Source organism: Pleuronectes platessa, chromosome 16 (assembly GCF_947347685.1).
Source record: "Pleuronectes platessa chromosome 16, fPlePla1.1, whole genome shotgun sequence".
Taxonomy (NCBI): domain Eukaryota; kingdom Metazoa; phylum Chordata; class Actinopteri; order Pleuronectiformes; family Pleuronectidae; genus Pleuronectes; species Pleuronectes platessa.
In genome coordinates this window covers 17,676,570-17,744,713 of record NC_070641.1, presented here as the reverse complement: position 1 = coordinate 17,744,713, position 68,144 = coordinate 17,676,570, and the positions used below count along the sequence as shown (strand labels likewise).

General features: G+C 43.7%; 9 protein-coding genes and 1 long non-coding RNA gene across 12 annotated transcripts; 4 read left to right on the top strand and 6 right to left on the bottom strand.

The window, feature by feature from the left end:
- Positions 1-40: 40 nt before the first annotated feature.
- On the bottom strand, positions 41-1,988 carry si:rp71-81e14.2 (uncharacterized protein LOC100002239 homolog). 2 transcript variants are annotated; one of them, XM_053443061.1, is made up of 4 exons: positions 1,824-1,988; positions 1,390-1,716; positions 937-1,070; positions 41-562 (listed from the first exon to the last, which is right to left on the bottom strand). In XM_053443061.1, exons 1-4 carry the CDS (start codon positions 1,888-1,890, stop codon positions 476-478), a joined length of 615 nt encoding a protein of 204 aa, XP_053299036.1. In that variant the 5' UTR covers positions 1,891-1,988; the 3' UTR covers positions 41-475. The 2 variants fall into 2 exon arrangements, with proteins under 2 accessions (XP_053299036.1, XP_053299035.1); XM_053443060.1 differs by having other exon boundaries at positions 937-1,073; positions 1,824-1,985.
- On the top strand, positions 316-1,296 carry LOC128458280 (uncharacterized). Its single transcript, XR_008342008.1, has 2 exons — positions 316-565; positions 933-1,296. It is a non-coding gene; the product is annotated as an uncharacterized LOC128458280 (long non-coding RNA).
- A 5,546-nt stretch (positions 1,989-7,534) lies between the features above and the next one.
- Positions 7,535-16,472, bottom strand: LOC128459012 (jupiter microtubule associated homolog 1). Its single transcript, XM_053444099.1, has 5 exons — positions 16,231-16,472; positions 13,600-13,742; positions 10,600-10,748; positions 9,868-9,898; positions 7,535-8,097 (listed from the first exon to the last, which is right to left on the bottom strand). The coding sequence occupies exons 1-5, from the start codon at positions 16,284-16,286 to the stop codon at positions 7,949-7,951; spliced, it is 528 nt and encodes a 175-aa protein (XP_053300074.1). The 5' UTR covers positions 16,287-16,472; the 3' UTR covers positions 7,535-7,948.
- Positions 16,473-17,406: 934 nt separating this feature from the next.
- LOC128459002 (small ubiquitin-related modifier 2) lies at positions 17,407-23,357 on the bottom strand. Its single transcript, XM_053444085.1, has 4 exons — positions 23,197-23,357; positions 21,353-21,484; positions 19,128-19,199; positions 17,407-18,156 (listed from the first exon to the last, which is right to left on the bottom strand). The coding sequence occupies exons 1-4, from the start codon at positions 23,215-23,217 to the stop codon at positions 18,094-18,096; spliced, it is 288 nt and encodes a 95-aa protein (XP_053300060.1). The 5' UTR covers positions 23,218-23,357; the 3' UTR covers positions 17,407-18,093.
- A 648-nt stretch (positions 23,358-24,005) lies between these two features.
- On the top strand, positions 24,006-30,636 carry nup85 (nucleoporin 85). Of its 2 annotated transcripts, none has more exons than XM_053443166.1 (19): positions 24,006-24,161; positions 25,000-25,084; positions 25,182-25,341; positions 25,596-25,666; positions 25,763-25,806; positions 25,945-26,014; positions 26,132-26,253; positions 26,368-26,502; positions 26,619-26,741; positions 26,893-27,024; positions 27,115-27,221; positions 27,508-27,591; positions 27,677-27,742; positions 27,839-27,990; positions 28,109-28,226; positions 28,529-28,629; positions 29,257-29,408; positions 29,973-30,074; positions 30,430-30,636. In XM_053443166.1, exons 1-19 carry the CDS (start codon positions 24,129-24,131, stop codon positions 30,526-30,528), a joined length of 1,956 nt encoding a protein of 651 aa, XP_053299141.1. In that variant the 5' UTR covers positions 24,006-24,128; the 3' UTR covers positions 30,529-30,636. The 2 variants fall into 2 exon arrangements, with proteins under 2 accessions (XP_053299141.1, XP_053299142.1); XM_053443167.1 differs by having other exon boundaries at positions 25,000-25,088; positions 25,186-25,341.
- Positions 30,637-30,699: 63 nt separating this feature from the next.
- Positions 30,700-37,927, bottom strand: LOC128458308 (ADP-ribosylation factor-binding protein GGA3). The gene is made up of 17 exons (XM_053443094.1): positions 37,816-37,927; positions 36,402-36,486; positions 36,244-36,319; positions 36,050-36,148; positions 35,835-35,958; positions 35,618-35,721; positions 35,148-35,228; positions 34,856-34,993; positions 34,411-34,492; positions 34,181-34,306; positions 33,825-34,073; positions 33,562-33,644; positions 33,322-33,461; positions 32,946-33,235; positions 32,694-32,863; positions 32,469-32,579; positions 30,700-32,378 (listed from the first exon to the last, which is right to left on the bottom strand). The coding sequence occupies exons 1-17, from the start codon at positions 37,853-37,855 to the stop codon at positions 32,268-32,270; spliced, it is 2,109 nt and encodes a 702-aa protein (XP_053299069.1). The 5' UTR covers positions 37,856-37,927; the 3' UTR covers positions 30,700-32,267.
- Positions 37,928-38,046: 119 nt separating this feature from the next.
- Positions 38,047-40,165, top strand: mrps7 (mitochondrial ribosomal protein S7). Its single transcript, XM_053443092.1, has 5 exons — positions 38,047-38,144; positions 38,680-38,871; positions 38,972-39,035; positions 39,129-39,296; positions 39,539-40,165. Exons 1-5 carry the CDS (start codon positions 38,101-38,103, stop codon positions 39,758-39,760), a joined length of 690 nt encoding a protein of 229 aa, XP_053299067.1. The 5' UTR covers positions 38,047-38,100; the 3' UTR covers positions 39,761-40,165.
- Positions 40,053-43,836, bottom strand: LOC128458307 (MIF4G domain-containing protein B). Its single transcript, XM_053443093.1, has 6 exons — positions 43,699-43,836; positions 43,025-43,122; positions 42,817-42,926; positions 42,330-42,485; positions 42,085-42,177; positions 40,053-41,838 (listed from the first exon to the last, which is right to left on the bottom strand). Exons 2-6 carry the CDS (start codon positions 43,101-43,103, stop codon positions 41,611-41,613), a joined length of 666 nt encoding a protein of 221 aa, XP_053299068.1. The 5' UTR covers positions 43,104-43,122; positions 43,699-43,836; the 3' UTR covers positions 40,053-41,610.
- Positions 43,837-44,191: 355 nt separating this feature from the next.
- On the top strand, positions 44,192-47,791 carry slc25a19 (solute carrier family 25 member 19). Its single transcript, XM_053443091.1, has 7 exons — positions 44,192-44,349; positions 45,005-45,165; positions 45,527-45,682; positions 45,771-45,941; positions 46,563-46,743; positions 46,827-46,957; positions 47,039-47,791. The coding sequence occupies exons 2-7, from the start codon at positions 45,034-45,036 to the stop codon at positions 47,243-47,245; spliced, it is 978 nt and encodes a 325-aa protein (XP_053299066.1). The 5' UTR covers positions 44,192-44,349; positions 45,005-45,033; the 3' UTR covers positions 47,246-47,791.
- Positions 47,792-48,828: 1,037 nt separating this feature from the next.
- On the bottom strand, positions 48,829-61,399 carry pitpnc1a (phosphatidylinositol transfer protein cytoplasmic 1a). Its single transcript, XM_053444213.1, has 9 exons — positions 61,205-61,399; positions 60,782-60,930; positions 57,700-57,788; positions 56,275-56,282; positions 53,219-53,290; positions 51,956-52,051; positions 50,288-50,443; positions 49,686-49,749; positions 48,829-49,139 (listed from the first exon to the last, which is right to left on the bottom strand). The coding sequence occupies exons 1-9, from the start codon at positions 61,397-61,399 to the stop codon at positions 48,829-48,831; spliced, it is 1,140 nt and encodes a 379-aa protein (XP_053300188.1).
- Between the last annotated feature and the right edge of the window lie 6,745 nt (positions 61,400-68,144).

Sequence of the window (68,144 nt, the reverse complement as noted above, 5' to 3'; positions counted from 1 at the left end):
GTGTGCAATATGTTACATTGCCTTTCCATAATAAAACAAATTTGAAAAATATAAAAAGTTTATTCATTACATAGCAAATTGCAGTTTTTATCAAAAAATACATAGCACCTATCTCACATGGCATTCAAATGAAAATGTATGTATTTTGTTTAAACAGTAAATCATCTGTCATCACGGTATAAACTTTACAAAACTATAAAAAAAACATACTGACATTAAAGAAGATGTATTTACATTAAAAAGAGAAATAATTCAAATTGTGATGTTTGTGTTTCACAGCTGAACCGTGACGACCTGTTCTGCTTCCTTGCACCTTCTTCAAATTTAGCAAAGTCTCTGCAGCTTCTCACTGACACACTGACATCCTGACGAGACCTGATATAAAACATGCTGAGTTGCTACACTGCCTCGCATGCATCACTTCAGATGCGCCCCAGTGGAGCGGAGGCTGAATGGTTTCAGGTTCCAGACGTCCTCAGCGTCTGAGGGTGCTGCGCATGTCCTCGTAAACCTCATTGTTGGGAACACGTCTCGACTTCTCTGACGGGCGAAACGTCTTTGTCTGGTAACAGCAGATTTGTTGGGTTATTAAACAGTACGTGGTGTTGTAGTGTTTCAGCGTTCAGAGTTTTTTCCCGACCTCCATTGAGACTTCAGTTTGTTGTGGAATTTCTCTTAGGTCATAGTTTATCTTTGTAATATAACTGTTTTTATTTAAATGTAAAATTCCCTCTCTGCAGGTATCTCTGACTCACGTATTATTATTATTATTATGAACTGGTGCTGCTATCATTACTAGCATCATTGCATTTATAAGTATCACTCTTATAATTAGAACATACAGTATATGTTATTGTTAAAAAAACACCTGTTTGCAATCACTGTCCACAATCGAATTGAGTAAATCCAGTGTGTCCCTTGTTTGTGTGTAGATACCTTGAGGGTGATCCAGAGGAAGAAGCCCAGCATGAAGCCAAACAGCACAACAGCAGAGATCACAACAGTCACCAGCAGCAGCGTCTGTTGATCTGTTTCACATGCTGGTTTTCCATCGGCAGACCCACCCCGATCTTCTGGAAATCAAATTCTTATATTACAAATCTGTTTTCCTGATGAAAAATGTGATGTCTGGTTGGAGTCTTTCTGATGCAATCCTTACAAATGCGTATCACGCTCAGAGAAATTAAAAACACGAGTGAAGATTTAAAAAAAAAAATGATGCTAAAGCAGAAGTTTACTTTCTGTGACTGAATAAATGCTTGAATTATTGTATAAATGTCACATTTTAATCACTTACATCTTTCGGTCACTGTGTTTTATTTATGCTCAGGAGACATTTTTAGCCAAAAGATTCAGAATCAAATTTGCAGAAAAATAAATGAAGCCCACCTTCCACCACCAGGTAGACAGATCCTCCGGACTTCTCATTTACTTTGTTGGTGACCATGTCCCATTTCTTGTACACACACCAGTATGGCGCTGTGTCAGCAGAAGTCAAGTTTTCTATTGAAAAGTCCACGTTGGGATATACTCCATGGACGTGAACCCTGTCTTTGAATGCTGGCAGAGGTTTAAAACCTGTTGAATCCATGTAAACGACTTTATCTGTCTCACAGAGGCCCCTGCACAGATCCAAGAATTCTTGAGTCATGTCAGACGTCCTGCACTCGATGGTGGTGGTTTCTCCAGCTTTTTTCCACACCACTTGGCTCCTTTCTACACATATAAAACAGAAACATGTTCACTTATTGACTTCATGACTTCAACCTGCCTCACATGCCTGAAATGACTTACCTGGTCGCTTCACATGTAATTTGCCTTACCTGGGTCACTCAGGGCCGTGCAGGAGAAGCAGAGGAGGGTTACGAGCTTCAGGCCGACAGCAGACATGTTGACAATGACTGAGACTGACACACAAAACTCCTGAGCAGGAAATGTGTCTGTGTTTTTCACCAACACTATCTGCCTACTCTGAGAGATGTTGTCATAGATGGAGTGGTAGACTCATATCAACAACCTTCTCTGTGGTTGAGTCACTTCCGGACCTATACTTAAGTATTTTGAATTTAATGGGTCAGTAAAACCCATCAGAACCAGAACTCCGACATGCTGTCACTGAGAGGAATATAAGCTTCACATTCAAACTCATCCCTCAACAGGAAGTGCTGGAAAATGGATTCACTTCACATCAGGACTTTTTTTTTATCCTCAATAATGAAGATTGAGTAAAATCCATTTTATTGCATTATGAGCCTGATATTTCTACTCTGGATTAAATAAATTATGTAATGAGGCTTAATACAGCTTGAAATAATTTATACAAAAAAAAAACAATTTATCTAAGCTTAACTTTCTCAAACACTTTTCTCAGTGGTCTCACAACTCGCACTGCAAATAAACATCAACATCTTCATGAGACTAAATCCTCAGGTACAGCACTACCCTCATTTCCGGTGAGTACAGCGCCCTCAAGGGGCTGAATGATGAACTAACAGTTACAGTAGATGAGAAAAAGTTCCAACAAGAACAATGTTTATAAAGAAATGTAATGTAATGTTTTGCCTTTAAGCATCTCCATAGCACAACATAACATCAATCAGGTGGTTAACAACACACTACAATGTTTTCATATGCAGATGAAAGTGTTTATGAACGTGTTTGTGAATAAAAATATCTCTGTGGAAACGAATAATTACTTAGTTAAGCACAGTACAGTAATGTCCATCAATACAATTATTCTTGTATCATATTGTTTCATGTGCATATTTAAATACAAGAGGTTAGAAAAAAGCCTTATGTGCAGTGGTGGAGGAAGTACTCAAACATTTGACTTCAGTACAAGTGCTAGTAAATACACAAATGTGTATTGATGTAAAAGTAACAGTAACAGATATGTTTTAAATATCAATCAATCAAATTTTATTTGTATAGCCCATATTCACAAATTACAATTCATCTCATAGGGCTTTAACAGGGTGTGGCATCCTCTGTCCTTAACCCTCAGCAAGAGTAAGGAAAAACTACTAAAAACCCTTTTAACAGGGTAAAAATATGTAGAAACCTCAGAGAGAGCCACATGTGAGGGATCCCTCTCCCAGGACGGACAGAAGTGCAATAGATGCCACGTGTAGGAGAACATCATCAATAATCAAAGTCTCTAGCAGCATTTGATGAGGGTAGACATCCCGAAGGACAACCCCAACATGACATGCCAAGCAGTCCCGCTGCAAGCACAGTCCATGCTCAGCAACCATCTAGACCACGATCCACCATCCAGACCAGACGCCACTCCAGTCCTCAGTCACCGTCCACCGCCGCCCACCAGGACCCATCACAAGCCACCACCGCGGTCCTGGTCCACCGCCCGTGCCCAATGCCAACGCGACACAGGGTCCGCCACCAGCACCACGATCAGCCCAGAATCCGCCACAATGGATCCACCACCGCGACCCCCGGTGTACGATCCACAAACCGCAATCCATGGTGCGGCCACAGAGGCCCTGGATCTGCGGGTGATAAAGCAAAGGGATTCCAGGGAAGGGGGATAGGGATGGAGAAGAGGAAGGAGAAGCTGGAAAGAGAAGCTCCGTGTGTCATGTGTCATAAAATAGAACAAGTAACGTTCTGGCGCACTAATTAGCTCTAACTATAAGCTTTATCAAAAAGGAAGGTTTTGAGTCTACTCTTAAATGAAAAGATGGTATCTGCCTCCCGAACTGAAAGTGGTAGATTATTCCACAGCCGAGGGGCTTGATGGCTAAAAGCTCTGGCTCCTACTCCTTTTTTAGAGAATTTAGGGACGACAAGTAGGCTTGAATTCTGGGAGCGGAGTGCTCTAGCGGGTTTATAAGGTACTAACAGCTCTTTAAGGTAAAAAGGCGCCATATTATTAAGGGCCTTGAAGGTGAGGAGGAGAATTTTAAATTCTATTCTAGATTTAACTGGAAGCCAGTGTAGCGACGCTAATACTGGAGAAATGTGCTCTCTTCTCTTTGTTCTCATCAGGACACGTGCTGCGGCATTTTGGACAAGCTGTAGAGTCTTTAACGACTTACTGCTGGAAATATGAGTGCATCCTATTCCTGATACTTTAGTGTTTATCATTATGAGTCTTCACCAGTGATGCTGCCTGTCCTGATTGGATCAGTGGACTAATTCTACTGTCGTTATCGATTCCTTAAGAAAATATAAATAATATATATATAGTTATATTACACAAACTAAACAGAAAATGTTTGAGAGAGAATACAGATATTTGCTTATATATGTAGTGAGGTAAAAGTGAAACGCATCTTAAGCTTAAATCGTCAATCTCTCTCAAACCAAAAATGTTGACATTATAAAGCAACTTCTGTTTTACTTTATAAAACTCTGAGAGGTGCATATGAGTATGAGATGAGGACCAAAGTAGTCTGCAGCTGAAATGACTTCAACAATCCCCATTAAGTGGTCACTGTAGAATTGTAAACTCTACATCAATAAAATCAATACCGGCTTTCACAGTCTTTGGGGATAAATAAAAAAATAACACATCCCCCAACCCCCCCGGCTCTCTGCGCCTCCCTGTGGGACAGAATTTTTTTAAAAGGTCCCTGTCCATCCCACTCTGTCCACCATTAGTTCCCCTCCTCCAGTCTCATCCAGTTAAGGAGCAGGGGGGCATTGACACTCCCTTTTGTCACTATAGAAACAACCCTGTCCATTTGCAGACCAGTGCTTCCTGTCCAGTGCTCCTGGTGGGAGGGAGGATAATCAGGAGGATCTGTCTCTTCAACAAAAAAACAGAACCAAAGCTTATTAAATTGTTTAATTCTTCCCTTAATACAGAAAGAACGGGCTACCTCAATGCTTGTTGTTTGCATACTCATCAACATATTGAACTGTGTTTCCCCCTCCCTCTCCTTTGAGCTGCACAGATGCTGAGTCAGAGCAGCATGACGGAGTGAATGGGGTTTATTGATTGACTGATTGCTCGCCCTGACGCTCGGAGATGACTCACACCATTTCCTCGCACATCCTGTTCCTCTCCACGGATCCTCTGGGGACACGCGGCCTCAGCTGGAGGAACACGTCCGTAATGACCAAGTCAATTCTCTCTGAAGCTGCAAATGAGCGAGGATCCATCCCAGACAGATGAGTTAAATAACTCAGCATATGGCCGTGGGGGAGGAAAATGCTAATCTCCCGTCTTTCTAGAAAGATTAGTAGGATGATCAAGGGGGATAGACATGAGAGTCTGGATCTAATGTGGTTTTTACTGATTAGTTGTTGACCTGGACTTAAGAGCAAACTGCAGCGTGGCATTTGTTTGCAACAGCCAAAAATAATGTAGTTGTCCACTCAACATTTTAAACTCGAAATGAAAACCAGGTAATCCCAACTGACTCATGTCCCATGAGGTAGAGGAGGTATGCACTTATTTCACTAAAGCAGTAGTGCAGCAATACCACAAACAGCAGAGTGCTCCCCCAAGACCAACACATCCTTCAACATGATGGTTGTCTTGGTAGTAACATGTCACCAAACAAGGTCTTTAACAGTGGAAACTCAAGAACTGTGCATTATTCGTTAAAAAGTTAAAAAATATATGTGTTTATTTTGTTAATTGAGGTTGTAATCCGATCATTAATCTCAAAAGTACCAGATTATAGCTTGTACTATATGCTCATTACCTCCAGATTTCGTCAGAATTAGTTTATTTGTAAATTAGCAGGATTACACAAAAGCTCCTGGCTGGATTATCATGAAACCTACTGGAAGGTCTCAGTACGGATCAGGAAGGACGCCATTGTGTTTTGATGTGGATCTGGATCAGGGGCCGGATCCAGGGATTTTACTTTCACTGTCTTTAACATTGTGATATTTCTATATTCATTGATTCCTCTGGGGATAATTCGTGGATCTTCACAAATCAGGCATGTTTAGGGGAGTGATAGGTATTGTGAGTTGTGCAATTTGGTGTCTAGTGAATTTAAACGTGGCTTCATAGAGGTTCTGTTGGGCCTTGGCTGCTGTCTGTGCTCTACTGAGGGCAATTGTAGCTGTAGTAGGGATTGCCTTATTATTAGTCAGCTTTGGTTGGACGAATTATACGACTGTAAATCTTCATCTGTATTCTAACTGGTATCTACCGCTGTGAAGCATGACATTAAAACACTAAAGTATGTGTTTTTGCAAATACTCCAGTAAATATACTTTACTGTAACTTCTCACCACTGTGCTTATGTGCAGCAGACGCAGAGGGAGGAAGGCAGCAGAGATCCAGGCTGACTCTGTGCACTAAGGTAGTAATGAAAGGCACAGGACCTTCCCCTGAGGGCGCAGCACTAACAGAGAACAAGCATTCATTGACTGCACTCCAACGTCCTGGCGTCTCTCCAGGGCAGGAAGTTCTGTCCGTGATCTCGAGTGACCTCTGCATGCCTTTCACGGCAGATGAGGGCCGAGACGCACCGCTGTGCCACACTGCTCTTCACAGGCTGCTCGGGGTTTGGCTCTGAAGCAGCTCGGGTTTATAGCTCAGTAGACAAAGAGAAAAACCAATGAAACTACTGTGACAGGGACTTTTATTCAGGTCTGACTATATGGCGTTCTTTGTAGCTGTTATATTGTCCTGCTTGCAAAATATATTCTTAGAGATAAAGGGGGGTTTAAAGCAGTATGAGCACAACATGAAAACTTGCAGAACTGGAATGGCGCTCTGTAGAGCACATACCTCCGCCAAGGCCCAACAGTCTCCTGACAGCCAATCAGCTGCACCAGACTGTGTACACATAAACACCATCCCCCTAAACATGCCTGGTTCTTTTTGTCCATCAAGATCTATAAAATATATTATCTGAGAAATAATCAAAAATCAAACTTCAGATCTGCACCAAATATAATGGATTCCTCCTTGGGCCACGCCCCAACACTTCTCAAAATGTCATGGAAACCCAGTGCCTGGTTTTTGCATAATCCTGCAAACATACAAACGACACCATTACCTCCTTGCATAGATGAAAGCTACAAAACCAGCAGGAACTGGTTAAGAACTATTGAAGCACTACAGCAGCCCTCGTCTGTTCCTCAGATTAGGACAAGCTCTCCCAAATAAAGCAATCTGCTGGAGCGCTTTTGAAGTTAATATCTTGCATAAATCCTGTTTCACCTTTTGAACCTGACTTGTTTTAAAGAAAAATCAGAGTTTGAGTCTGAACAAACTGCATCACCCACATTAAATCACAAAGTGTGAAGAAAAAAAAGAGCCAAATAACCATCGCATGATGTCATGAAACGACTGGGCAGTTTGTCTTTTAGCAGAATTGGCAGCGGCGTTCGTGATTACTTTGGCCGGGCAGATTTCCAGTCAAAGCGCCTGTGTCTGCTCTCAGCCGCCGCAGTCTCAGACTCCATCTCAGGGCACATAAATAATGTCCAGCACAATGTGTGGAGCCATTCAGGCGCAAGGAAAACTAGATTTTTCCTGTATCAAATTATTTTAGCCTTTTATAATAAACACAACTACATGAAAAAGAAGAAAAATCAGTCACAGTAAATTCATATCAATCTTTATTGTATTTAGAAATCCACGCATCAAATCTTTTTTATCATTTTTTTGCCTTTACCATTTACAACAGGGAAGAATGAGAGACAAGCTAAAAGTCATGCCTTTCCCAGCAGGCGCGATGCACTACAGGATGGGCTGAAATGGAAGGAGAGGGGGAATACATAAAGTGCTTTTGTCAACATTTTTCTTCTTTTATTGAAAAAAGGATCAAAACAAAAGGTTTGAGGGTGGAAGGTGAGGACAGTGTGGGGTGGGGGAGTTTGGGGATGTGACAGCAGGAGTGCAAGTGAAGAGGGAAAGAAGGTGACATGTCGATGAGGAGGAGGAAAGTGGGAGGGGGTTTTCATCTTTAAAAAAAGTGTTTGAATGAAACAAAACAAAACAAACAAATGAGTGGTCTCAACCCAGGATGAGGCTGGACTTGCCCCCGGGTGGGTTTCTTCGGCCACCGGCGATGGCGTTGCCCCCTCCCGACGGGGCAGAGGGCTGTGGCGCGACCTGCTGCTGCTCCGGCTGCTGCTCGTCTGGCTCCACGTCGTTAGGACAATCTACAGATGGAGCAAAAAGAGGATTTAATAAAGGCTAATATTCAACTTAGTGCAAAAACAGATGGTGTCTGGTTGACAGTGCATGTGATCAGGTTAGAAATTATTGAATGCATTGGGACCCAGCCACAGTAAAACGACCCGGTATCTGGTGTAATTGCTGCCGTACAAAGGCTGATCTAAACTGGTAAACTGTATAACAGATGGATATGAGGTAATGCCTTCATTTAATGTCTTTTTAGATTCTCTGACGACACAAACAGTGACTCAACTCATATATTGAGTTAATATTTAGTCACTGCATTTTGATTTGTAGGCTAGAGCACAAAAGAGGATAGCCCATTGTGTATTAATATCACAAGGCTAAAGCCACAGGCTCTTGTTGCACATTAGCAGCTGAATTGCTTTTGAATTTGCACATTGAAGGAGACTTTTTGACTTAAATGTCCCAAATAAGGAAAATGCTTTCTTTTTTTGTGGTGGGAAGGACACTCAACTCCCAAATATTCTCTGCTTGACACCAAAGCGAGTTCAGGCACTTTTGTGACAACGGCATTACTCACATGTTTATGTTACTGGTGCCACAGATGTTAGGACTACACAGCCTGGTGGAGCTCGCATTTAAATTCTGTATCTGGGTAAGACAACTCGATACTGTTTACTCAAAACTACCCACTCCCTGCTGCAAGTTCAGTCATGAGCTCTGGAAAATATCCCAAACACTGGGCTCTGACATATTCTGGAGTTCACCTCCCACATGTGAAGAATCTAGCAGGAGATTATCTGGATCAGACGCATTTACACTAACAGGAAACTTTCTGGAACATTCAGACGAGGAGTAGAGCATAAAGGAGGCAGAACCTGACATAAACATTTTGCTGCATTTGTGTTTAGACACCAGCATTAGCCCTTATCATCAAACCTATCGAATCACATCGTCTTTTTAAGTTGATATTTTTCACTGCCTCTTCTACGTGTATGCCTCCAGTTTTTCATCTCGACACATTGGTATTCTTCCATTTTCACGTCAGAGTTCATGTTAGTGCCATCAACACGCCCACTCCCTGGCTGTCAAGTTTACAGACTGGATTTTTACTAGGGCACAAAAGTTCCCCTATATGTCCAGAGGAACGGACTCAGACATTTGCCTTCTCAAATACAGCCCCTGTGGAAAAGTTCAGGAACAGGTCCAGACTTTAGGGCATGTATGAAACAAACCACAGATCACAGTGTGTTAACAAGTGCTCAAGAAGTTTTGGATAACATACAATCATTAAAACACACAATACCTAAATCATATTTGAAAGCAGAGCAAACAATAAATCTCATAGAGATGTTTGGTCGAACCCTCCATTATCTGCGGAGCCAGCCACTCTCTTACCAACATGCACCTGGAGGTTAATAAAAAAGCTTTTCATGCTAAGTGAGGCCTGCCATCAAAGAACAGCTGCCTGACTACAGACCACCACTCTATCATGACAGGGGGAAAACCACCTTAAGGATATCATGTGATGTTGACTTTGAAAGCGAGAACATGTGTACTGTATCTTAAAAAAAAAAAAAAAAAAAAAGTCAAGGAATGGCAACAACATATGGGGCAGAACCAGCCACCACAATCTGATCATTCAGAGTCGAGGGAGAGTGGAAGTACCTGATCTGTTATACTGTCCCATGCAGCTATTCACTGGATAATCTAAGTCATGCACTGCTGGTTAGACATCGTCAGGGTGTGACAGGCTTTTTATAGACTGTCCAAGACTTCAGGGTACTTACCATCATTTACTTGTTCTTGGCCATTCTCACCCTACGAGGAAAACATGAGACAAGAATGTCAGATTAAACAAAATGACGTTTTCATCTGCACATACAAGAAAAACAGCCTTCCTGTATTTCCTCTATATAAATCCCAATGCATCTGCTTTAAGACGGCACAGTGGCAGGCAGATTCTGGACACTGTTAATAAAACTGCCACAGCTGCGAGATATAACAGATCCTCTGCTAAATTGTCTTGGTCTACGAGGAGGTGCTGTTACTCATGTCGCTAAGCCAGGAGACGAGGGTCATTCTTACAGAGCACCATCTAGAAGTCCCTTATTCAAATCAAAACTTCTTGTTACTGCCAGTGAATTACTTCTCAACTTTCTGATTCTTGAGATGTGATAGATTTTTAAAAGATAAGGCGAGTCTTTGTTTGACTAGCATCCTGTTTCATTCTTCATTCAAATTTCTCAGTATTACCATTTAGCCTGTGTCTTCAAGCGAAGACTGGCTCATTCCCAGAATAAAAATTAAACCTCAACTGGGATTACAAATGTCAATGGAGAATATCTATCAAAATAACATCCTGGGTCTGTTTCAACTGGATGGATAAAGCCCCTACATCCACCACTGAATTTTCCACTGAACTGTTCAGAATTATACTTAATCTATCACCATGTGCTTCTCGGCCCTAAACTAGGCCATGGCTCTGTTGTGGAAAAAGTGTCAGTCGGAATGAGTGGTACCTCTCGGTTCTGGTTCCACACCAAGGCTGCACCAGAGTTGTGGATGGTGGTCAGTTCCGGTTGGGGGTTCTTGGGGAACATGAGGGGCTGCTGGCATCGCCTCAATGGGGCCGAGGGCTCCCCGCACAGGGTCCCTGCTGCTGCCCCAGCTGGGAAAGGAAGAGACAGAGGAATTGAGCAAGCACTTTATTACAAGACTGACAAGAAATGGCACTAAAACATCAGCTGTCACTTAATTTTTTTACTTTATGATCAAACGATTATAATGAAGCCAGACAGGAAACACAAGAGACAAACGATAAAACATGCGTCAGGTTTCAGAGCAGCAGAGTCAAGCCATTAGGACACTAATCCAATTATTCATAAAACCACCCCAGTCTCAGATTTTTCTAACCCATGCTCACCACAAGATTCATCTTCTTAGATCAGCTTTAAATGGGGAATTTTACAGAGATAACATGAGACAAAATCACAGAGCATCAACAGAAAACATCACCAAATCCGCTCGGGCGTCTGCAACAGACCCAGAAACACAGTGGAATACTTCCAGGCAGACAACCCGAATGCCAAATCTCTCATAACCCTGCAACGCACGCAGTCTCCTTTAGCAGAAAGAGCATTAATACCCTGCGTTTGGCCCAATGTGGGGAAGCAGGCTTTGATAACCAGAGCCACATAAGGTAACAACCCAGCTCTAGCCTCAGAGGGCCAGGGAGGGGACAGACCGTCTTTGTCATGAGGGAGAACAACGACTGCTGAAGAAGCAGAGGAGTGGCCATTGTTGTTAATGGAGTGAAGTGGATCAGAGAGCAAACAAGAGCTCCTTCACTGCAGGCTGCACATTTCTGAATCTCATCAATGGTGAGTGAACGACACACAGCAAATGGAAGGAGATAAAACTAGATTGATGGGCTGGACAGTGATGCATTATGTTATCATCACTATAACACAGAGCCGTCTACTTAATCTTATAGATCTCCTGGGTGCATCGTATAAATGTACGAATCACTGGTGCACAAGCTTTGAGACAGGAACAGCCGTCATGCTGCTGCTGGTTGTTCTGGCCTCCTCTCGTATGGCTCTGCTCATCATGGGGCCAGAGTCTGATGGCAGTTCAACAAATCCAACCGCTCTGGTATCTTAAAATCCTAAAATCCAGACCAGCAACCTGCCAGAGACTCTGGCCGAATAACAATATGCTTATGTGTATTCATAAGCAGAATATCAGCACATTCCTACAGTCAAACTGCTTTTAAACATTTACCTAAACCATTAGTTTATATATGTATATACACAATACTAAAAAATGTTTGAAATGTTAAGTGTATTCAAACAAAAGCATTAAAAGATGACACTTGAAAAACTAAATGTTGTCCTGGTCGCTCTTGGATGATCCACAGACATTGCTTTTAAAAGCTTTCATTGGAAGTATTTACAAAGCAGCAACAGGGTGTAACAGGACATTGTTTTGACATTGTCTGAGTGGTCAGGAGAAGACTTTTGTCATTCTGAAAAGCCGAAACTGAAGACTACAGTTGTGCTTACAGGTTGACCTAAATAATTTCCCCCTCAGACCTACAGTGCACGTGAATACCAGGGCTGTCTGCTGCCGTACCATGTAAAAAACATGTAGTTTGACCCCGTCCTCTCTGCACTTCCTGTGACTTTAAAACCAGGAAAAAACTAAATGCAAAGGAGTGTTTTCCAGGCTGTTGACAAACCTGTGCAACAGTAATAGCTATTGCAAAGGGTAAAGCATGAGAAGGTGCTATAAATAAGGATTCACTGGTCATTTGCAAATGATCTAGACCGGACAGGATGCCAAACCAGACAAACCTGTCCATCTGCACGAGGAGTTCATACGCAGGCCAGAGGGATCGCAGAATACATTTAAAACCTGCTAATGCAATATAGTATTGCTCATTCAGGCAAACATCCTCATCCAGCTGCATTTGTTAAAGTGGGACAACTGAAATCGACCCAGACCCAACTGAGACAACACAAGCAGGAAAAGACTTTACTGTGAGCAGCTGCTGGCTGCAGCGGTCAGAGGCTTAAGTGATGATTTTAGGGTCAATTCCTCATTGTCCACACACACACAGAAAGTTTAATTCACCATGTGATCAGTTTTCTACTCAAGTGGCAACTGTGAAAACACCAGCTCCAACACGGCTTCACCGGCAGCTTCACAATCCTGAGCTGGAAATGAATCCTACTTCGGTTACGGCTTCAATTTTCCCTCTTTATCGAATCTGTGAGTGCACACCGACTGATTAGCTGTGTAAAAATGTCAATCCCTAATTACAACAAATAAAAATAATACGAACTAAAAGGTGAGTATGTTATGCTAAAGATTTATCTGGATCATTAAAAAGATAGCGGCTGGGATAATTATGTCAGCCTATATTCATTTCTCATTTAAGCCTCTTGTGGCTGTATGCTCGCTGTGACCTTGACAACTCAAAGCCATTTGCAGGTCTCATATCCCCGCTGCGGCATTCTTATACCTCTCCTCATGTCTACAAGATAAAACTTCCCGTGTGTCTATAGATAGCCACACATTTAACCAATAGACACATTTTTATCTGACCCATTTCTTTCCATCGAGGCTCAATCCTCCTCCTATGTAACAAAGCCTAGCTTCAAATTACCCGTATGCCGCTGCTCCAAGGCTTTTTGGCCTTAACACTTGTGGGATGTTCTTTTCTGACAGCCTAAATGGAAAAATACTAAATAACACTTCAGCTTGTGTGTTTTCCTAGCTCTAGTTAAAGGAATTAATTCCATGGGACTTTTTGCTTACTTAAGACTTCTGGTGGTTCTGCCTACTTTTGCAAGAATGAACTTGCAAGTACTTAGACACCCTCCTCGTTGTAGGACTTAAACCAAGACAAATGTTGCCTTGTAAGTCCAAACTCTGTTGTTTTCATTCACTTGTCTCTAATGTAATCACATTGAAAATGAACTAAGCTAAGTTAAAGATATATTAGACTGAATTACTTGGTGGGTTGTTCCTCCGATGAGCATGGGGGTCCTCAGGTTCTCCAAAGATGCTAGAGGCCATCTTGTTCTTGCGCTGGGGGGTGGTGTTTTCATCTGTGCCGAAGACGAAGCTCGTTTCCCCACCTGGCGGTCGTAGTACCCTGGGGAACAAGAAATTATAAAAAATATAATGTCCATTGGCAACCAGGCTCCCATCCCCCCACTCTTTAGACCAATTTAAAATGCAAGGCCTTCATGTCACACGCTATCGATCAGCTTCACAGTGCACACATAAAATTAAAATCTATAAAGCAAAACAAAAGATGGGCTCGCCCAAAGCTACTTACAGCAGTCTACCCTGCTCCACCCAAACAAACAAAGTCCACATACATGAAAAACACACAGGCCACCAGCAAGGTCTACACTCTCCGAGCGCCGGCTGTCAGCCTGTCAGACAGCCAGTCACAATCTCTGCCCTGCAGCTGACTCCAGTCGCATACAATCAGAGTGTTAGCTGGCTAGTTGCTGCCTCTCCTCAGCACAAATTCCTCTGCAGTGACACACTAGGGGTTGGTGTCAGTTCTTGGTAGCATTGTTATCAAATTATTTGTTGAGGAAATACAATTTAATGTCACTTTTGGGCCAGTGCTAGACCATAGAGGTGAAAAGTCTGAGGTCCACAGTCAATGTAGGTCACCCAATAAACAGAGGAGAACAATATTAGAGAGGCTGCAAGCAGGCCAGTGCGTGGTTAACAATGACCACTACCCATCAACATTCCTTCCACCAGAAGCTCGACAAAAGGAAAACCCGTTTTTCCCTGTGCTGTGCTGTGCTGAAGGACAGTCGGGTGGACGAGGGAGACTGATTTGTTTGCTGAGCCCCTGCTGGACCCCTCCCTCTTTTTTTCCAGAACACTCTCCTCTCCTCAGAGTCCCTGAAGCCACCAGCTGACACATGAGCAGCTGTCCGAGGGCCAAGCGGGCATATCGAGTCCAAAAAAACAACTCGTCTTCGGAGGCACCACCACAAAGAAGGAGACTACAGGAGGGAAGATCCACACCACGTGGACTGCTCCAAATTTTCTCGATCAATCCCTGTACATACACACACACACACTCACATCCACTAGTTTGTGACACTTGTGATGCGACAGTAAAGCCTAAACCAGACTTCACCTCCCGGCCAGAGGGGATGAGCTCATGCTTTCCACCCGGATTGCGACAGGGGGAAAAGCTCTTAGCTGCCTGGCAGGAGACCCCACCCTAGAATGACACAGCAAGTAATATCAAATGGCCTGGATGTTTAGAGGCGGAGAAGGCAGCTTCAGGCAGGTGGAGCCAGGGCAGATAAAGCTGAGCCCCAGAGCCAAAGATGGCATGTCTGATAAGGGTGGGGAGGCTTTTGATGGCCTTCAAAGATTTCAGCCTGGTTCTGCTTCAGGCTGCTGCAGCGGCTGCTGCATGGATCCCTTTGGTCAGCCAGCAGCAGAAATGACCAGCAGCTCATATGAGGGGGGCGCAAAAGCAAAAGAGCTAAGGGAAGATTTATGAGCTTAGCTTGCTCAAAGCCCCCGCCCAAGCCCCCATCATCATCATCTTCATCATCCGCAAACAGCAAGCGACTTCACAACGCTCTATGACTGACCGACATTTGACATGCTCACTCAGCACAGGGCTCCGAGGACCCGGCCTCACCTTAAAGTCGGATTCAGAAAAACTAACGCTGACATCATTTGAAGCCATTTTCTCTCCTTTCGCATTGTTTTCGATGCACAGGGGCGGGGGGGGGGATACATCCAGACGAGACGCATCACTTACTGGAAAGCTATGACTGCATGCCTGGAGGATGACTAGGCGTCTCAGTGTGTCCCCCCCCCCCCCCACTAATATATAGCTTTAAACAGACACTGTGCATGCATCAGATTCATCTATTAAAAAATGGACTTAATCCAAGATCCTTCAGATTTTCTCCAGCCTTGAATGGAAATCAGACATAATGAGATATGCAGACCCTCAGTCTGGTCTCGGATTCTCCCTGTAATCAATCACATATTTGGACTCTGGCTCATGAGCAGTTTCTTTGTTTAGAGAATAAACAAGTAAAACATATTTTTTTTCTTCTTTACAACGACATCCTGAATCGCAGTTAGAGTCACAACAGGAAGTGAGCTGTGACTGGAGGTATAATAAAAAAGAAAAAAGTTGTAATGCAGTGGGCCCCAAGTCAGAGTCGAGCTAGCATTAGTCAGCTTAATAACCAATAAACAGCCACAGACCACAAATCTCCGGCCGCGTGTTGGATTCGAATCATTTCATTTTCTTGATTAAAACTCGCGTGTCCGCTCGTGCTGCGGAGCTCGCGCAGGTTAACGAAACTAACTTGGGCGAAGCTAACGGCTGTGGCGCATCGGTCTCCCAATCAGATTAACTTAATTAGCAAGACTATGTGACAGTTTAGCTAAATCCACAAAGATCCTCTCTGCAGTCACCGGCGGGCTAGTGTTAGTTAGCTGCCTCTGAATCCGAACCAGGGAGGGGGGAAGGAGGCGTACTGCTAGCGGCTAGGCGGCTCCTCCGCATCCCACTTCTTTTGTTCCTCCGTCAAACCGCTCCATTTCGTTCGGCTTGTTTTTTTTTGGGTCTTTACCTGGAACTGCTCTTGGCACCAGCCTCCATTCCTTTGTAGGTGGTTGTCGTCGTCATCTTCAGGGAGAGCCTCGGTGTCTCGGGCGGGCGACAAACGGTCAGTGGCGGGGCAAGTAACGGTGGTGATAAAGGGGAAATGTCTTCCTCGGTTCCCGCAGAGATGCGACGAGATGTCGGCTCCGCCCGTCAGTGAAAAACATAACGACTCCCAGATCCGCTGGTTCTGCGGTGCCAGCCCACCAGGCCCAGCCCACCGGCGGCCGGTCCGCGTTGATTGGACGGGACGCCGCAGAACTCCGCTCTCATTGGACAGAACCCCCCTGGGATCGGCCTCGCTTGTTGGTGGCTGAGTCCAGATCCCCCGGGGGCCTCGTGTCCAATCAGCCCACACATCTGATTATTGATTATGACAATGTTCGGATCGGTTCAGAGGGAAGAGGAAGAACACGGGTAAAGAGCTGGTAAAGATAGTGGGACTTAAAAGTCCAGTGAGTGAGATTTAGATTTAGGTTGGGAAGTTATATTATAAAATATACCTAATGATGTATTCATTTAAATTGTAGGAATTATTGTTTTCTTTACCCCAGAATTGGCCCCTTTATATTTGCATCGGGAGGCCGCCATGTTTTTTTACAGTCGTCCAAACTGGACCAAACTAAACACATTGAGTTTTTATGACAAATGAAGCTGCAACATGCAACTACACACTGAACCTTTAATCTTCATTCGAATATATTATATGGAGGATATATAAAAGTATACGTAAATTGATGGAAGCAGGTGGCAACAACACTTGAAGTATTATGACTATTGAATCATACGAGGTAAAACATAACCTGGTACGTCCAGACATTACCTTCTTTGCTGGGACAAACATGTTTTTACTGATGGTATGATCCAATAGCTGAGGGGAATTAAAGGGCTTTTTAACGTACCACCTTCTCGATTGCCTCAGATTCATTCAATAAGTCTAATCCTTTTGGATCACCAAACTGAAGAGCAACAGAGGAACATGACTAGCACGTCATAAAGGCCAAATATCTCAAATGAATTACAATAACCAAAGCACATTTTTGTGCTCTTGCAGTTCTTCAGATGTCTTAATTTGGTTGCATTTCTGCCCAGAAGAGAGTCAGACAATTTCACTGCAGAGACAGAGAGAAGAAAAAAGTGAAAGTTTGGAAAAAGACAAAAGCTTTATTTTAACAGGCATCTGAACAGACAAGACAGATGTTTATGAACTGAAACATCTCTTCAGACTTCCCAGGACTTGAAGCTTGGCCAAGTCAAATGATTAATCAAAACTTTTCTCTACACATCAGCTACTATATAAAAATGTATAAAATCAAATGTGTTTTTTCTGAAGAGGACAGAAACCAAATGACAATCCAGCCCCATTCCCAAACTGGACATTAATGTTCACTAAGTGATAGCTGGTGCCCAAATAGAACACTGTAAGAACAGATTTGCTGGACCCTGACCTAGCATAGCCCATCCACATTTGAACAGTAAAGTTAGTTTAATTAATCCTCATTCCATCACCAGTCCCCTCCGTCTGCAAACCTGGAATCAAGCGGTTCAAACTGGGAGAGGATGTCATTGATATTTACCACGATACAGCATGAACAAACAAAACCTGAACTCAGCGCGATCTGGATGTGGTTTATGTACAAAACAGAAATTGGAACGGAAGTAAGAATTATAATTCTATACAGCAGTTATGTGTGGCAGAGAATTGACAAGTTCATCTGAGAGGAATTCTGACACGACAACGGGACATGTTGCGAAGAAGCAGCCGCTGCGCATCACAGGCCGAGAGAGAGTTGGTTGTGTCGAGGAGGGAAATGGTGAAGAATATGGTCCATTAAACCAGGCCCCCCGTCTGTTGTTGAAACACGTCAATTGTATCTTCGTCTTCCATTTCCAACTGTTGAGATAAAAAACTGTTATTCACACATGTGAAACGATAAAGTTCAAAGTATTAAGTGAAAGGAAATCTATAGTAGAGCGACAGAAGGGGGTAGAGCATGTGGCTACAATATATTGGGTTGTTTATTGAATTGTTTTGTCCTCTAATGCATACACAAAATGTTTCAGATTGTGTGTTTTTTCCCCACATTATTGGACAGTGTAAGTCTATAAAAACTCTAGTTTGTCTTTTGAATAGGAAACAACAGCAATGCAGCCACGATCAAAACACATCTTAGACAATCGCAGCCTGCATGGAAAGGCGTGCACATCATTTCAGTAATGTGCAAGTTGTGTCATCTCCAACTTTGAATTGCAGCGAGCGCATTGGCCTCAACCTACAGTGTCATATTCCACACAGGTTTGTGAAAGCACCCAGTAAAATTGAGTTTAGTGTTCAGTGAGGCATCTACATGCTCCCTGTGGTAACATGCTCTAAACCTCCGCCAATATTTTCTATCACACAAACTAGGGATGTCACCAGTACTGATACTTTGAGTATATAAGTGTTTGTGTATGTGTTAGTACATTGCGTGTGCAGCCTCAGCTTTTTTCTTGCAGTCATTGAGCTATTCTGTTTTATAATGTTAATAGTCTTTTCTTTTTATTTATTACTTGAAGGCTACATACCCACTTTAGTTTTTTGTGTTTTAAAATGTTTATATAAGGTAATTGGGATTTATTGTTTTGTTTCTTCCCTTGGCATCGAGAATAGTGGAAATTTCATGGCATCAGTATCGACTGCTAAACCACAAATTGCTAACTAACATGAGCATCCCCATGAAAGGGGACAGAAAATATTGCATGGAATATGCAGGCCTTACTGATTAAGTATGACACAAACACATCAGCATGAGTCAAGACACACGTGAAACTGCATGAAATATGTTGAGGTTAACATTGTGTTCTGTTTCAATAGTTCCAACTCACCTGTGATGGTGTGTCCGTCTCATTTATTGGTTGTCCATCGAATCTGAACCTGATTTGCCTCATCGACACTCCCTGGGGAGACAAGGACATGTAAACCTTTTAGTGAAGTAGAGGAAGAAACCATTTCCTTCACCTCTTCCCATGACTTATATCACAGGAAGAACTAACCAGGTGGCTTTTTACAAGTAATGGGAATATTTAACAGCCCAACAAAATTTCACACAGTGATATCATATGAAGAATGTCAAGGGAAGGCTACCACATTCTGTATTATCATACGGTGTCAGTACCCACTATCAAAGGCTATTTGGTTGGGACATTTTAAAATTAAAGTAGTATGCTAAAGGTTGACCAAAGTGATTGGGGGATTTCATGATAAAAACAGGGATTCACTGTGAGGACCACAAATGTAGTTGTTAGTTTTTGGCTGGACCAAACAATGGAAGAGTTAAGGAACATTAATGTTAAAACTACAATTAATGCAAATACTTTATCAAAGTTATTTAAAAGATAAGTGTATACAGAGGCCAGAAGAGTAAATACAAGTAAGGTTTTGGGCAATAAAAAAAAGAAAAGAAACTTTAGGGTTAGGGTTAGGGTTATTTATATCTTATAACTTTACAGATTAAATCACTTTAAATCACATTAAAAATCTAGTAAAATTAGCATTACTATAAATTTGTTCCTCTCAATTGTCTGTTGCAAACAGCACCCGCAGAGCTTTTAAGTAAAGAGGAGTACTGAAGAATATCTTGAAGCACATCTTGCCTTGTTTAAGGTGTGTCCTCTGAAATTTGAGGTTCAAAGAAACACTAGTTATTCTGTCTCCTGTGGTGAAACACAAATGATGAAAAACATCTGGTTTATACTGTAGTTTAAAAAATGAGCTGCTTGACAAACATGACTCTTTTGACCTCCTTGCAGTCAATGGAGTAGACAATATGGGGATTAGATTGTTTCAGTCTTCCATAGAGGGGAAAATTCGTTTGACTTTAAAGGTTGTCAGAGGTTGTGTTTGATTACATATTTTTCTCTAACATATACCTTTTTACACTAAAATTCGCAGGTATAAATAGGTTTAAAAAAAAAAAAAACTGGATAAACCCACTAGAAAGGTGATCAGCTCCTCCCCATTGCCAGTAGAGGAGTCTACTTTTCTTTCTGCCCCCCCCCCCCCCCCCCGTGAGTCATGTTTGACATCACCAACATGTCAGGATGTCTTTCGATGTTTGCCAGCATTGCATCTTGCATGATACAAAGGCTATTTACTCGCCGACGCCCAGATGCTCACACAGGTTGGGCAGAAAAAGTGCAGCATCAGTGTGTACACTGCCAAAATAAAAAGGAAAATGAGCACGTCCATGTCTTTATCAAACCCATTAGACTACTCTTTTGGCCGAGGTTCATTTAGCATAATTGAGAAAGCTTTAAAACTATAGCTCCAATCACCTATCACTTAGTACATGTTTGATGAGTGTTAAAGGCTGAAATTGATCCCTTATCATCTCGTCTTTGAACAACATTAAACATGCATCATTCGAAGGTCCTGCTATGAATCATCAAGTAATGCAAGTAATTATTTCCATCTTATGTAAATGTAGCATAACTTGGCAACAAATCTTGCTTTTCAGGTTGAAGGAGCGTACCTGAGTAAATGTTGCTCTTCGATAAATATTTAGTCATATGAGGTCTCTGCTGTACTAAGAGTAATTCAATTTAACAGGCCTTTTTGTCAGCAGAAATTTTAACATAGTAATAGTTGGAAAACCACCAAGTGTAACTGATAACTTTAATAATATCCGAGATGATGTATTGTGTGACGTAGATGTTATAGAGGAGGCTCTTGTAGCCGACTTGAAGCAAGGTGACAAGATTCCTTTTGAACAAAATGAACAAACCATAAATGGACATAAGGGACTTCTTACAAACAACTGGACCTTCCTTAATATTAACACTCAAGGATAAACTATTTTCTTGGTGCCAGCTGTTGCAGCAGTTCTATAAACTGTCTGACGGACGTCCTAAATCCGTCCTGAAACAGCTGTAGCACAATTTAAGCTTCTCCAGCTTGTGGAATAACTCTCTGCTCCCCCTCGTATGAGAAATCCTAAACCAGTGGTCCCCATACCGGAAAAAACTAAACCATCATCCTGAGAAAAAACCATCATGATAATCATCATCATGAAGGTTCTAGTTGCTTCTCACTGATAGTGAGTGATGCCCACCTGCCTCTCGCAGTAGGCCTTCATGAGTTTGATGAGCGGCGTGTGTCGTTTGATCTTGAACTGCACTACGGATCCATCCTGACCCGCTACCTTCAGGTTAATGTGTTCATTGTTTTCCGTCTTGACGGCTTCCTGAGGGACAGAGGCAGAAAGAACAGCACGGTTAATGTGGACATGAAAAGAAGCAGAGCTGGAATATTGATGCATTGGTTAGTTGATCCACCGAACAAAAACAAAACAAATAGCTCTGATCTCGCAGAATACCACCTAGGTTACACCTTTACAAAAACAAAGAGCTACATTGATCAACAAAAAGTGTGATCAATTTGTGCTCTCGTAACTCATGATAGGCAGCTATTAATATTGTTTGCATCCTACAGACTAAACAATTCATTGATTAAAGATTAAAGAAAGAAGAGCAATCAGTTGGTTGGATAAAGAGCTACAGGTGCTTGCTTGCATAAGTTTGGGTGAGCATCTCCTCCAAAACATCAAGGTAAGTAGGGTAATATGACATATACACAGTTGTCAGTTTATTAGGTACACCTCGCTAAAACCAATGCAGTATAATACAACATTCCCTCTTCGTGAGGGTTATAAAGGTTTTTGTGGAAACTTGATTGGTGCAGTTCCGGAAGTTGCTGTCTGTTTGTTACTATGCCAACCCCATACATTGTAAATAAAGATGGACAAAAATTCTCCTCTTCCTCACTCTATCATCATGAAGCTAACAGTTTGCAGATACAAACACTGCCACCTTCAGTCTGCACAGGAGCAAATGAGTGACAGAGCTGTGATGATGAGGCTCCACACATGTTTTGAACAATCACAAGTCAGGACACACATTAGTGGTACGATCTACCTAAAATTATAGAAACCCTCTTGACATGTGCTACTTTATAGGTTGGTCCATGTCTCATCTGTCTACATGGAGGAAGATCATTTTTTAACTTGAATGTACTGTATCCAGCCACCAGGTGGCGATTGAGAGACTTTGGCTTCACTTTAGGGGAACTATCAAGTCGTCCATCTTCACATACCAACACTGATTTGAATAGCCAGAATAATAGGAACACCGGTGAATATGACACAATACAAAAGTTGACTGTTCTTCGTACTTAGACCAACACAAATATCCCTGTATGGCCCCTGGTTGACTTATAAGCAATGTTCCAGAGAAATCTGTTTTTATGCAACATGATGCAAGTGTAAATTGTGAAATTAGGTTTCTGCATTTGACAAAAACGGACATCCCCAAGTGTTAATAGATGGATTCATTGAGCTTAACTATAAAAACCTTCCTGGAGCATAAGTCCTTTTGTTTACACTTGGTTTCAGGGGCATTCGTGATCAAAACAAGCCACAGTTTGACGTCAGCAAACAGAAGAAACAGATGAAAAGAAGATACCACAAACTTCCTTCCACTCACCAAAATTACCACACACACACACGTTTGTACTTATATCTTAGTGAGGACACTCATTGACACGATACATCCCATAGCCCTTCACCTTAAATCATCTAAACTAAATGCCTTAACCTAACCCTCAAAATGTCCTAAATCTGTATGGTGTTGAAGGGTCCTCACAAAGAGACAAGTATAGGAACACACACCCACGCACAGGTTGTTGGACCAGGGCACGCGCTGAGGCTGTGCGCGCCTGCGGATGCTCGTGCACAAACCTTCCGGTCTACCAAAGCGGGATGGTTGCTAGTTGAATTCCGGCTCCTAACTTTAAGCAGGTGAAATAGAAGAGGCGAAAATGTGGGTTTTTCCACGAGCCCCGGTGCCACAGACTCGCTGGAGCAAAGTGGCTCTCCTCAAACAAAGCGGAAACACTCACCTTTGGTTTCTCATCAGCCATGGTCACTCTTTTGGCGCTTCTCTATGCTGCCACACAAAGAATACGGGTGCGCGCACGTACTCGTCCCCGTTTAAAATTTCCAATCGAACGTGCGCGGCCCCGTGCCGTTGCGCGCCCACAGCGCCGGGCCCCGAGTGGCTGCTGGTTGTCACGTGGCTCAAAGCGCTGCCTGTGCGTGGGCGGGAGAGCCTCGATGCGCGTTAAAGAAGCACTCAGCATCACATGCACGCGCACAGCGAGTTTTCACGTCTTCTTAGGTTAATGGCGGCGTTGATCCCATAATTCTCTCTGCACCGCAGCGCTGAGCCTTCATTAAAGCTGCTTGGACATTATCAGCGCACAGAGCAACACACACACGCACAGGACAGGTCCCATTTTCACCTCATGTTTCTCTTGTCCAAACCTCAAACCCCAGCAGCCATCTTGTTTTTCTGTCTGACGACGAACAAGAACTGAACCTCCATTAAAGGAAAATTTTTACACGAGTGTGTATTTGCACAGAAACAAGTTTTGAACGGATCGCACTCCATTTATTGACTTGTTTGCATTTTGAAATCAATCCCAATATTTTGATGATCATCTCAATCCCCCTCTTGTGTGAACCTGGTTCCACGGAGCGTTACGATGACTGATTATTCGTGGTTTTTTACAAATTCATCAATCCCGTCTTTCTCAGTTTTCACTGTGTGTGTAACGGCGGAGTCGCATCATGAAGCATAAACAGCAGATCACAGAACAGGCAGCAGGGAGGGCAGCCCTCTGACGTCATCACACATGCGCCGCGGGGGGCTTCGGGCTGAATGACTGAGGCGCGTAAGCAGCACCGCTCCTCCTGTCCATGGCGTGAACCGTCCACAGCGGGAAACTCGGGCGTGTTTTATATTCTACTGCGCTGATAACGTTGTTCACAGATGGAGGAGGTTGACGTCGAGCCGGCGATCACCGTGAGTAACCGCTGCAGCTCGGTTCGATCCTTTTTGTTTTACCGCCACTTGTCAGTTATGCTAACAAGCTAACTGCAGCCGAACTACCTGTCAATGCATCTAAGTTGAACAAACCCACTCACTCCTGGAACGGGTGTCAACCCCACGACGAATAACACCAGAGACACACGTGAGGCTGAAGAGTAGAATAGATCCGTCAGGCAACTCAACTCAAACAGAAGACGAGGGCTGGAGTACATTTCAATTTGACAAAACCCTGAATGTGAAAGTAACTACTATGATTTCCAGAGTCAACCCGTGCATTGTAATATGTCTGCATTCAAATATTATGTCAAAAAACATCTTTCCCTCAGCTTTTTAAGATAAGATATGAAAAGGTTATTAAAGCAGCAGGCAAGTCAGTGTGAGGTAGACAAGAGAATCAAAAATCTAAAAACTCACCTTTCACTGTAATGGTTTGTATAGAAATGGTATAAAGTAAAGTGCAGTGGCACAGGATGACTGCTCCAGCAAGTAGAACAACATTTTTTTACACAGGAAACACAAATATGCAACAGTTATTTTATGCTAAAAACACTGCAAATATTATAAGTAGTGTGACATGACCACCGTGTTGTGGAGTCTGACAGCCGTGGGAAGGAAGGACCTGTGGAAGTGTCTGTCTCACACTGTGGGTGGAGCAGTCACCGAGGTGTTGTCCATGATGAAATTCAGCTTCGCCAACATCTTCCTCTCAGTGGAATCCAGAGGGCAGACAGGACCGAGCTGGCTGGCCTCACCAGTTTATTTAGTCTTTCCCAGTATATTATTAGAGTGTAATGACCCTGTCTCTCTGCAGAATATTCCCGCAGCCAGTCATGGGAAGCACTTGGGATTCGCGTGGGGCCCTGGTGACATTCTGGTGTATGAGACCCTTTACAAAGGTATGTGTCAATACTAACACAGGCTCCCATTCTATGTTTTTGCAGTGCTTTTGTGATGTGACTTAACATTCATGTCTTTCTCCCCTTGTGTTTGCAGGAAGTGCCGGGTCGGCTGCTTGTCCTTTCATCCACGAGGTCAGGAAAGACGAGGACATATATTCCCCTATTCTGCGCAAACTCTTCAACGAGTCACACCACCTCTTTGTTGGCCTGCAGACGATCAGAGAAGACCTGCCGAGCAAGAACAAAAAACCTCAGTAAGTCTTCGAGTCTTTTGCACTGTATTGGTACCTAGTGACATAATTCAATTCAATTCAAACAACTTACATTTTTCCCAGAAAGGCAATTTAGTCAGGCAGTCTACCAATCACCAACAAAATCTAGACAAAACAAACACAATCAGCCTTCAACCTTCAACATCCACGTGCCAGTGACGACAGATCGTAGCCAAGTCAAGGTTACTCAAAATGATAAGTGACTTCAAAAAACATGTCAATTACTTACTTCACAGGTTTGTCAGCATCAGTAAAAACTACAGATCTGTGATACGAGCATGTATGGAAGAACTTCAGCAAGTTGCAGGTGAGAATTCTGACATATAACCACAACAGTTTATTCACACTGAAGACCAGGGTGATCTCAAGGACAGTCAAATTTACCCCTTTGTCTTTTTTGCAGTTTCTACAAAAGATGCTCAAGTAGCAACACAATATGGAAATCAGGTATGTACTGCTGTTGTGTACATCTGGGTTGCTAAATGCAACGACATTATTCAACAATTTTTTTATTTACTCAAATGAACTTTTACATTTTTGGTTTTATAGTGACACTGTCATGACCTCAGTTTTGTTGTGTCCCAGGTGTCCATTCTGTTGGCCATAGAGCTGATCTGGAATCTGTGTGAAGTGCTTTTCATCGACGCAGCTCCTGGTTAGAGTTTGACTTTCTGCCTGTTGTCAAAATCCCCACCTTATGTTTTGTAATAAGTTTTATTGTGATTTTGAAAATATATCATTGAAGGAAGTGCATGTGTGTCTGTGTCTGTAGCGGGTTCCCTGTTGCTCCACCTTCTGGACTGGGTGAGGCTACACAAGGCTGACGTGGATGAGAAGGCCAGAGAAGTTCTGCAGAGCGAGAGCCCTGCTGAGCACCACGACTACTGGGATGTGGTAGGTGCAGCACATGCACACATGCATGTCTGTTTAAAACTTGCAATAACAAACATCTGGTGTAGAGCTCCATGTGAAATCTCAGTTGTCACATTGTGTGTCTGTGTTGTGCAGGTGGTGAGTTATGTGCTGCAGGGCAGGTTGGACGAAGCCAGACACATGCTGGTGAAGCAGGCCACCCTACAGCCTGCTGCTAGAAAAATGTACAAGCTGATGGACTCTCTGCTCAGCAAGATGCCCTTCTACAATGTAAGTTACAGTATGACTGTTTCCTCAGAATGACTGATTGCAGGGCTTCTGTAATTTAAACAACATGTCGGCTCATTAACCAAACTGTGGTGGCTCTCACCTCTGAACTCTCTCAGCCTGGTGGAACCCAGACGTTGACAGAGTTCGATGTGAAGTGGAGACACTGGCATGAGGAGGTGGACCGCTGCCTGCAGGACAGTTCTTTCGCCAGCAACAGACACCTGGAGATCATCTGTAAGGTCAGTGACCTCTCTGTGTATCTGTAGTAATCTATTCATGCTACTGGAGCTCCCATTCTCAGGTATTTGCAATGTCTTGTTGCATTTCCTTCATTTAAAGTGATCGCAGAGTTTCTAAATCTTAAACTAATAATCCAATACCTCTTTTTAGATCTTAGTTGGGGATGAAGACACTTTGCTTGAACACAAGGAGCTGCTGAGCACCTGGTACCACTTCCTGGTTACGAGGCTGCTGTTCTCCCAGCCCACAGTGAAGCCCACTGAGTTACATTACTATGCACAGGTACGTATCACTAACTGCTGCTGCACCAGTGAACATTTGAAGTCTCTTCCACCTCGTTCTTTTTATTCATCTTGTTTATGTATTTTTCAGTCGTGCATGACCATGTTCCTGGACTCGAGGAGCGTCCCAGAGCCCCTGGATAACATTTTACTAGCAGCCTTTGAGTTTGACATCCATCAGGTCATCAAGGACTGCAGGTAGGACTTAGGATTTAGTAGGGCGTGCAAAGTTTTGCGCATGCCCCCATTAATATGTATTTTCTTCAATTTATAGTTTCTAAAATAACTGGGTGTTAATATTTGAAGAAAGATTTTGTCTGTTATGTGTTTGCTGTTTACTTTACTTAGTGTATTTCCTTTTAAAGGTAAACAAAACCACAATTTGCCCATATGTCACTTTTGAACACGACTGTACTTCCCTACAGTCTGTTGTGTGTTAACCTTTCATCCCACTTCCCCCTTTTCTCCCCCCCGGTGTCTCCAGCATTGCCCTCAACAACTGGTGGTTTGTGGCCCATTTGACAGATCTGCTGGATCACTGCAAACTCCTGCAGTCTCACAATCTACAGTAAGCACTCTGTTTGGCCCCGTTTGGACTTGAACACACGTTGTTCCGGGAACTTTAACCATATCTCTCTGGTGTGTGTGTTCAGCTTTGGCTCCAACTTGAGAGAGTTTCTCCTGCTGGAATATGCGTCCGGCCTCTTCACTCATCACAGGTATGTGTGGTTGTCTGATGACTGCTTTCATTTCAATGGTGTCGCTGGCATCATGCTGTTAGAATGACCCTATATGATGTTTGTGTGTGTGTTAAGTCTTTGGCAGTTGGCGGTGGATTACTTTGACCACTGTCCAGAGTTTGGTCGCGTGTACCTGGAGCTGCAGATCGAGCGTGTTCCTGTCGACACGGAGCGCAAAGCCCTTAAGGTGCTCAGGATCTGTGAGCAAAGGCAAATGTCCGAGCAAGGTACCACTTTCCACATTCTCGATCTACCTGTGTTCCACAAACGCAGATAAAGAGGTCAATCCATCTGTTTATCCAGTGCAGCGATGACTCCAACCGTCAATGTTTTGTCTTCACTCAGTGCGGAGTATCTGTAAGATCATGGCTATGCGAGGTCTGAGGAACAACAGACTGGGCTCGGCTCTCTCCTGGAGCATCAGGGCCAAGGATGCTGCCTTTGCCACTCTCATTTCAGAGAGGTAAGATCCCTTAACGATACTTGCTCTTGATTCTCGACACGCTGAATAGTTGTCCTGGAACCTTGAGGAGAAAAATCTTAAAAGAACACAAGAAGTGAAGAGGGTTAGTCAGTTAACTCTTAAGAACTTGATGGTGAAATATTGATTAGTTCTACCGGATAATTTGCAAATACAGATAAGTTCCAACCTTATCTAAAATGGGTTGATGATTAAAAGTAAGCATCATGTTCATGAATCCAATCTGAAGTGGTCAGAGCATCATCTCATTGTTCAGGTGGTTTATATGTGTGTCTGTGTGTCAGGTTCCTACAGGATTACTGTGCCAAGGGGACGTTCTCTGATCTTGACCTAATAGACAACTTGGGTCCAGCAATGCTGCTCAGCGACAGGCTCACTTTCCTTGGTATGGACAAGCAACACACACACACACACACTGCAGCATCGGTAGCACTCCTCCACGGGTATCTGTCTCTGCAGCTTTCTCACAACTTGAATTCACATATCAATATATATATATATATATATATATATATATTCAGTGAGGGCAGATTGTGACTTGCAGCGCTTGTCTTATCTGTCTCAGGCTGTCACATGAGACTCAGACTCACAAACATGTGTACACACACAGAGATATAAATAAAGCTTAAAGCAGCAGCATGTGACTGTGTTTTACTGGAGGAAACAAAGTGAAAAGAGCCTAATCATGTACGTCTAAAATCTAGAGCACATTTAAATAAATGTTAGCGACTCATTAGCTTGTAAAAAAGATTTCCATATTCATTAAGAACTTAAATGAATCATGTGTTTCATTCAAGTCTCTTAGTAGAGAATCAGTGATGTCTAAAGCACTTTGGGAAGAGCAAAGACAAATTACAGTTTAGTGAAAGTAGATTAGCTGTAAACAAGAGGGGGAACAATTCTTAATTCACACAGATCAAAGGTAACATGATGCCGTTATCAAAATCACTGGTGATCAGAAACCTTTAACATGAGTCACTGTCTGAAAACATTGCCCTCTTTCTATTCTCAGGAAAGTACCGCGAGTTCCACAAGCTGTACGAAGAGAAGCGCTTCAGGGAGGCGGCCAAGCTGCTCCTCTCCCTCATGACGGCAAAGATCGCCCCCCGCAGCTTCTGGATGACTCTGCTGACTGACGCCCTGCCGCTGCTCGAGCAGAAAGAGGTCAGTGCATTTGGATTATAATGGTTTTCATTCTAACGATGATGTAGGAGAATGATAGTATTGGTTTGCTGGAGATACAGTTAAACACAAGGCATTCTGAATTATGCTATCTTATCACACATAAGTGAGACTACAAATAAAAATATGAAATAAAGGCTGATATTAAGGATTAATGTCAGTATTACTCAATTGTTTGGTTCATAAAACAATCAAATTAATCCATATCTATTCTGTTTACTGTCTTAGAGGAGTAGCAGCCAGTATTCATATTTCAGAAGCTGGAAATAGAGATTATATAATTATGCTGATTAATTGAAAAACAACTTAAACGATGAATTGAATAAATCAAAAATAGTTGTTGATTCATGTTCTGTAAAACTCCAATCTAATTGTCATCAGTAATTTCCTTCATGTTGTTCCAAAGGGAAACAAAGTGTTGACTATTGTTGTGTTGCAGATTTGATCGTCAAGCAACAACTTGTTTTTCTGTTAGATGTGGGGACACAGGAAGGAGGTTGTCCTGTGGTCTAAGATCAAAGAGGTCTTTGTTGTTGTTTATTTTAGGTGATCTTCTCCGCGGACCAGACCTACGAGCTGATGTTCTGTTTAGAGGAACTGACCTCCTCACTGAACAGCGCCCCTCCCAGCGCTGACAGGCCCATGCAGGTGTGTATCACGAAAAGAGATTTGTCCGTTTCAAACGATATAATCGTCACTGCTCACGTATTTCGTGCGTCCTTTATGTTGGCATGACCGTTAAGCAATACATCCACAAGAGGGCAGCACAGAGTTGAGACCAACCCTTACCCACAACCTGTTGACCGTGGAGGAGGTCCTGATAATGCACCTCTTGAGAAAATGGCAATAGCAGCTGATAATTGTGCCTGAGTAAATTTACACTATTTAGACGTCTTTTGTTTCCTATTAGCTTGTCGTGAAGTTTACCTCCTGCTCTTCATCCACCATACAAGGATTGACTGCAATATTAAAGACCATCTCTGATTCGAGTGTGTGTTTTCAGGAGGAAGACATTGAGCTGACCAAGGTGGAGCTCCTGAGACTCGCTCTGGCCAGGAACCTGGCCATGGCTATCGTCAAAGAGGGAACTGTGGAAACATGAGCGGTGAACTTAAAGAGGAAGGCTCTGCGTTTGCATTTTTTTGTACTGTATATAAAATTCAAGTAATCCAACCGTGGTCTTTGATAATAAAACTTCAACTTTAAAAGATTTTCCTTCATTCTTTTGTGATCATTTATACGACAAATCAAATGAACCTCAGCGAATCAGAAATCCATGGAAAGAGATATTTATTTGATTTCATGCACCGAACAAATGGCACATCATACGCTATGTACAGACAAAACACTCTCCTACATGTTACATGTTCACATAACTTACATACAGCAACTTAACATACATTACATACTATGTACATTAAACTCATCCCACATGATAAGCTGAGGACTGTCGGAGAGGGAACCTTAGGGAGGATCAGGTGGACTGATGAAACTGTGCAGTTCTTCCTCCCACTGTTACACGCTGCTGAATGATCTGCCTGGTGACAGATCTCCCAAACTCACACTTTCTAGGTTCAGTGATGCACTGAAACACTAAAACAGAAAATAATAAATATGACAATCAAATACTCCCTATACTGAGACTGGTAAACATTTAAATACAACAAAAATGCCTGATTTATTATAAGAAAAAACGAATCACATTAAATCCAACCGGTGTTTATTTCAGTTGACTTATCTAGTGGAATGTCCATTATTACCTTTGCCAAGGAGGATATGTTTTCACTCATGTCCAATTGTTGGTCAAGTTATTTGCAGGATTGCACAAATTAATGATTACCATGGAAGTTGGAGTTACTTTAATTAACATTGCAAGATTTCCGGGTGGATGTTGATAGAAAAAAAAAATCAGGCCTATATTGATTTTTACGAGTGTGTGTAATCAGGTGCAGCTTGATTGAATCTAAGGGACGGTTGGGCCATGGCCGAGGTTTGCACTCTACTTAGGGCCTTTTGAATTTAAAATAAAATTTTGTGTATAGTGCTGTTGGTGGCCTCACTTTTCCTTTACTCGTCAGTATTTAACATTGTTGGTCCACGATTCGAGTAGAAGGCTACATTAGCCTGTACAATGTTTATTTAACCATAAAAAAAGACGTTGCTAAAATAATTATGTAGTAAATATCAGTCCACTATCTTCCTGCAGAAACAAATGTGTGACAGTACTTTTCAATCAAACCATGTATTTTCCAGTGTGTTACTCCCTCCTCAGAAATCTAGATACTAATCTCCAAATTTCTGGATATATTCAAGTATTTTTTTGTTGTAGGCTGGTTACGTGTAAAGAGGAATAAATAAAAGCGCAACCATTGTCTCTTAGGCTCTGTTAATGCAGAGGTTCACTTCTGTTTAAAACACTTGTGACGCTGCGGTGCAGCATTTCAGTCTGAGGCATAATTCTAATGCTTCTATTATTTAAAGTACATTCAGTAAAATCCATAAAGGTTCTCGTCTCTAAACCATCGACCTGTTTAACCACGACTAACTCACTCACCCGCGAGTATCTTTCTCAGCTTTCTGCAGAAAAGCACAAGCTCTGCAGAAATAAAACGTTTAGTGTCTGTTGTTAGCATCTCACTGCCAGGAACAACAACGACCAGAAAATGAAGAACGACTAAAAGGAATGTGAAGCTGAAAGTTATTGTTACTGTAACAACGCTGTTGAATTTCCCAAGCCTCCACTCCTTTCTCTCTCTCTGGGATGCATGTGAAGACACACACACCCCTTCATGGAGGATGAACCGGTCGGTCCCTGCTGAACGTTAGCAAGCCTGCACGCTGCTATAGATGACCCCATGCCTCTGGTGCAGGGAACTGGTCCACCTCTCCAACCTCGTTGCAGGGATGGTCTCCCAGAGTAAAAGCCAGCTTGTAGCGCAGACGCACTTTCTCCTGTGAAGACACAACGTTTCAGGGCCTGACACTACGTCTGACTGCTCTGTGGCTCAGAAACTCGGTGGTTTGTGTTTTAATGTCACCTACCTTTGCTGGATTAGCCAGCAACATGATCTGGGAAATGGAAGCTGGAGGGAGGATGGGGTTGAATGGAGCCAGTTCTGTTCCTGATGGAGGCTGCAGCTTCATCTTCATCGACTGGTGGAAGATGAAAGAAAGAGTCTGTTATTTCCATGTATGTCTTTATTAAAGGATCATTGTGTAGAATTTGGTGACTTCTAGTGGAGAAGTGTCATGTTGCAGCTGAACAACCTTGGGAACAGCAGCTTGCAGTACCACATTGTGAACAGGCAGGGGCGCTGTATTGAGCATTGACACCACCATTACAAGCACATCAGGCCTGCCGGGGGGGCAGTCAGACGCAAAGTTGATCAGCACTCGAACGCCATCCTTATCGTAGGCCGTCACAGGGAGCACTTTACCTGAAGACAGACAGCCAATCAAGAACAGGCACACACAAGCTATACAACATTGCTCGCTCCCTCTCTCCTCCTCCGTCCTTACTTGGTCTGATGGCCTCCAGAGGGACGTGCACATTGCTCAGGGAGATGTCTGTGCCTCTGGCGGGGCTGCCCTGGAAGGGGGGGTGGCAGGGAGACAGAGAGCGGAACAGTGGGCTCCCCGGGGCCGAGCCCAGGCTCTGGACCTTAGCATGGGACAGGGCAGGAGAGCCGGGCATGGTCCCCTGGAGAAGATAGGCTGATGAGGGAGAGCCCTGTCCAGTCAGAAGAGGGGGTGCTGCTGCAGGCGTTCCCCCAAAGCTGCTTCCTCTGGCCGTCATCTGGCTCGTCACACTGAAATCACATTGTGCTCTTGTTACATTGGAAAGTGCGGATTTTCAATTGAACAGTAAAGAGAGAAACAATATAGATAACTGCACCTCTTTTGATCTGAAAAGCCCATCATGGCCAGGTCCTGCAGGTTCTGGAGACTGTTTACGCTGGCGGCTGGCTCAGCAGGGGGCGCCACTGGACCCGAGCAAGCTATACTGCCAAACAAATCCATGCTGGATGCCGGAGCCTGCAGAGGAGACGAGGAAAGGACGGAATGAATCTCTGCTATTACACAATGACAGCAGGTCGTCTGGTGAAAGTTGCTCACTATCTCTTATTAGATTTACCTGCAAGGAAGTCCACTGATTGGACACTTCGCTCAACTTGGGTTTTGATTGGCTGCTCAGAGAGGTAGGGGGGTCATTTAGCCCTGAAAGAAGCATTTCATATCATCACAAGAGAATTACTTTCTTCTCATACTGTCCTGGACAAGCAGAGCTCTGTTCAATTACGCTGGTTAAACTCAGTGAAGGTATCAACATCTGCGAGTGCCATGTTCAGGCTACACGACACTCAAAATCGTCACACTTCACACGTTGAGATATAGTACCTAGAGAGAGCAGCTCATCATCAAGGAGCGAGAGCGCGGTGGAGGCCGTGTCTAGGGGAGGGTGGCTCGGGCTGCTGCTCGGACTGCCATGGGAGCCGGCCAGGCGTTTGGGAGGAGGGGGGAGGAAGGGTATGGGGTTAACGGTGGGATCGGCGAAGAAAGGTTGTGAGGACTGAGAGGGAGGGGGGACGGGCTGAGGAGGGCTCGGAGTGTCAAGTCCGGCGAGGTCGATCAACGTGTCCGTGGTCTCTGTGAAGAGACAGAGACAGGAAGGAGAATTGATTCCTGCAGCTGAATTCATCACAGAAAGGCAGCATGTCTGGTACATAAGCATGTGCACGGTTCAAATCTCTCACCGCCCTCACTGTGACCTGCTGTGGATCGAGGCTCTTCACTGTCTCCGTTGACTGGCTGCCCCTCCACTATCTTCTTATAGGAGCTTATGACCCTGGAGAGCTCGTCGCTGGCCTGCAGGATGTCACCTGAGCAGTCAAACGCAGGGGTTACAGAACACACACACAGGGACGTGATCAAAATGTGAAGACCGGACTTCTTCAGATAAACAAAAGTACCCAAACTGTCAAACCTAAATTGGTGTCATTGTCCTCCGTCTCAGTGGCCATTTTGAAAGCAGAACGCCTCAGCTTGTCGCATCGCTCGTAGAGTTCCTGAGGAGAAACACATAGAAGGTGCTGAGCGGTCAAGATGCAGCTGTGCAAAGCAGCTAAAAACTACCAATACTTTCATGACAATAAGGAGTATTAACGATCTTGTCTGTTCCAAAAATTTTACTCAGGTCTAGTGGAGGACATACAAATTCGTAATATGATAATGTATATCTAGATCCGGCTATTATGTGCAATAGGAAGGGATAAGATTGGCCTTCACTCTCATGTCAACTAACCCTTGCAGTAGACTCTGGTTTAAATAGTTTCCCATTCGTTTAATTTTGGTGTAAAAGAGGTATCTAGGAGCTGATGTCAGTTTACTATCTCACTTGTGTGTGTGTGTGTGTGTGTGCAGACCCACACCTTAATGATCTCCTTGTCGGAGTCAGAGGAGCTGTCTTTATTGTAGTGGGACAGCATCTCAGTCAGCAGCCTGACGTTGATGTTCACCTCGTCCAGCGTGTTCAGTCGCTTTGACATCTTCTGCACTCGGGCCTCGTCCTGACAAAGATAACAAGACACAATGTAAAACTGTTGATGCCACATAGGAAAAAAATAAAATAAAAATATATATATATATCTCAGCCAAAGTCCAACAGGTTCTAAGTCCTTTTAACATGTCCCCATAGCAGTCAGTTCATGTTAAATGTCTCACCTCTTTCACCATGTTTTTGATTAATCTGTTGGCTTCCTGTAGATCTCCTGGATTTTTACTGCGCAGGAGCTCAGCAAGCAGCTACACACACACACACACACACGAACACACACACACACACACACACACACACACACACACACACACACACACACACACACACACACACACACACACACACACACACACACACACACACACACACACACACACACACACACACACACAGATCAGTCTGATTTTGCAGTAAGAGATATCCAATCTTCCTATATAAATTTACAGTCAGTTTTCTTTCACGCTTTCTTCTCGAGTGTGCTAAATGATGATGATGAAGTTGGCCTTCATTTCAAGCAATTAACTTTATAAAGACAGAATACAACGAATGGATCTAGAAAAGAGTTGTGTTTTCTTTGCAATCCCACAACCTGCTCCCAGTACAGAGCAGGGTTTGTGTTCCTGTAATGCCTCACCTTTCCCATGTCCTCATTGTCAAACACCGGGTGTTTGGGTCGTGTGGGAGGGGAGGGAATCAGAGTCCTGTCCAGCGGTAGCTCTGGATCACGTGTCACAAGGCCTGTTGAGGAAGAGTGCGGAGCGGATTAACACGATTATTTTGAAGAAGTTGTTTTGAACGAGGAAGTGAGAGGAAAGAGAAGTTGCTGCGTGTCCGTCCACATCTCAACACACCCTGTCTTCTCAGCGTCTGGTAGGCTTCACCGATCTTGGCCTCATTGGGAAAAGCAATGGTCCAGCTGTACAGCATCTCTACAATCTTCAGCTTCACCTTCTCAGGGGCACTGTCGCCCATGTACTGGAAACAAGGGGTGAGGAGAAAGAGGCTGAATCTTAGGATGTACAATCAGCCGGCTTGTCATAGAGTCCGTACCCATGTGACAACTCACCTTCGGAGACACGACTTTAATCAGCTCATTCAAAAATCTGTACTTTCCCACTTCGTTATGAAACCTCCTCCCGCAGTTCTTCATACACGCCTCCAAAACCTGCACGCAAAACATTTAACGTGAATGGTTCAGCGTCGGAGAAATAGAAAAACAGCTTGTTGACATTTACAGTGTGGGCAGAGTTTCTGGCTTACTGTCAGAGCCTGAAGTGCTTCCCATTCTTGTGGTGAGTGGATCTTGTGGACGAGCAGAGTTACAGCTATCTGTGGACTACAAGGAGAAACTCCAGGTGAAAGAATGTTCCTGGGCTGAACGAAGTCTAAAAAGAAAAAAGTGTATCTCACAGACGTACCCTTCCAATTCCTTGTTGATCTGGTCACAGAAGCCAATGATGTACTCCCAGTCCTCCTGTCTGTTTGATGGATGGGTGGCTTTATCTGTTGCAAAAAGACATTTATACTTTTATATACTTATTTAAACTGATCTGTTGTCGAGCCGCAATGATGAGTTGATTATTAAACAGAAAATTCAGTATATATCTTTTTCCAATTTCTTTGACATTACAAGAGGCTGAGTATTTACTATTTAGGGAGGAGCTTGATGGAAAAATCCTGCTCATTTAGGGAACTGATATTTATGATTTGATGCAGCTTGATTTAAATTAAGAGGACAGTGGGGTTGTATTTGTGTAGCGCATATTCACAATTCACAATTTGTCTCATCGGGCTTAACAAGGTGTGACATCCTCTGTTCTTAACCTTCAACAAGAATAAAGAAAAACTACCAAAAGAAACCTTTTAACAGAAACCGCAGAGAGAGCCACATGTGAGGGATCCTCTCCCAGGACGGACAGACGTGCAACACATCAACAAAATTACAATATTTAAACATCTATTATTACTAGTAGTAGTAGTAGTAGTAGTAGTAGTGGTGGTGGTGGTAGTATTACGTGCAAAATATGTCAAATAAACGGAGTAAAATGTAAAAAGAAATTTCGTGGCGTGAATATACAAAATGGATCAAATATAAATCTTAACATGGGAACACAAAGGCAAAGTAAAAGTACCTCAAAATTGTAAAGTAACTGAGTAAATGTTCTTTGTCACTTCACCACTGACTGTGGATCCTGGATATGTATCGCTGTGAGTCTGGTGATCAACATGACCGTGCAGTAATTGTTACCACCCTCCCTCTTTAGTGAACACTGGTGTAGTGTTGTGTTATCAGTGCAGCGCATTCATCTCTCTCTCTCTCTCACACACACACACACACACATACACACTCAATCAATGTGCTTCAGAGGATGGCGATTTGGTGTGGGTGTTGTCTGTTCGTCTATATGTGTGTGTCTTTCTGTCTGCTAAGCCATGAATGTATACTAGACATGTGTGTCTGTCTGTGTGTCTATACATAGGTGTGTGTGTGTCTGTCTGTCTGTGAGTCTATAAGTGTATGTGTGTTAGTCTTTGTGCCTGTGTGTGTGTCTGTCTGTTGCTTTATACGTGTGTGTGTCTCTGTCTGCTAGTCTATACGTGTGTGTGTCTATTAGTCTATACGTTTGTCTATGTGTGTGTGTGTGTGTTTTTTATTAAATCTCTCCACCCATCCTCCTCCAGCTCGTCGCCGCTGACCAACACCGGGACCTGAAGCCTCCATCCCCGCTGACATCGCCTCCTCTCGCCCTCCCGCTGCTCTGACACCATCACCAACCTCCTCCTGCTAACTCCACACGTTATTTAATTCATAAAATGTGATGAAACACTCACTGAGCCAGGATTCAAGCGACTCTTCTTCCTGGTACGCCATAGCACTTCAAAACAGCGCGTGATGTCACCGGCGTGTGCGCCGGAATCCAAGGTTGATGCTCTGGAATTATAAACAGAATATTTAAACATTTTGTGAAATTTGTAAATAAAAAAACGTAGATTTCATTGAGGGAAAGAATTTGCTGAATGAGGAAGTGATTTTATTTCATTTTCTTTTTATCTTTCCCTTCAGGCACCCTACAGGATATCTAAGACTGGGTCCTACCTGATACTCACATTGGAAAGATGGCGGCCTCCGTGTCAGGACTGTTGAAACCCTGGTTACCAAGGTTGGCAAATATTACTTTTAAGAACATCCAAACCATATTCTTCGGTTTAAAAATGATTACGCCACTGACGTATTTTTCTAATCCTTCATATTAAACCCCGCAATGTTGTTTCATGAGGTTTTATCGGTAGTAGTTACAGCATTGATCTAGTAATGTCACGAGAGTCGATCTTTTTGAATAATAGTATTCTTCTGTATAATGAAATATTCCCAGCAAAATATTTTTAATCTGGTTGATGTGGTAATTTAGTGGCAGGTGGATACAATTTGATATTGTCCTTGTGGGAAGTTTGCCTTGGACATCAGTGTTTGTAGTATTGAAGCACAATCAAATGCATTCATCTGTATAGATAATATTTATTTATAAAGTGTATATATTAAAACATATATAATACATAAAGAAAATAGGGATCAAAGAGGAAGACGACTACAAGTATCCCCACCCTAGGTGGTGTTGAATTCGCTGAGTTCGATGGACTCATAAAGTCACTGGTTGGTTCTTGAAACTGTCTTCATGTTGTGTTCTTTGTCCGCAGAGTGTTCCTGGTGAGATGGAGCAGGTACAACCCTTACTACCTGGAGCCAGAGGTCAGGAAGGAGGCGTACAGCATACCAGAGGTAGAGCTGACCGCCGAGGAGAACGAGCAGCGGCAGCTCAAAGCCATCAGACCCATCAAGGCAGCAACCAACAGCATCACCAGCTCGGTGTTCAACGACCCGGTCCTCAGGTGAAACCACCAAACCATCTCAGGTCCCTGTAGGAAGCCAACACTCCAGGCTACAGTTCAGTCAAAGCTGATTGTTTTTTTTTTTGTCTTTGCTTTTCAGTAAATTCATCAACATGATGATGAAACATGGAGACAAGATTCTGGCCAGAGATATTATGTCACAGGTAAAACAAAATAACTTTATAAACAATCTTGAATCTCTTAAAGCTCAAGGATTTGCTTTTGCCTAATAGTCTGCTGTATTTGTCTTTTGTCAGACTCTAGAGAGCATCAAGAGGAAACAGGTGGAGAAATACCACAAAACTCCACAGGGGAAGAAGGAGGAGATTGAGTGTAACCCCTACACCATCTTCCACAAGGCTCTGGATAATTGTAAGCCTGTGGTTGGGCTGGCCAGTGTACAGAAAGGTGGAAAGTACTATCAGGTCAGTGTTAGGTCTCTAAGGTTTGATTTGATCCTTTGGCAATAAAAAGCACAAGCATAGAGCCTGTTCAGATACAGAACCGATCACAAGTGGTCACTGGAAACACATTCATGATATTTTAATGTTAAGTGTGAACAGAGAGACTTAGTACTGTCTTCTTGTGATTGGATTTCTGTGGACCGATGTTCATACCAAGTCTGAACAGGTCCATAAAGAAGTCTGACTGTATTCTCCTCCCCCAGGTGCCCGTCCCTCTCAGTGACAACCGACAACGCTTCCTTGCTATGAAATGGATGATCACAGAGTGTCGGGACAACAAACACCGACGCACGCACATGTATGAAAAACTTTCCCAGGAACTGATGGCAGCGTACATCAAGGAGGGCAACGTCATCAAGAAGAAGCATGAGATGCACAAAATGGCCGAAGCCAACAGAGCATACGCCCACTACCGCTGGTGGTAGAAAGAGATTCCTTTGGACTGAGGAATGGGACCGAGCAGACGTTGTGCTGATCACGGAATATTCTGTGACACATTGTGTCACGCAAAGCGCCACTGTAAATAGTAACCACCACGATAGTCCTTCGCTGGAAGGAGCACTCTGTACAAAGTGATGTTAAAGAAGTGAAATATAAAAAAAATGACTGAAAGCCTTGTCTGATTTTGCATTGAGGAATTGTATCAGGTTAATGAATAGTTGTACTCAGTTGCAATATAAATTGAAACACAGTAAAAAAAGAAACATGGAACTGATATGAGGAACAACTTCCAGGGATTTATTAGAACAAATAAATTTGCATTCAATGTACAACTCAACCATAAAGTGAAGTAAAAATGCTGCAACGCTGTAATAAAATATAGAAACGTACAGTATATTGCAGTCAGGTCTCTGCCCTGCCATTCAGGAACTTTAATTGTCTACAGCATGTAACCTGGTATTTTCTACTTTAATCAAGTCTATTAAACATTCAGTGATTGTAGTGACAAGTTCCAAAGTTTGTCTAAATCATCAAACTCTACTCGAGAGAGAAGATTCTGGGGGATATTCTACAAAGTTCCCCAAATCCTGTCACTGCTTTGATTTAACACAGTTAATGTTTCACTTAATTTTTTTTTTTAACATCGAGGATTCTTTCTGGGAATTCACGCTTGGTTGATTGGTCCACTTGCTGTTAAAGTATATTTTATGTTAAGCTTTATGTACTTTTACACAAACAGGTTTTCAAAATAACTGCGGTCATATTTGAACCATGTGACATGAGTCGTATGCTTGTGTCTCTCTGATTCCAAGGCACAGCTTTGGTTGAGGATATCGACGCTCCTACTGAGAACAATAAACCAAGGTAACAGCAGACTCCAACATAAAACTTGAGTTCAGCTACATATCGTCATCAGTGCTGGTGGAACCTGAATTCAAATGCATTTTGTATACCTGTGTCTATATGAAGGAAGTTAAATAGCTACTCAACTAGCACCTTTGCTACAAAACTAAGAGCGTCGGTTATGGAGTGTGTTGCATTGGCACGATTTGTTCAACAAACGGAACTTGTGAACCCAGAAATCAATTAAATGTCAAACTTTTTTTTCCCGTTTTTATATATGAAAGTGAACCATTCACTTATCTATAAGTTAACTTTTAAGAAATATGAGAAATTAAATCCCTGAATTAAGAAACGTCTCATCTGAACTTCACAGAGCGGCAGAGAAACCGTAACAGAAATCCTATAGGACAGGTTTGACCGAAACTTCCACTAAACTGCAAATCAAGACTCTTGTCAAATTCAACTGTGCACTATAAAATATTTAACTAAATAATTGAGATATTTCCTTTCAACCGATTAAAACATTGGTCACACAACAACAGAATGTAAAGGAAAGACCATATCAGCTCGTATCTGACTGGAATGTCCTTCAAATTTGGTAAAAAATAAGCTGAAATGTCTTCTCAAAACAGGAATGCCAGAAAAATAAAATCAACAACATAAAAACATTGCTTCACACTTTAAAACAAAGTGTACTCCAATGTGGCTAAACCTCGTTAACGGAATTTCAGGGTCCCTTTGAACTATTGCACGGTCCACATCCACGGCACGTCTCAGTCATATCATCAAACGCAGGGAACACTCCAGCAAAATCAAAGTCTTTTTACACTTCACGAGCCGCCATCTTGAATACTTGGCAGGTTTCGCCGCTGGTCATGAAATTGCTGGTTTTGCACTCGGTGGCGAACACGAAGGTTTCCAAGGTGCTTGAAGGATTTTCCAACGCAGCTGCAAAAAAGCTGCTCGGCGACTCCACACGCTTTCGACTGTCCTAGTCTGCGATTTCGCTGTAGTAATACTTGTGGGCGGTGCCGCTGAGCATCCAACCCCCGGCCCTGAACTCCAGGATCTCCAGCAGCAGCAGACGGGTCATGGAGGTGAGGCCCTCCTGCAGCAGGAAGCCGTCCCGCAGCAGGAAGAACAGCTCGTCCATCCGCTGGTTGCTCACCTTCTCCAGCTGTTCTCCGATGCGATGCAGCTGCACTACCAGGCAGTCCACCTGCATGGGGGGGGGAGGGAGAGGGGACACCTCAGATACACACTAGATCTGTAAAGTTTATCTAAATGAAAATAGACTTATCATGATATGACCATGGATGCTAATTAGAAAAAACAATGTTCTTAATAAATATCCGTGCAAACATTTCTGCGTCATGAACAATGAGGAGCCAAGTCAAAATATAACAACAGAGAATATATGTCTAGTCCTTTACTATATATATATATCAAAAGAGAGATTTCTCACCTCTTCCTCATTCATTAGAGCGTCAGGTTTGGAAAGCCTCATCAGACAGTCATACACAGGATGCACCAGGGCCACCATCGGCATGTTGTTCACCTAAATGTCAACACACACAGCTTGTTGAACTGACTTTAAGTTACGTTAAAAAAGGGGCACAACCCTCATGAAAGCAAACATACTATCAGCTACACGATATGTAATCAATCAGAGAACAACTTCCCTACAGCGACGCCCTTCCAGGCTCTTACTTTGAGGTAATCGAAGACGTTACAGATGAACGTGACGTAGCACACCCACTCCTGCAGCGAGCGGCCCCTGGTCTCCTCGCGGGCCTTGAACTCCTGCTGGAGTCGGTTCAGCAGGTTTCTCCTGAACACGATTCCGTTGTTCTGCTTGGCCTCAGCCTGCACGGCATGACAAAGGAGAGAGAGAGAGAGAGAGAGAGAGAGAGAGAGAGCGATGAGAGAGGGTGGAGCATGGACAATAAGTAGGGGGAGACACAGCGATGTAGGTAAGCTGGCTTTAGAGCCTCCCGTTGCCTTTGTGTACACGACCGGTTACACATTGATTGAGTAAGAGGATTGAGAATTTGGTAAGAGACTCAATCAGATCTTTAAGTCTTGTGCTAGTTTCTTAAATCCTTCACCCTCGATGGCGCTCAGTGTCTTAGCCAGTGCGCTGCCATAAAACACCTAACGTGGACAATAAGCCCTTCACGGCGCCGTCGGTATGGACCTGCACGATGGTGTAGCAGATGCGCCCGGCCTCTTTGCTGAACACCTGGTCCTTCAGAGACTGGTCCACGATGATGTCCGAAACTTTGTCCAGGTTCACCGCACTGGGATCTGACAGGGAGGGAAAACAGAGAAGGGTTTGTTTGGAGGAAGAGTTCATCGTCTCGACACACTGGACGCAGGGAGGGGGGGGGGGGGGGCACGCTGACCTTTCAGGGCTGTCTTCAGCAGCATCTGAGTGTCCAGGTCAAATGACTGGATCCTGTAGTCGTCAGTGGAGTTTTCCATCGTGGACGCTCGATCACACCTGGGAACAGAGGGACAGGCGGAATTTGACAGCAGTTTTGAAAACAGTGGAGCGTTTGACAGATCCCGAGGCTGCATAGAAAACTCATCACAGAGCACAACAATAAGCACACAATCCTGTGCTGTCATCACACGGGGCGGCTGCACACAGCTCATTCACTGGGGGGGTCGAGAGGATTACACGTGAAAAGGTTGCTCCCTGCTCCAGGTCAACACAATTCACCCACAACACAACGTGTAGTAAGTTTAACCAGCTTAACTCAGGCTAACTGCGTGTAGCATCCACGTTAGCTCAACGTCACTTGCTTCATTGCCACGTGAGCGAGGAGTGAATACAACACGTTAGCTGTCTCGTAAACACACAGACAAGTTGTATGCTAGCATGTGAGCTTCTCAGGAGCTAACAGCTACTCTAACTCATGTTATTACGAGTTAGCTTCAGCAAATACACGTTCACGCTACAGCCGCGCGCGTAAAAACAAAACAACAAAGACGAGAAGCTGCAGGTTGAGTCAAAAGAAAACACAAAAACAAGTCCCTGGTTTTCAACACGTCGATAAATGGTGATTGTTTTTACCTGATAATCACCGATTTCTTCCCATTGACTGTGATCTGATCCGATCTCCGTCCGAGGACCCGTCACAACCCATCAAAGATGGCACGTGGAGGTCAAGAGGAGTCTCTGCAGTCAAGCCCAACATTCTAAAGCTGCGCTGGAATGACACTGAGCTGATATCACAATAAGAGAAAACTCTCCTGTACAGAAACATAAAATATACACAGGAAGGAAATGAAATGGATGAATATCGAATGATAGATACGTAAATAAATGTCGTAAAGTCGTTATCTCGTCACAACATTGACAGTCGCACAGTGTCAGGACTTACTGCTTTTAAATCTCTGTTAGAATATATACATCATCTGATTTAAAAGAGCAGTTTATAAACAGAATAAATCGTGTTTTGATTCTGAAGTGATTGCAATAAATCATACAGGTGATACCGAGGAGACTGTATCGTATGCGGAGCAGTGAGCGATCTTGCCGCGATATTTCTTCTTCGACAGGAGAACCCGACCCGGAAGTAATACCCGCGGTCCGTTGCATGCGATGAGCGGCTAATTTCGTCCTGATATGTTGGATTTGAAGTTTCCGGGTCCAGATCTGTTCCTGTAGAGTTCCTCACATCAGAGCCTGTGAGCTGCTTCCATGACGGAGTTCTGCTACAAGGTAAGATCCGTCCACCCCCCCCACCACCCCCGCGTCCCTGTTGATTCCTGTGGGTGTGTCAAGGTCTCCGGTCATGTCCTCTACTTCGCTGCATCTTCTGATCCTCACAACATCTGCTGCAGGTTCCTGCTCAGTAACATCATGTGCATTCACCCAGCAGCTGTTTACTCACCTTACATCTGTATATATATATCTTCATTTACGTAGCACTTCTTAAAACAATGACAAGTGATAATACATAAACAAATAACATAAATACAAATAAAACAAACCACCAGCTACTGACTCAGCCTGCTGTATTTCCCATATTTAGTCATTTATCGTATATATCATAATATGATAGTTTGTAAGGGACCATTCTGCTCAACTAGTACATTTTGTTGCCAGTATTTTTTATGTAATGGAATAAATCAACAGTCCCACTGTGGTGTTGCTACTTGAACCTGAAAAGTAAAGAACGTAGAACACTAGAGAAATCTGAATAAACACAAATGAAATGTTTCCTTGTGTTATTGAACTTAAACGTGTTAAAACAGATCTTACATTAAGATTTGTTTGTCTTCTGCACACCTGAATATGTCAGTGCATATTACCGTTAAACGAAAAGTGATGGTTAATTGACTTAACACAAGTGGTGAATGACTCCTGTGTGCAGTGTTGACGGGTGTCTGAGGTCGTGGAGACATGGTGGGCTTCGTCCCCGGGGCTAAGGGGGCAGCTCACCCCCCAGAGGAGGCGGCTCTGGCCGGGTCGGCTGCTGGGATGGTGACCCGAGCGATCATCAGCCCGTTCGACGTCCTCAAAATCAGGTTTCAGGTAATGGATGTAGCTGAGTGCTTTGTTTGGGAGGTAGTTAATCAACTGCTGTATGAAGAGAGGAGTGCAGGTCATCGTCCCCTGTGATCATATTTCTGTAACAATGATATTTCATGTTAATAGATAAAGGTAGACGATGAAACAGGTTTTCCTAAATCGCAGTAACTGGTGGTTGTGCTCCAAACTTCTAAACCACACGTACAAGTAAAATGTAAGCTTAGCGCAGAACTCTGAAGAAGAAAAGGCAACACTGTTTAATAAATCTGATCGTCACGTATGGAAATCAGTTATTGTTTGCTCTAAATGTCTAAACTTATCTTGTGAATAAAAATCAAAAGCTTGTGTTTCTCTCCTCCACCAGCTGCAGATTGAGAGTGTGTCTTCCCAGAGGCCGAAGGGGAAGTACTGGGGATTGTTTCAGGCGTCGCACTGCATTCACTCGGAGGAGGGTCTCTCTGCCTTCTGGAAGGGCCACGTCCCGGCACAGATCCTCTCCATCTGCTTCGGAGCTGTGCAGGTGGAGCCTGTCGACCGCACGCTCACACAAAACCCTCCTAATAACGCCATCGCTTATATTCATGCATCTGTGTCTGCGTGCTTTGCAGTTCGCCAGCTTCGAGCTCCTGACTGAGGCGGTCCACAAGTCGACGGCGTATGACAGCCAAACAGCAGGAGTTCACTTTGTGTGTGGCGGCCTGGCAGCCTGCTCTGCCACAGTGGTCTGCCAACCTCTGGACATACTGCGCACACGCCTTGCTGCTCAGGGAGAACCCAAGGTGGGACCAGTTCTAGTGTAGCTGTCAGGGACTATCTATGATGGTAGTCAAGACTTTATTAGGGCAACAAAAAGTCAATGTTTTTATTGATTAATTGGATGAGATTTTATTTAAAAAAGAAAACGATCGTCCCTCTGTTCGTTTGGAAAAACTACCGAAACTGAACGGAAATGCAGTAAAGTTTGTTTTAAAGGAGACGTATAACATTCATCTTCAAGTTTATTATTTTAATTGGGGTTATATCTTGAGTTTACATGCTCTAATGTTCATTCGATCAATTTCACATAAAAATGTTGCAAATCCTCTTTTCAGCCTCTGTCTGAAACACTTGGTTCCAGCTCCTGTCTCTTTAAGGCCCTCCCCTCCCTCCTGATTGGCCAGCTGGCCCGCTCTGTTGTAATTAGTCAACCACTTCCAGCGCGTGTAGGAAATTTTGCTTCACCTTGTGAGAGTGGCAAATAATTGGGATAGTTGTGAGGATGTGTGTTGTGTGGATTGTGCTCAGAGTCACCTGCTTAGTCCTTCTTAGCAAAAGTTTAAAGTTAAACAGACAAATTATTTTTAACTGGTGAACCCATTTATCTATTTCCTGCTGCTGTGATCTCTGGATTGTCTTGTCAGGTGTACAGGAACATGCGACACGCCGTCTCTACAATGTGTCGCTCAGAGGGAGTCCTGACCTTTTACCGCGGCCTGTCTCCAACCCTGATGGCAGTGTTTCCTTACGCCGGGCTGCAGTTCTTCTTCTACAACGTCTTTAAAAATCTCTTGGCTCCGCCGGCCAAATCTGGGAAATCTGGAGGTCAGTGGAGCTCCACATTAGAACCCACACATGCAGCATATACAGCTCCAGGTACCGTGACTTATTCATGTTTACCTTCCCAGGGAGCCTGACGAGTCTGGTCAGCGGCAGCGGAGCTGGAATGATCAGCAAAGCCATCACTTACCCGTTTGACCTCTTCAAGAAGAGGCTGCAGGTGGGGGGCTTCGAAGCAGCCAGACTTCACTTTGGACAGGTGAGCTCTTCTACCACACGTTGCACACGTTTCCAAATGTTTCAAGTTCACATTCTATCATCTCATGTGTCTGACGTGCAGGTGCGGAGCTACAGCGGCCTGGTGGACTGCATGGTGCAAATAGCCAAAGAGGAGGGCGTGCGCGGCTTCTTTAAAGGCCTCTCACCGAGCCTCGTGAAGGCCGCGCTCTCGACAGGCTTCACCTTCTTCTGGTATGAATTGTTCCTCAATGTCATGCGTGACCTCAGGCGGAGGCGGAGAACGGACGACCTCACCAAAGAGCTCTAGGAAAGAGGATCGACTGGAAAATGTAACAAGGACAGAATCACGCACATCGCTGACTCACTTCCTGTATGCCTTGCTCTTTGCACTGAGATATAACTGGGTCGATGTCTTGTGATGGTTTTATTGTGTTTACATGTAAGAACGCTGTGACCTCATCTTACCTGTTTTTGTGCTGTCACTGCACCTTGTGTTGTACAAGCTTTGGATTTTCCTTTTTTCTAAATGTATATTTTAATATTTTATTCTGGGGTCTTTTAAGGTTTATGGCTGCTTGTTCCGAACCGAGCAGCAACTTTTTCCATCGCTAACGCTGACTCATCCTGACGTTCACTCATTTAACGGGGGGGGAAGAGTATCCAGCAAAACACGCTTTGGGCTCGTGTGGGGGCAAAGCATTGAATATTCATGTGTTGTGGTGTATTCTCTTGAGTATAGGCCAAATGCTCTGCTTGTTCAGAGTTCATCTCTTCAAAAGGGATTGGGTTTGTGTCCAACACTAACTGTCAGGTCATTATTTTTAAAATAAAGGTTTAACGTTTGAAAAAAGTTCATGTTTGCTTCTGATTTTATTCCTTTTATTCTTTATTACTCTTATTCTTAATTCCATTCATATAAGCGCTATCAACAAAGATCTCTTACACAAGTATGGATACAACAGTGTTTAATTTAATTCAATTCACTAAATACAAAATCCATCAACAGTATGACTAAAAATGGATAAAACAGTAAAACATCATACAAACCAGTCTGAGAACTCAGTTAAAACACAACATCAACAAGTATGAGGCCAAGAAAACACTTCACAAAATATTTAGAAGCAGCTTCCGCAGTAAAAATCATGCTGTTACATACAGAAATGTCATTTACAGACACTGGCCGACAGAAGTCACTGCATTAAACACTTGCAGAAGAAGACGGACTTCGGATGATAGTCCTGTTCTTTAAAATACACGTTTCATAGCAGCATCACTAGATATGAAGCACGGACACTTTACTGGGTATTTATTGTTCGTACTGTTCTATATACACAAGAATACACAATCACCTCACACCTGACTGTGGAAATCGTAACACTCAACTGATACAGTGGCCCAAAAAAACGTCCCCACCACATAAACAGATGTCAAACCACACGTTCCAGTGACCAGAGCCGGAGACTCGAATCGTAATGTGTCAAGTTTATCTACAGTGACCGAATCTCGACGTCACTCGAGATGCTCCCCGGGGGATAAAACTTTTTCAGGAATGTACGCTACACTCGATCTGACTAATTGAACTCCACACTGTCGGATTCACAGCGCTGGCTGTTTTCTGGAGGAGAGGGAGAGGGAGGAGCCTCCCAGCTGCTTTGACTCTCAATAGGACGCCCTACACCTTACGACCTCGCAGGCCTTTCTGCTGCAGAGATCAGGCCGCCTGTCGGGACCTGTGCAGCCTAAGAGCTGTTGGCTTTGCTGTAACACCAGGACGGTGAAAAGTTCTGCTTCACGTCAGCTGGCTGCAGGGGGTGGGGGGGTTGTTGTGGGATGTGCTGGGCAGGCATCCTCCACTGCTCCACAGGTCAAGGGCCTTATAGTTCACCGCTCTCATTCTGGCTGGGGACTGGAGTTCCAGGAGAAGAAGCTGGGCAGTTTGAAGATGGAATCCCGGCGCCCTGGATCGGGCAGCGTCAGGGTCTCTGGGGCGGACTTCTTCCTGGGCCGGTCCTTGGGCACCGACAGGAACTCGGGGGCCTCGGTGGAGAGGGGAGTGGACGGGGCGCTGTTGGGGCCGCTGCGGGCGCAGGACGGCAGGGGGGTCTCAGAGATGGAGATGGCAGGGGGGAAGGAGCCGATCTTGAGGTTGGTGGCCTCCTGTGTGGCGCGCTCATACTCTCTCACCTCCTCCATGGTCATGTCTGAGGGGATGGAAGAGTTACAGACTTAGAAGTAAGAGAAGTTACACTAAAATCCAATCAAATTCAGACAATGAGAAGTGCTTGGTGTGTGACGATGTCAAAATACTTGTTAAAACTGAAAAGAGTTGATGAGTAAATTGCTGGCTATGATTATACTTAATAAAACAGTTCAGTTATTGCTCTGTCAGTAAGTAATATGTAAAGTATATCTTAAAAATGACTTATATAGGCTTATAAAGATGGTTTCTTTTAAATATTTGGATTTAATTTCATGGAAACAACAGCAGTTCATTCTGAATTAAAATCTACATGAATCCAGAGACTGGAAACATCTGATCTATTGAGTTGAGATCATTCATACTGAGCGGTTCAATGGCTGCTTCTGTGTCCTTCTCAACCCTCAAGGAGATTTCCTGATATAATAAAGGTTATGTGAATGTTCAGGGCTTTGACACAAACATCAAACTGACGCTTTGAGCTTTGGGAGTTACAGAATGAACAATGGTTCATGAGCACTGCCATTGTGTTCACTTAGAAGACACTTACTGATCCACTCATCCACCCAGGCAAACGCCTGTCTGTGTCCTAACAGCAGGACATCTCGAATCACCTGAGAAGAGTCGGACAAAAAAACAGGAAAGAGAAGAAAGGGAAGCATGAGAGGTTAGAACATGGAGGAGGACAAGCAGAGAGAGACAGAGGCAGGAAGCAGAGAGGATGTGACTCAGAATTCAGTTAACTCTGAAGGCCATAAATATTCTCATTTAAGTTCTAAATGTTTCTGTTCACCCCTGGAGGACTGTGATTAATATGACTCACTTGTGGTGTTACCATGTGAATAATGGCTCTCCCCCCCAGGGACAGACGCTGCAGAGGGCTAGGTGAAATGGATTTAGGAAATAGAGGATAAACTCTGGAGCTGAGGTAAGGAGAGCAGGTGCAAGGCAATCTGCGGAGTGTGAACAGGGCAGATGTTGTCGAAGGCTCACTTGGTTCATGATCGGCAGATCTTGAATCACGTGGACTCGGAGCAGAAAATAAAAATGCCTTGGGCACTGACAAACATGAGGTCAAAAGTTTGGCTGACGAAGGAGAGGGTATCAACACCTTGCCATCACAAAACAATAACAACACACATTTATCCTGACCTTGTGTACAAACTGCTCCACACGCGTCTGCAGGCCCCACACCTCAAACTTCACTGTGACCAGTTTGTAGGAGCACATGATGGGGTCTTGCGAGTCGATCCATCCTTCCTGCAGGACGCCTCGGCTCGTCTTCTTCGATTGGAAGTGACGCGGGTCCTAGAAAAACAAGTCTTTTGTCATTATTTCTCACAAGCTCATATAGCATAGCCTCACCTAGATTCATTATGAGCCTCGTGGAGAGGGCAGCTAGGCGGCACAGTGGGAGCCCCTAATCACAAACCTTGCATGCATTAATCACCGCTCCCCATACACTAATTATAATGTAGTGCTCATTTGTCTCGGGTTCATGTGTCTGACTGTGACGGAGTGTGTGGGGGAGATACACAGCTCTCTCCATCCCTGTTGGCCTGGGGCCTGAAGGGGCCTGTTGCAGTTGACTGCACATGAAATGGTAAATGGTGAGTATTTTATTTTTTACCTGAAGTTTCAGGGAAGACAAAGAGGGGAAAGGATTCCCTGGGAAATAAACAACAATGTGGGAGAAAGTAAACCAAATCCGCACCAAAATTCAATGTTAATGTTTTTAATAAACATCAGGGATCCAAGATTTTTTGACAAGGAAGATTTTTTTCCAACATTTTCCCAGATTTCCCAGAGAATTCATGAATCTGATGATATCTGGCACATTTATGGAGCTGACATCTATGAGTGTGTACAATTTGGTGCAGCTTCATTGTATATACAGGGACAGTTGGGTCTTGGTGATGGGGTTTAATCTATTAGATTCATTAACTTTTGCCTAAACGTTTTGGGGCTTTATTCTCTTTCTTGCGGACACATCGTACCTACCTATGATTATGAAGGAGCAGCTTTAAGGGGCCCTGAACAATTCATTGTTTGTTATTTATCCATTTTATTTAAAATGGATGATATCCCCAGCAATAACGGTGGTCGATTCCCGTTTGACACTGGACCCTGTTGTGCAGTGAGGTCTGACTCAAGATCCATTTACCTTTAAATCAAATTATATATTTAAATCAGCCGTGTGACATCCACTTTTAGCTGGGGACGGCATCTCTGAGCTATTCTTAGCACCGAGTCGATAAAAGCAGAAGACCATAAAGCTCAGAAGGGGGAGGCGTGTGCATGCATGTGTGTTTGTGTGTGTAAGTTGTGTGTGTGTGTGTATATGTGTGTAAGAAGGGGTGTCAATAATGAAACACCACTGCAGTGCTGTCATGACCTCTCTGGATTATTAATAGCTCTGCTTTTTGTGACCACCACATCTTGATCGACAGGCCTGCAGCACACACACACACACACACACACACAAATGTCACATCAGACCAACACACAACAGAGCTAATATCCATCACCTCCCCCACACATAAACATGAACATCCCTCCCTTCCATCACGCAGAGAAGGCAGGTGACCGGCTGGTTGTCAAATATGAGCTGTCACTGCACAGGGAAGATAAAACACGATTCTGCACATCGCTTTGGTTGATCTGTTGTCCCCCCCCCCCCCCTCCCTGCAGCTTCTTCTTCTGTCCGTCCCCAGTCCCTGTCTCCCTTCTCTTTCCCACCTTCCTCCCTCCCTCCCACGTGTGCACTCATTTCCTCTCCTGCACGCTGTGTGCCGGGGTCGGCGACTTGCTCTGCCCCACCTCTGACTCCTTGTAGTGGCGCTCAGGGATCTCATCGTAGGCGATGTCCACGAAACACGTCTCCGTCTCCTCCTCTCTGGGCTCGCTGTTAAATATCTAAAGGAGGAGGGAAAGGTTCGAGGTGTGAGCAAGGACATCTGAATCAGAAATTCACTCTACGGGTTGACAAATGCTGTCGGATGATATGCTGACTTTGAGGAAAGCAGAGGTTCGGAGAGGTTTTGACAATGTGTTCATTTCCTGCTGGCTTTAGGAGAAGGGAGCGATGATGACATGATGAGCACCTTCCTTCCTCACTAAACCGTGGGGATGGATGTGACTCACACAGTCGGTGACACACCATGTGGTCAGTGACTTCTTCCTGCGTGACTCACACGGGAACAACAGAGCGATGCCGTCTAGATATCTGCTTCTTTCAGGACACCGTCACTTTCACTGAGTCACTGAGCGTCGATCGTACTGGCTTGAATACAAACTTCAAACTTTTACACAGGTTGCAGCAGAAGAGAGAGAAAGGGCCTTGAGAGGGATGACGACGAAGATGAGAAGACTAAAGGGAGAGAAGAGAATAACTGTACAAATGGTGAAGGCAATGGGGGGGTGGTGGTGTAAATTTGAGAGAAGGAGAAAACACTTGTTAAGACCAGTTCCAAATGTGAGATCACTGCCATCTGTGAATCTGTGTGCAACGCCTCCGACCCGCCACTGGGAGGAGCTGCGTCCTCTTGTCTTCAGCTACAGTGTGGCTCCAAGCAGCGTTACATAACCTTTCCTCTGCTGCCTCAATGTGTTAAGTGGCACTGGGGAAGAGGTGTGTGTGTGTGGGGGGGGAGTTCTTCTGACACTGCTGAATAGGGAAAAGCCAACACTTAGTAATTGATTTTTTTTTATGTTATGATCAATTCCCTTTTTTCCCTCCTTTTATTGAAACATGTCTGCGCTGTACCTGTCTTCTGTGGCAAGAATGTCCCCCCCCCCCACACCTATAAGGGCCAATGGCGTTCAGTAACTGAACTGTGACACGGCTGTGTGATGTCTTGCTGCTAATTGGGGTGAAGTCACGGGATCAGGGGGGAAGTGATAATGATGCCAAACTATTTCTGATTCCCTTTGTACCCTTCAGTTCGGATTCGGAGGCTTTGAAGCGAGAGGATTGTGATTAAGGAAAAGGCTGAGGGATATGGAGGGATGAAGTAAGGTGTGCAACAGGGCATAGGAATCTGCTGAGCGACACGCACCAGACCACACAACAGCTCTACTCACGTTATCGTTGTTGCCTTTGTTGTCCTCGTACTTGCTTTCTATGTGGATGGAAAACTTCGGCAGGAAGGAGCACTGCAGGGAGGACAAAAGAAGATGAGACAGTCAGAAATCGATATCCATCCATTAGCTATATCGTTTATCTTTTTAAGGGGCACTGGGTACATCCTGGACAAGTTGCCAGTCTATCACAGGACTGACACAGACCCACACACACGTTCTCACCTGCAGGCAATTTAAAGTTGCCAATCAATGTTCAGAGTGTGGGAGGAAGACGGGGTGACCAGAGGACACAGGCGCACGGAGAACATGCAAACTCCTCACAGAATGTCCTTGGCCGAGCTGTGGTTTGAACCCGAACATTCTTTCTGTGGACACCACTAACCACTGTACCACCGTGCCGCCCTCGGGCTCAGGAGGTGGAGAACATTTACTTAAGTACATTTCTCATGCATCAGTGCTTTCTATTCCAACTACTACATCTTGCAAAGCATTGCGTTATATGTTCACACTATATTTTTTTTAATATTTTAAAATCGAATCAATAGCGAGAAGGGAATCGAGACATGGACGGTGATAACCTTGTCTCATGATAACTGCCCAGTTTAATGTTGGACCAGATCACATCACACAGGTGTCGACAGGATGAGATGATTTAGGAAAAAGGGGATAAACGTGAAAGTGTCTCTTCGTTTATCACCTAAACCGAATGAGAACTATTTATAATTCTCTCACTCTGGAGATCTACAACTGCTCTTATTTTTCATGGGCAACACACACGCATGCACAAACGCACGCACGCACACACACATAAACACACACACACACACACACACACACACACTATCTATGTTGCCTCAAGGCAAGTTGACTGCCTTTGAACATCTCTTAAATACAGCAGTTTAATTATTATACAACCAAAGAGCAGAAATACTGGTTACATAAACTGTTTATGTATCAACCTGTGTGTGTTTATGTTTGTGTGTGTGTGTGTGTGTGTGTGTGTGTGTGTGTGTGTGTGTGTGTGTGTGTGTGTTTACGTGTGCAGCACAGCAGGATAGAGACAACACAATGGATCATTCTTGCCCTACACCACAGGAAAGAATGAGCTATAAGGCGTGATGCTGGGAGCCCATGGTGAATACATAGGTTTTGTGTGTGTGTGTATGTATGAAAGGGTGTGTATTACTGTGCACAGTGAAGTAATCAGTGCTGCCTGAGATTACTGGCCTTGTGAGTCTCAGAAGAAAAAGTCAGTGTGTGTTTGCGAGTGTGTGTGTGTGTGTGTGTGTGTGTGTGTGTGTGTGTGTGTGTGTGTGTGTGTGTGTGTGTCATGAGGCAGTGATGGCACAAGCACCATGAACACAGACTATAAACACTTGTTTAACTTACAAGTGGACCTTTTCTTATTAGAGGCCTCTAATTAAAACTAAACCCTGAGCTGCTTTGCAAACCTCCAGCAGATTTTAACAGGGAAGTCGTACAGATTTTCAGCAGCACTCAAGTTCCTGACGTTGTTAAGTCAGAAAAAAAAAGTTATTCGTTCACTTGCACATGAGCTGCCATGATCTTCCTCATATATCAAGATGTTCCATGTATGTGTGGAGTCTCAGCGGAGGAGACCGGCCTTCTGCTGATGTCCTGTGCGTCTCATTGGTGTCACCTCGCTGCCTTAGCTGGACATGCTAATGCCGATCTGTTGCCCCAGAGCGAAGCATTAGTGCTTTTCTTAGCGACAGTCAATGAAATCGTTTTTTACCTCTAAGAGCTGTGGGGTTAGTTGAACTGAATGTCTTCAATGGTAAATTTGCCTGATGAGTTGGTATTGACAGGTGGATGGATGGAGCAGGGACGGAGACCTAACAGTGAGGAGGAGATCTGGGCCTGAAGGTGAAGCTCTTACATTTACGTCTACATTTCAACCTTCATCATCGGGAAGGAGATCCTTAATTAATGATTTTCTTTTCATTAATTAACGAATGGATTATTTCAGCTCTAATTTCATCAGCCAAATGAATGCTGATGCTTTGCATAAAAACAGAGTGAGTTGATCAAGATTCTGATCAGGACCTTCCTGCAGAGGTAGTCCAGCTATATCCAACTGTGAGATGACACCGGACCCACGACATACTGGAGGGATTAGCCTCTCCTCCTGGCTTAGGAGCAACTGGATCGTCCCCAGGAGGAGCTGGAGCTGTGCCTGCATGAGAACATCTGCTGTCACCAAGACTGAGACTCAGCAGGTGATGTTGATTATTACCGTCTCAACAGGACCCTTTTAAAAATATTTTTCAGTTTCACTGAAAGTGAATTTACTTTTTTTAATTTTATTTCCGAGTAAGCTGTATTATTATCATTTTTCATGATTCTTTTTTTAGTAAATTCAAAATGCAAAAAAACAAAACAAGGTAAAAATAAGCAATAGTTTGGATTTGAAAGGTTCTATAAATAGATTGTGTATAAACGACGTGACTGCTCCCAAAAGTCAAGCAAGAGCACCTTGGTGGCCACCTGGTTAGGGTTAGGGTTAGAGTTAGGGTTACGCAGATGTGCAATATGGCAGCGAAGTTATCCGTGAAATTTTGGCTTCATTCCTGGAAATTGGGAGGAAGTGTAGAACCATCTATCTACACAGTCTGTGCTCTATGTCACACTAATTTTGATAAATGTGTTTCTTATGCATTTCAAATATGGGATCGTCTTAACTACGTGTCATTTCAATGGAAAATGTTAAAACATTATTTCTAAGACACACACACAGCTATATATTCTGTTTCACGACAATGTAGGACCATCTGTGATGTGTGAGAATCAACATGTGGCACCATTCCAATGTCTGCCAGCTGATATGGATGCTGCACCAAGACATTTACATGTAACAGTTTTAAAGGGCCATTAATTCTGGGACTTTGGAGATATAGGTTTTTATTAGAGAATGCACACCACACATCTACATGCTCACCTTTAACCCTCACCACACTTTACATGTCAGCTGACAGACCCCAATGTGTGATGTGTGTGTGATCGTGCATGCGTGTATTCAAATCAAAACTACTCACCGTGTACTCTGACCATATTCCCAGCAGAGGCCATCATTATAGCAGACAGAAATGGGAGGTATGTTGGGGGGGGGGAGGAGAACGGTATGAGAGAGACAAGAAGACAATAGAGCAGAAAAAAATCATTTAGCTCAAAATGGAAAAGGAACGTTAAGCCTCGGTAATAACACTTGTCAGTCCAACAGAGGCCAAATGCTTTTGTCACAGAGACTGTAGGCGCTGCAGGTCCCCGGGAAACTGCTCATGTGTGGGTTTTGTATCTCAACATGCTCATTGTAAAGCTCTCAACATGACAGTGAGGCCATGTAGCGTCTGCAGAATGTTGATAGTTAAAAACCTGTCGGAATTTAGTGGCATTTAAATCAGTTCCTTCTCTGTTAAAGGTTTATTCGCACTGTCTGAGTTGTTTGGGTGACGGAGCTTTAAACGAGAGCAACACACAGTAGAAAGCAAACGTCCACCAAGGCCAAACAGTCCTAATAGAAAAATATAGACAAATGTGTTTCTGGCCCTGGCTTGTTTCTTCCAGTAGCACCTGTGCACACTTATTTCCCTTGGCAAACCGTCATGATGGTTCTTCCACAATTTCCTGCAGAATGTATCATTTTAACCGACAATCTTCCTTCAGGAGCCACGTGGAATCTCTACGCTCCCTTCTTAATAACACTGAGGGTCGTAGAGATCTATTGCCTCTGTCCCTGTTGCGCTAAATGCATTCCAAGTTAAACAAATTGGAGACAACCAGCTTTAATGACGCGGCGCAGCGACAGGAATCACAAGCATGAACGAGGCTTAAATCTGTACACCCACACGGAAACAAAATGTACTCTTCCGTGGCCCCATCCCTCCGCCAAGGTTGGTGGAAATCTGTTCATTTTTTTTTTGTTAAATAATCCTGCTGATGAATAAACCAACAAAGCCATTGAACTGATCCTTAAAAAAGCAGCAGCAGCAAAGTAATGCTGCAAACTGTTGAGAAACAACAACAATTAATACACTTTCTTATTTTTCAGGTAAACCTGGCTCTTCCCTCTCTCCATCACGTCCAGCATCCCTCTTGACCTCCGTCTCTCCAACCCCTCCTTCCCTCTCGCTCATGGTACAGAATATTGCTTTCACATCCTTTTGCCCTCACAACGTTCCCATATAATGGCTGCCATGAGGTGGAAGTGTGTTCTCTTTTTGTACGAATCAGCAGTAAGCCATATTATCGCAGAGAGAGAGAGAGAGAGAGAGAGAGAGAGAGAGAGAGAGAGAGAGAGAGAGAGAGAGAGAGATTCTTATTATGAGATACAGAAGTTTTCTGCAACACCAGTGCTTGTTTTTGTTACATAATATAATGTACTGTAGACAGTTGGACGAATGTGCATGTTAAGACCATGGACTGTTAAGACGTGCCACTGGATGAAGTGGTTAAACCATTACCTGTTATGGTGTAAGGGTAATAGTTCCAGGCCTTCTCTGTGACATAGAAAATCTTAGGGACCACTGCTCTGGCCCAATTGGGCAGTTTGCTGAAACACAAGGAAAAAAGAATGGAAGGGAGAAAAAGGAAAATCACTGATGAGATAAATACATGTGGATTTCTTCTGTACAATCACAGTTGTCCTCCACTCTTTCTTTTGCTCCATCACCCAGAGCAGGAAATGATAATCATCCAGCTGTGTGCAGCCCGATGGAAGACGTACAGGGCAGCCATGATGGCCTCTGGGGAAGTTAATTACACTGATTACACCCCACCCCGCTCCCTAAAGTGGACCAGAGGTTGCACCGTGATGGGAAGGACAGGGAGGGCGGAAAATACACAGAACTAGCTATTACTCAGCACAAATGGATTCTACATGCCGACAGCTGCAGCTAAACACCTTATTGGGTGTCCTATTAAAGAGGTGAAGGATCACAGAGACAGGGCCTGGTGTAGCTGGAGGGATAAAATGCCACAGGTGAATACAGCAGATTTCCATCTCAAACTTTTTGACTCCTTTAAGGATGGAACAAAGTGCTGATTGACAGAAGATGTTGAGAGAGGGTTAAAAACCAGCTGGTTCAAAATGAAAAATAGCATCATAATAGGACACAAAGCCATAAATAAACTGTACCAAATTCCACAGGATAATTAATTTTTAATCCAGCCACTGATTATTTTTACCGACGCATTATTCTGTCTGGAGAAGTGGTAATTGAATGTGGAGATTACACTGGTTTGTAAATGACTGTCTGTATGGGCCACTGGGAAATATCTCCGATGTCCTGTCACTCAAGCAGAGGAGAGTCCAGACACAGCAGACTGTCCTCACACTGCCTTGAATACATACACACACACACACACACACACAAAGACACACACACACACACACACACACACACACACACACACGCACACACGCGCAGACTGCAGCTCTAAGATGGTAACAGGTGGTTTGTGGGTGGGGAGACGCAGGCGCGGCGTCCGACAGTGACTGCTCAAATTAACCATCACTTACACTGACCTCATCTCTGCCCACGCACACACAGTAACACTCAGATATCCAAGCCAATGCACTCACACACACACACACACACACACACCACACATAGCACACAAACACACACACACAAACACTCACACTCACTCAAACGCTCCTCTCCTCTCCTCTGAGTTTGTCAGCTACTCTTCTCTTTTCCCAAAGGCCCACTTACTTGTCACTTCTGACCACGAACCCTCAGCCGCTCTGCCTCTCACTGTGTGTCTCCATGTTTCTTTACACCTCTGTCTCATTGTCTTACTTTGGGGAGTGAGGACTTAGTGGCATCAAAAAGAGGAAATGGAACAAAAGTGTTTACCTTTAAAGATGTAAAAGTGGAGAAAATGGCGATCACTATTATTGTAATGACAGAACCTTTCTATTATAAAGGTTACACCTAAAATGGCTATAGTTTCATATGATTTACATAACAAGATGCATTACTATCAATGCAGTCTTATAAAAACTATCTTTATTTAGTACTAACTTGTCTTTCCAATTATCTGATAAACCCAAACATGCAAGCAGCTAAGCCTGACTAGTTGAATTAATTTGGCTAAATTGTCGGCGATGTCGTCCATGTGGGTAAAAGCCCATATGTCCCACAGTCAGTCCTCCATGTTGTCAAGTGCTTGAGCTAAACACTGAGCCTACATGAAGTCAAGTGCAGGTCTCTGCTTGCAGCTCTGAGCCCTCGGTGGAAATCAATAATTTCAAATTACATTACTTGATTGGAGTTGGCCATATTGATGGCTTTATGCTCCGGCCGACTGTTCGGTTGTGGATTTATTGGACCTATTGGAGCAGGTGATGATAGGTATACAGTGTACGACTGGCCAAGAGCTAAATGAATTACTGCTGTAGATGTAAGCCATGAAGTGATTAATGCACCAACAACTAGTGAGATTAAAAATAAAAAAACATTCAGACCAGGAACAAGAACCGGAGAAATTTAAAGCCTGCATGATAACAAAGGTTCCTGATGATGTTTATGTACAGTTTACACTCTTGGTCTGTTTTATCAGGTACACCTGCACTATTATATACACTGCTCTACAACTACCCTGCTCCATGGTGCTCCAGGTGTTATACATGTGTTATTCCAGGTGTTATACATGTGTTATACAGGTGTTATCCAGGTGTTATCCAGGTGTTATACAGGTGTTATCCAGGTGTTATCCATGTGTACCTATGATAAGTGGTCACTGAATGTAAAAAATCTTATCTCTGATGTTATCTTGCAGACTACTCTTTCTTTAAAACCAATTGGTGTACACTTTCTCCTTTTCAATCATTGTAGATATAATAAAGGAAATCAATGAAGAGTTAAGCCAGGAAACAGTCACCTAAAAAAATCCATCATATAAATTAAATTAAGTCAATTAAGAAGCAGAACCTACACAATTTTGTTTTTTACGCTGCACAGATAAAACGTTTTCTATGTGTAATTATGGGTTCAGAGCATTCAGAGGAAATTCATTCTGAGAGTGAGGAGATCACACTTCAATTTAACATACAAAACAGAACCATCAAATATTCAATTTCACAATTTTGTTTAACAAAGCACAGGGTCAGCTAAAGCAGCAGCTGGAACATTTGTCCTATTACACAAAATATAAAGGACTGCATCCTGGTGTTGATATGAACACATCATTAGACATCTAACCGATGGCTAATCTTTGTGTTTACATCATGAGTGCTGTGCTGAGTGGCAGTCATGTCTCCCCTAGCGGCTTCATTAGCTGCTGCGTAATGAACGTTGATGCGATCAAAGGATGAGGCTTTCTACTGAGAAATGAAAAAAAGCTGATAAAAAGATCTGAAATGAAGTAGAAGGAAAGTTTACAGAAGGATTTGACGTTTCTGTGGTGACAGTCAAAAGGCACGTTTCTCCTTTGGTGATCAATGGGAGTATTATACAAGGAAACAAATGTATCCATCATTGGAAATTGTGTATTTGATTGAATTGAACATGTGGTTGATGGGAAGAGGTGGACACTCACTTGTTGAGGTAGATTCGTTTCTCTGTGAACTGGCCTGCTCCGTGCTCGGGGTCCTCGTACGGCTCGTTCTGGACCACCTCCACCCCCTCGCCACGCTCGCTCTGCTCATGACTGTGTTTGCTGATCATATACAGCTGGCCGATCCGGTACTAAGAGACGGACAGGAAACAAAAACAAAAGGAGAAAATAGAGAAGCGTGAGATCAAATCTGTTCTTTATTAAGTCTAGCGGGACGATCAAGGCAGATGAGAGAAGACATATTAACATCAACAAACTTTCCCGTAAGGTGCGGATCTCTGTTACAGCTCTGATGAGACGGCTCTGAATGGAAAGAACATGTTCTCGCCTTAAGTCCAACAGTTGACGCAACGGTATAATTTTGTAGTTGCCGTAAAAATAAACGCAGAGAGATCGCAGGATTACCGCCCGGGGACATATGGTCGTGACACCTGGGGGACGGTCTCCATAGCGGGAGAGAGCTGGGGGATTAGGAGCTGTCTGCAGCACAGTGACATGGATCTCACATCGGGTCAGGACCGAGCAGCACCACACGAGCAACAGCAGCATCAGGGGACAGGTGGGTGACACATCTGTCAATAGCCAGGATCTTTCATTCATCACTGGCTGACCCACTTGGCCCAGAGACAGTGTCCCTCTCGGGCGCTTGGCAGACAGGGCTGGGGTGTCGCCTCGTAACTATTTTCCATACATTTGGAAAACGACAAACACTGGAGTGAGAACGCTCCAGGACGGAGATTTCCGACTGCTTGTAGGCCTATTTCCGACCTGAGGAAATCGATATGCCCCCACCCCTTACACACACACACCACACACAGACACACACGCACACACACACACATACACACACACACACTCACACACACACACACACACACACACACGGACAGCTATGTTAAGCTAATGGAAAAAAAGATGAGGACTGCCGGGAGGGATGTTGACTTCAGTCCCCGCATTCATCCACAAAAAGCAAGGAATGGAAAGAAGAGAAACGTGATAGTGCAGTGGAAAAAAAATAAAAAATAGGTGTGCACCAGTAAACAAGCTCAGGCTGTCACTCGTATGACAATGCCAGATTTTTCCATCTGCCGACCATGAGAGAAAAAAGCAAAGGGCAGCCATAAAGTATTCCCAGCAGGAATGTTGATGGCGGTGTTTTCCGACTGAACAGCTGTTGGAGTCCGGCTTGATGTTTCTGCTGCAGTGACACAGTGACACGGGCCACGCGTAACACAGGAGGAACCTGTCTTCAGTCACACTCACATTTAGAGCAGGAACAATCAGTAGATCCATCAGTCAATGGAGCAAAAGGCCATTGTCTGGTTCCAGCTCCTCAAATGTGAGAATTAGTTGCTTACATTTTTTTTTTTTGAGCTTTTTCTGGAGTGACTTTGAATTTGAAAAGTTTTGTATTGTTGAAAACAAGACATGACCTTGTGTTAAGGATGCTGTGATGGCCATTTGAATTGTTTCCTGATGATTTATAGACAGTATCAGTTAATAAAGGCTGTTATCGTCAATAACACATTTTATGGATATTTTCGGGAGTTTGACTTTCACGTGTTAAGAACGCCGAAGGGGATTGTCCTACTCCTAGGCTAGGAGAAGCCGCCTGGGTGGAGCATGTAGAAGGTATTACATGAGGTATAAACTCTGCTGTGGAAATACTGTGTTCCTACAGGATGTTGACACCGTTCTTATTCTTATCGCTAAAAGCTTTCAAATCTTGTGGCACCTCTTTTTAATCCTGAGATATTTGAAAATCTTGGACATTTCCCGGACATCTTACAAACGGACTGACAGTTCAAGTATCAGAAAATCTTGGGAGCTACTCATTCTTTTGTGATCTCCTATGCAGCCTCATTTGTAATTTAGTGACCTGGTGAACACAGCCGACGTTTAGCTGCCAAAAAAATCCTTCCCCTTTTTTTAGCACAACGGACATTGAAGGTAAGGACTTGAATTCATCTGTGAATACAAGAGACCGAGAGTGGGGGACTTCATGACATCCAGACTGCTAATGGAAGGATTAAGTTATTGTACAAATCATAATTATATTTAAAGAGAGTCCTGTTTGTGCAGAAAGAACCAAACAGACAACGGGACGAGACAGTGGAACGGCACACATAAATCTCCCCGCTGCGTGAAAAGCATCAAGGTGGAGTACAAGTTGAGAGGAGGCTCCACTCCGATCACACTGATGACTGTGGCAACAGTGCATTACCATAAAGCGCCATCTTTCCCCTCTCTCCCTCGGCTCATTCAGGGGATCAGACATATGGCGTAAACATGTCAGCCATTGTGCTTATCTTCATCCAAAGCTCCCTTGTACTCAGCAACCCTCACTGCGGCCTACCCGGGAGCTGCGGTCGATGAATGACCGTCTGCTCTCATTGGTGCCTTTAGAAATCTGGCTCTAATGACTCGGAGGGAGAAGTGGCCATGAATAATCTGTTATTGTCTTGCACTCGTACAGCAGTGCTGCCATTGGGCAAGAACATGCCGGCTTGACGACACAGAGAAAACTGTATTGTAATTATCGCTCTACACATTGCTCTTCCACCTGCCATGCATTATGTGTTGATTTTCTACTGTCTTCATTTCAACTCCCCCCCCCCCCCACCCCCTCATTTCATGTGTCTCCTTTGTGAACTCCTCTTCTAACTCAGATCAGTCATCTCGAACTGAAATGTTTCTATGAACCTAGAAAATGAAACACTGACATCACCATATCAGGTGAACACACTAAAATGTCCAAAATAACAATACATGCTGTTTGCTACTGATATGAAACCGAGTCACCGTTGCTCAATGTAGAATTATATCAAATACAGTTTAAAGATGAAAGCATTGAGTCTAAACTCTCCTCTGTCCCTCTGTTCTAACACAACAGCGGGTGGTTGGGAGCTGTGGCCATTGTGTTACAGCCAAGGAGTGTGTTAGTGTGAGTGTACAATAACAATCCTGAGACACACACACACACACACACACAGACAGACACACTTCAGACAACACCAGACACATTGCCAAGATGTAATTAAAATTCGACACAGACAGAGTAATTGCTGCTTTGAGCGCTCAGTATTCATTGATAGCTGACTGTGCTCTGGTTGAGATAGCTACGTTTTGATGTCCATTTCAGGCTGTGTCAGGTGTGTGTGTGTGTGTGCGTGTGTGTGTGTGTGCGAGTGTGTGTGTGTGTGTGCAAGTGTGTGTAAAGAGAAGGAACGATCTTTATCAGCATAGACAGGCGGACTGTCTTTATCTAACCCAGTACTGACACCAAGGAAATCAATAAACTCTCACGTTATTAAAATAGATTGGCCCAGTTAATACAGCAATCATTGTATATTCATATATATATATATAATAGTTGTTATAGTGTTTTCCTAACTGAACACCATCATTTATTATATAATTTATTATTGTCTTTAATTTCTTCTGCCCATCTGGAGGATGAATTGTTTTAATATCAGAGGGCAGACACAGTGAGAAACATCCTGCCTCTCGCAGCAGATGCACACTAATAGTCGCCACAGGAAAAATGTAAATGGAGACAAATTTACCAAACAATATGCTAGGAAACATGTTCCAGAACTTGGACCATAAATATGTTAATATTTGGAATGAATAACATGGCCCTGGCCAATAATTATTTCAACATTCACTGCTTTGTCCAGATATGAAGCTGTGAAACATGAAAAAAAATGTCTCATCCTGACAGATAAGGACACATATCACCATATAACACATTTTCCGCAAAATGTGATGTCAGTTCAACTTTGTGAATTGTGGCCATGTCTTCGCAGATGTAAGTTGAGATAACAGCAGCCATTATCTCCGTCCATCTTCATGATACTCTGCCATACGTTGTGCTGCAGGGGAAATCCTCCTCCGACATCTGAGTCTGGGGTTTGTTTTGAGCACTCAACTGTTCCTTAGGGCTGTGGTCCATAAACTCTGTCTGTACTGTCTGACATGATTATTGTGTGGGTGGTGAAAGAGGCTAGCGGTGAAACTGTTGTGGCGACTGGTCTGAAACATTATTTTGCAACGTTTAGTTTTCTAACCTGTATCAGAAATAAAGCACATCCTCTTTGTTTTGTCTTAGTGTTCAAGATTACCACGATCGATGGCTGTGTCCCAAATCAGGGGACGCGTCCTTCAACAGCTTCATTTAAAGACAGATCGTGTCACCGTGGCGCGACCGGGGACTGTCCCATTCCGAAGGGTCCTCTGAATGTCATCCGAGAGCGACAGAGGCTCCAAAAGGCGGAGAAAATTCTTGGCAAACCTATCCCAGAATTCATTGCTGACTCCTGTCTAAGGTGAATACTTCCCTTCAACCAAACAGCAATTCCTAAATTCCTTCACTCAAGGTTGCCTCACACTCTAGAACTATAACTACTTTTCACAAGGACTAAAGAACAAACACACACACGCACACACACACACACACACACACACACACACACACACACACACACACACACACACACACACACACACACACACACACACGCACACACAAACAGGCACACACACGCACACAAAGCTCTGCTGGCTCAGCAGCAATGGTGGCGGAGAGAGAGAGGGAGTGAGTAGAGTATGACTGCCTATATCTGCTCCATTTGTGCTGTGTCAGCCAAATGTGAAGGTGAGTGTTCACTCTCCTGTAGTAGTTTGATAAATCCGCACAGCAAGATGCCCAGGATGTCAGCCTGTGAGGTGAGGCGGCGCCATGCAAAAATTCACACTTCCTCTCCTTCTCTTTCATCGGGTTCAAGAGAAAAGGGAAGAGAGTGAAAGGTCGGAGATAAAGATAATACAGTAGAGACAGAATCTACCCAAGAGGCCCAGAGTTCAACGGTTGCATTCTGAATTGTAGTTGTTTGTTACCTGGGCTTTACTTCCTCTAGAAAGTATTTTATTCGAAACTATAGAGTCAAATTTTCTTTTTTTAATTTGTTATGCCGCAGCTGTTTTGTAACACTGTTCTTAACATTTAATCTCATGGGTAATGTATAGATGTAATGAAATATATCCTTACTTTATTCAGTCGCTCCTCTGGTTGTGTATTAAGGGGTGTAGACAACCCTCTGAGAACACACAGGGAGGCGTAGGTGTGGCAGATGAAGCATTTGCGTTGGTTTGAGAAGCTAGCGTCAGTGAGTATCGTCCATAAAACCTTCACGATTTCTGCCTCCACCTCAGTGTATATGGGACGTGAAGGGAACTTTAATTTGTATAATTAAAAATGGGTGAATTCTCAAAACTAATTTAGGGGCAACCACTAAAACGGATTGAAGCGGATCTCACTACGGCCCTGAGGTGCACAGAGATATTCTTGAGGCCACTTGCTGGGAGCAAAATTGCATGTTACATAAACTTAGTGAAAGACTTGTGGGGGTGTAACTTATTAATACTGATTGCTGGAGGTGGAGAGAGCACTCCCCTGTCTTCCCGTTTTTCCTGCGCTCTTCCCTCTCCCACCCATCCTCTCTACAGTGTCTGAGGTCACTGAACTAAAGATTACATAACTCAAGATCACTCACTACGGATCACTCCGCTATGCATCATCTCTGCTCCCTGCCGGGCTGCACACACACGGGTGGTCTGTCGAAGTGATGGCCATATATGCATGAATGTAAGAGCAGAGGAAAAATAGAGAGGAGAGAAGAGCGGGAGACGCTTCTACTGAGGTGGATGGTCCAACACGAGGTAGAGAAGATGAATGGGAACGAGAGAGGTTGAAGAAGGAAGTGATTCAGAGGCTGGACGTTCAGAGAAACTGACAGCCATTACATTAGAGGACGTGATTGAAGACTGCTGTCCGTCTCTTTACCTTCAAACTACTATTATTCCTCTTCTCTTTCATTCTGTCCTTGAAGCAGGTGACTTTCCCCTTCAAACTATTCTCGGCGGATTTTGCACACATTTTTCCCATTTGGAAGGAAAGGATTCCCACATTTTAGCTTTCTAATGCTAATGCTTCCCTCTAAGCACCATCACAGCCAACTACATTCTAATCCAACTAAACCATAGGCTGTATAACAAGATGGATAACACGACAGAAGCCATAGCATCTCGATTGACACATGTGCTGCACGTGAAATACATTTTTCTCAAAGATGATGATGACACCCATGCATGTTCAAGTGCTAATATTTCTGATGAGACTACGATTGGTCAAGAGAGTGTGTCGAAGTCAGTTCCGCGGCTCCATCCCAGCATTGCTACTGCGCAGACTCTAGCTTTGAATGCAAAAGATGGCCGCATTCCAATTCTGAATATTTTGGACAGTGGGAGGAAGAGAAGACGGCCATCTTTGTATACAGTCTATGTTTGCATTTGGTGTTTAACTGCTGACACTCATGTGACGTTGGTTCACCGAAGTGCAGGGATTGTTCTAAAGGTGCTTGAAGTCTGGAAGATGGAATCGATTATTGAAATAAGATTCACACATCATAGAAACTCTGAAGGCTTCTGAGGCGTCTCACGGTGAACTGAATGATGAGGGGTGATATGCATTAGCAGCAATACTGACTTGTAATTGATGCTATTTGTGCCTAAACTATAACATTCATGTAGTGTGGATACCCGGCCTTGTTCGGACAAAAACGTATTTGTGTTGGTCACGTTGTCTGTTCTGATGTTTTACACTGCACATGTCTTTAATAAACTATAATGCATCAGGCTCGGTCGGGATTGGACACTGAAAACAGAATGCCTGCTGGGTAGGAGTCGGGCTCGCACAGAGAAATGTGGCCCAAGCCGCCCGTTAGCGCACAACGTGTTTTCGACTGCAACCGAAGAAAGATTTATTCTAGTAGTAATTCACAATATCCACAACACTGCAAGTCTATCACATTCTTCATCTGCACTTTTTCAAAGGAGTTAGCCTTGTGTCAGAAGCAGGTGTATTTCTTTTCACAGTCCTCATTCAGTTCTTTGATAAACAAGTCCCCCCCCCCCCCCCCCTCATGTTACATAAGCCTTCTGTCCCCTCTGGGTTTTGGTACAACTAGAATTTCAGGTTGCTTGGGGAAAACCATCTCATTTATTATGCATAGAGCCAGCACAGTGTATGTCTTACAGGTCTGCTGAGAGAGACGGAGACGAGGGAAATATGAGCACAAAACAAGCAGAGCAAGGGAGGAAGAATGCGAGAGAGGCCACCAGCGCTACATTGGTTTGCTCTTGAATAAAGTATGAACTTCTTCATTTACTTGCTACCACCTCAATTGTCCCTGCCCTACAGTGGAGACCAGTGTAAGCTGATGAAGCCGCGCTGATGAGAGAGGGCAAGGTGAAGGAAGCCAAGCGGTCACCTGGCTCAAACACT

Coding starts and splice junctions, on each gene's coding strand:
- si:rp71-81e14.2 (XM_053443060.1), bottom strand. CDS start 1,890: ATGTCTGCTGTCGGCCTGAAGCTCGTAACCCTCCTCTGCTTCTCCTGC. Junction 1,717..1,823: donor CACGGCCCTGAGTGACCCAG/GTAAGGCAAATT, acceptor TTATATGTGTAG/AAAGGAGCCAAGTGGTGTGG. Junction 1,074..1,389: donor TGTCTACCTGGTGGTGGAAG/GTGGGCTTCATT, acceptor TTTGATTTCCAG/AAGATCGGGGTGGGTCTGCC.
- LOC128459012 (XM_053444099.1), bottom strand. CDS start 16,286: ATGACGACGACAACCACCTACAAAGGAATGGAGGCTGGTGCCAAGAGC. Junction 10,749..13,599: donor TCGGAGGAACAACCCACCAA/GTAATTCAGTCT, acceptor TTCCTTTCCCAG/CTGGGGCAGCAGCAGGGACC. Junction 8,098..9,867: donor CCAAGAACAAGTAAATGATG/GTAAGTACCCTG, acceptor CTCCATCTGTAG/ATTGTCCTAACGACGTGGAG.
- LOC128459002 (XM_053444085.1), bottom strand. CDS start 23,217: ATGGCTGATGAGAAACCAAAG. Junction 21,485..23,196: donor TGGCTGATGAGAAACCAAAG/GTGAGTGTTTCC, acceptor TCTGTCCCTCAG/GAAGCCGTCAAGACGGAAAA. Junction 19,200..21,352: donor AGGCCTACTGCGAGAGGCAG/GTGGGCATCACT, acceptor TTGTCTCCCCAG/GGAGTGTCGATGAGGCAAAT.
- nup85 (XM_053443166.1), top strand. CDS start 24,129: ATGGAGGAGGTTGACGTCGAGCCGGCGATCACC. Junction 24,162..24,999: donor ACGTCGAGCCGGCGATCACC/GTGAGTAACCGC, acceptor GTCTCTCTGCAG/AATATTCCCGCAGCCAGTCA. Junction 26,742..26,892: donor ACCTGGAGATCATCTGTAAG/GTCAGTGACCTC, acceptor ACCTCTTTTTAG/ATCTTAGTTGGGGATGAAGA.
- LOC128458308 (XM_053443094.1), bottom strand. CDS start 37,855: ATGGCGTACCAGGAAGAAGAGTCGCTTGAATCCTGGCTCA. Junction 35,229..35,617: donor ACAATGAGGACATGGGAAAG/GTGAGGCATTAC, acceptor GTGTGTGTGTAG/CTGCTTGCTGAGCTCCTGCG. Junction 34,994..35,147: donor TCAAAAACATGGTGAAAGAG/GTGAGACATTTA, acceptor TATCTTTGTCAG/GACGAGGCCCGAGTGCAGAA.
- mrps7 (XM_053443092.1), top strand. CDS start 38,101: ATGGCGGCCTCCGTGTCAGGACTGTTGAAACCCTGGTTACCAAG. Junction 38,145..38,679: donor TTGAAACCCTGGTTACCAAG/GTTGGCAAATAT, acceptor CTTTGTCCGCAG/AGTGTTCCTGGTGAGATGGA. Junction 39,036..39,128: donor CCAGAGATATTATGTCACAG/GTAAAACAAAAT, acceptor GTCTTTTGTCAG/ACTCTAGAGAGCATCAAGAG.
- LOC128458307 (XM_053443093.1), bottom strand. CDS start 43,103: ATGGAAAACTCCACTGACGACTACAGGATCCAGTCATTTGACCTGGAC. Junction 42,178..42,329: donor ACGTCTTCGATTACCTCAAA/GTAAGAGCCTGG, acceptor GTTGACATTTAG/GTGAACAACATGCCGATGGT. Junction 41,839..42,084: donor CTCTAATGAATGAGGAAGAG/GTGAGAAATCTC, acceptor CCCCCCATGCAG/GTGGACTGCCTGGTAGTGCA.
- slc25a19 (XM_053443091.1), top strand. CDS start 45,034: ATGGTGGGCTTCGTCCCCGGGGCTAAGGGGGCAGCTCACCCCCCAGAG. Junction 45,942..46,562: donor CTGCTCAGGGAGAACCCAAG/GTGGGACCAGTT, acceptor TTGTCTTGTCAG/GTGTACAGGAACATGCGACA. Junction 46,958..47,038: donor CCAGACTTCACTTTGGACAG/GTGAGCTCTTCT, acceptor TCTGACGTGCAG/GTGCGGAGCTACAGCGGCCT.
- pitpnc1a (XM_053444213.1), bottom strand. CDS start 61,399: ATGAATGAAAGATCCTGGCTATTGACAGATGTGTCACCCACCTGTCCC. Junction 50,444..51,955: donor GCCACTACAAGGAGTCAGAG/GTGGGGCAGAGC, acceptor TTGTTTTTCTAG/GACCCGCGTCACTTCCAATC. Junction 49,140..49,685: donor CTGGGTGGATGAGTGGATCA/GTAAGTGTCTTC, acceptor CCATCCCCTCAG/ACATGACCATGGAGGAGGTG.